At 52.1% G+C, this 67,683-nt stretch overlaps 7 protein-coding genes across 11 annotated transcripts in view; all 7 read right to left on the reverse strand.

Annotated features, from left to right (window-relative positions):
* The window catches only part of LOC123783556 (protein S100-A15A-like), a 5,336-nt gene extending 853 nt beyond the window's left edge, over positions 1–4,483 (reverse strand). Inside the window, exons 1-2 of the mRNA XM_045784359.2 lie at positions 2,745–4,483; positions 1–750 (exon numbers count right to left, since the gene is read on the reverse strand). The exon at positions 1–750 is cut by the window's left edge and continues 853 nt beyond it. Coding sequence (XP_045640315.1) covers positions 574–750; positions 2,745–2,894 — 327 coding nt within the window. The 5' untranslated portion in view covers positions 2,895–4,483 and the 3' untranslated portion in view covers positions 1–573. The remainder of the gene's footprint in view (positions 751–2,744) is intronic.
* An 18,515-nt stretch (positions 4,484–22,998) lies between these two features.
* On the reverse strand, positions 22,999–24,712 carry S100A7 (S100 calcium binding protein A7). Its single transcript, XM_045784805.2, has 2 exons — positions 24,308–24,712; positions 22,999–23,226 (listed from the first exon to the last, which is right to left on the reverse strand). Exons 1-2 carry the CDS (start codon positions 24,446–24,448, stop codon positions 23,062–23,064), a joined length of 306 nt encoding a protein of 101 aa, XP_045640761.1. The 5' UTR covers positions 24,449–24,712; the 3' UTR covers positions 22,999–23,061.
* Positions 24,713–30,585: 5,873 nt separating this feature from the next.
* On the reverse strand, positions 30,586–31,826 carry S100A6 (S100 calcium binding protein A6). Its single transcript, XM_045784255.2, has 3 exons — positions 31,671–31,826; positions 31,136–31,294; positions 30,586–30,815 (listed from the first exon to the last, which is right to left on the reverse strand). The coding sequence occupies exons 2-3, from the start codon at positions 31,271–31,273 to the stop codon at positions 30,681–30,683; spliced, it is 273 nt and encodes a 90-aa protein (XP_045640211.1). The 5' UTR covers positions 31,274–31,294; positions 31,671–31,826; the 3' UTR covers positions 30,586–30,680.
* Positions 31,827–32,793: 967 nt separating this feature from the next.
* On the reverse strand, positions 32,794–36,098 carry S100A5 (S100 calcium binding protein A5). The gene is made up of 3 exons (XM_045784656.2): positions 36,064–36,098; positions 34,719–34,868; positions 32,794–33,070 (listed from the first exon to the last, which is right to left on the reverse strand). The coding sequence occupies exons 2-3, from the start codon at positions 34,854–34,856 to the stop codon at positions 32,927–32,929; spliced, it is 282 nt and encodes a 93-aa protein (XP_045640612.1). The 5' UTR covers positions 34,857–34,868; positions 36,064–36,098; the 3' UTR covers positions 32,794–32,926.
* A 1,968-nt stretch (positions 36,099–38,066) lies between these two features.
* S100A4 (S100 calcium binding protein A4) lies at positions 38,067–40,299 on the reverse strand. Of its 2 annotated transcripts, none has more exons than XM_045784051.1 (3): positions 40,168–40,299; positions 39,127–39,282; positions 38,067–38,353 (listed from the first exon to the last, which is right to left on the reverse strand). In XM_045784051.1, exons 2-3 carry the CDS (start codon positions 39,265–39,267, stop codon positions 38,189–38,191), a joined length of 306 nt encoding a protein of 101 aa, XP_045640007.1. In that variant the 5' UTR covers positions 39,268–39,282; positions 40,168–40,299; the 3' UTR covers positions 38,067–38,188. The 2 variants fall into 2 exon arrangements, with proteins under 2 accessions (XP_045640007.1, XP_045640006.1); XM_045784050.1 differs by lacking the exon at positions 40,168–40,299 and adding an exon at positions 39,389–39,480.
* A 1,424-nt stretch (positions 40,300–41,723) lies between these two features.
* On the reverse strand, positions 41,724–42,622 carry S100A3 (S100 calcium binding protein A3). The gene is made up of 2 exons (XM_045783823.2): positions 42,467–42,622; positions 41,724–42,068 (listed from the first exon to the last, which is right to left on the reverse strand). Exons 1-2 carry the CDS (start codon positions 42,605–42,607, stop codon positions 41,904–41,906), a joined length of 306 nt encoding a protein of 101 aa, XP_045639779.1. The 5' UTR covers positions 42,608–42,622; the 3' UTR covers positions 41,724–41,903.
* Positions 42,623–53,793: 11,171 nt separating this feature from the next.
* On the reverse strand, positions 53,794–58,503 carry S100A2 (S100 calcium binding protein A2). Of its 4 annotated transcripts, none has more exons than XM_045784411.2 (3): positions 58,392–58,503; positions 54,847–54,994; positions 53,794–54,036 (listed from the first exon to the last, which is right to left on the reverse strand). In XM_045784411.2, exons 1-3 carry the CDS (start codon positions 58,487–58,489, stop codon positions 53,884–53,886), a joined length of 399 nt encoding a protein of 132 aa, XP_045640367.1. In that variant the 5' UTR covers positions 58,490–58,503; the 3' UTR covers positions 53,794–53,883. The 4 variants fall into 4 exon arrangements, with proteins under 4 accessions (XP_045640367.1, XP_045640369.1, XP_045640370.1 ...); XM_045784413.2 differs by lacking the exon at positions 58,392–58,503 and adding an exon at positions 57,760–57,950; XM_045784414.2 differs by lacking the exon at positions 58,392–58,503 and adding an exon at positions 57,007–57,194.
* Between the last annotated feature and the right edge of the window lie 9,180 nt (positions 58,504–67,683).

The following is a 67,683-nucleotide window of genomic DNA, read 5'->3' on the forward strand; positions in this document are numbered from 1 at the left end:
CCTCTCACCACACAGGCCAGAATGTTGCCCTTTGCCCTGACTTAGTGTGTGCAAAATGCACCTCACAACCTCTGCTCTCAGACTGGCTCTGACACCAGCCAGCCCACGCCAATTACACACGTGACCCTGCCGGGGTCCCAGGCCCAAGCCTCCTTTGTATACTTTGTACACTGATTCCTTGGCTCTCCTCAGCGTGGGCCCCTGTCTGGCGTGCATTCGTCCTCCCGGCCCCCGTCGCTCGTGCACGTGCACAGCCTGAGTGGTCAGAACATCACAGGTGAGCCCCGTCTTCCATGTCAGAGAGCCGGTTCCCCAAGAGAAGAGACGCCCCCTCAGACTGGGGCTCCCGGAGTCCGGGGGCCGTGTCCCCCCCAGACAGGGGCTGGACTGGGTGAGCCCCCAGGGAGCAGCAAAGCTCCTCTCCGGACCCTCAGCGGATACCCAGAACCATGAATAAGGAATTCCCAGCACATCTGTGGGATTGCTTTATTCTCTTCCCTCACAGCTGTGCGTTGCACACGCGTGTGCCCAGAGCCCTGCAGCCGCGCGGGGGCAGGTGCGGGCGGAGGCCCCCTAGTGCAGGCTGTGCCGGGTGCAGTAGCTGGCGCACAGCTGCCGGCGGTACAGCAGGTGGTAGTGCGTCAGCAGCCGCCCCAGCACCAACAGGAACTCCTCGAAGCCGATCTGGTTGTCCTTGTTCTTGTCTGCAGCCCGGAATAGCTCCGAGACGTAGTAGGGCTCCTTCCGGCCCTGAGGAGGGGCAGGGGGTCGGTCACCTGCCCAGGCCCCCAACCCCACAGCCCGTGGCCGGGCCTCCATCACCTTGCAGGACACAGCCACTCCCTCAGGCAGAGGCCAGGACACTGCAAGGGGCAGAGTTAGGCTCCGAGGGGGAGATGTGGCGGGTACGCCTACAGCTAGACCTGGGGCTGCGTGGGCACCGCTGGCCTGCTGCTCTGGCAGCGCTGAGTGGCCTGGTGCCTCCTGACACATCTGTCCACCATTGGTGGCTGCTTAAGCCTGTCTTCCCAGCTGTGCTGAGAGCTAGCCAGCAGTGACAGCCTGGCCCAGGGGCTTCTGGACGGAAGGCCGTGCCCCCTCCTTCACACCGGCAGCTGCCCAGGGCACAGCCCACCTGCCCCTCCGGCCTGCATCCCCAGTACTGTTGCAGGGACACCAAGGAGTGGGACCGATGCCTACATGCTATGCTGCCCAGGGATTGTTTGTGACACCGAGCCCGTGGCACCTGCTCAAAGTGCAGAAGGAGGGGAAAGTCAAGGTCATGGGCGCTGGCGCCATCCCGCACGTCCCAGAGCAGGCGACCGGGAGGGCCAAGGGTCAGGGATGCTACGGGGGAGGAACAAAAACACTTGAGATGGAAGGGACAGCCAGAAGGAAGGCAGGGGTCAGCATGCAGCCCAGGGAGGAGAAGGCACGGGCGGGGTCATGGCAGGAGCCCCAGGCAGGGCCTCAGAGCCGGTTTCGGCAGGATTTGGCAGATGGGTGTGGGGACCCAGACTGGAGTCCTCTGAAAGCCTCCGGGGAAGAAAGTTGTTGCATGGTCAGCAGCTGGGGGCCTGGAGGGTGGCCCTCATCTCTGTGGGCCGGTTTGCAACATGTTTCCCCCCACTGCCCACCACCATTAATTCACCTGATCTTATCTCCTCCACAAAACTGGTTTATCTGAGACCCTGGGGCTTCCTGCGTGGGCAGGCTCTCCCTAGCTCCCGTCAGCTCAGCCCCCCTGGCCCAGGCTGCTATCTGTCTGCCCTGTGCCTGCTGTCTGTCCCTGAGGGCCCTGTTCCCCGGGCTGGGCTGTGAGCCCCAAAGAGCAGGGTCTAGCCGTCCTTGCCTAGCCCCACGCTACAGGTGATTGACCCTGAAAAGAAAGTCACCCTGGTCCCCTCTGTCACCCTCAAGACGACACTCCAGTAAGCTAAGGACAAAGCTCTCCTCTGATGTTTCCCGAAGGTAGGTAAGGGAACAGGCCAGGTGAAGGAGGAGGTGCTCCTGGAAGGGGGTGACCTCCAGTCAGGGCACGGACCTGAAGCCCTCTGGAGGTCATGGTCCAGAGACCCCCTCAGGCATAGCACTGAGGGCAGAGGGCAGCACCCCAGACATTTCTGCCAGCCTTGCAGTCCCCAAGGTGCCTGGTAATTATAGGGCCTGATAATGGAGAAGATGTGCAGGCCTGAGGCGGTTTCTGAGCTCCCAAACTGGTCCAAGAACCTCTCTTAGCCCTTCAGGCGGCAGCTAGAAGGGGACACTGCCTGTCCTACCCACCTGACTTCTGCCCAAACTGTTCTCACCCAGGCATGGTGACAGGAAGGTTTGTACTGGTCCCAGGAGAGGGGGCCTGGGGCTAAAAGGGTAGGCTTGGGGCAGGATCGCTGACTGAACTGGGCTGAGCATAGAGGGAAGACTTAGGACCTATTGTCTCAGGAAACAGGATGAGCAGAGGAATAAACAGGTTGGAGTCAGGACTAAGTCTCAGGGATGAGCTACACTGGGGCTGCAGTGGGGCCCGGCAGGGAGTTTCAGGAGAGGAAAGGAGGAGAAATAAAGCTGGGCCAGATCCACCCTCCCTCTGCCACAGACCCTCCTGTCCCAACTCCCTCTCCCCTCCTCACTTAAGTAGGAATTCTCTTGGGAGATAGCTCCCCATACCTACACCCTCACCACTCGCTTCCAACCCCACAACCCACCCTATACTTCACCCCCACCTGACCCCAGACCCCACACACCAGGCTCTCCATGAAGCGGGGTACATTGTCCAGAAGCAGAGCCTTCAACTCCTCCAGGGACAGGGTCTCCACATCCCCCTCCCGGGCCGCGTACTGACAGTAGCAGCGGATGATTTGGAAGAGGGATTCCTCCACTGGCGTGTGTGTCATGGCGGCTGGGCCCTGGCCGGGACAGGAAGCAACTCGAGATGTGTCACTGGAGCACCTGGGGACAGTGGTGAAGCTGAGGGGAGAGCAGCACCTTGGCTAGGCCAACCCACAGCAGATGGGCGCTTCCTCCAAGAACCTTCTGCCCTCTCGTTCAGCCCACCTTCCCGCACCTTGTCTCAGGTCCCCTCCCTACACTCCATCTGACCCCTTGCAAACATGGCTCAGAGGCCCTGCCCTGCAAGACTGCTTTGCTGTGAGTGCTCTGGACAGGGCTCTGGTCCTTCCCGGAGACCATGGGCTTCCTGAGGACAGGAGCTGTGCTCTCTGCTCCTAGACCCTACTCTCAACCTAAGAGACACCAGAAATCAAGAATAAGAAGAATCCAGACTCCTTGGTGCAGGACAGCACTTTCCAAAGGAAATACTTTTAAACCCTTGAGAAGTCAAGATCCCTACTACTAGACTACTTCATACCACAAATGTCATATTGAAATAATTAAGCCACCCAGAAACCCCAACCCTGCTCAAGTGCTGTTTTCCTTTTTCAATCGAATGTACAGACAACACAAAGCTGCCCACCTTGTCCTGACCACTGCCTTGCTGCATGACCCTCTAACGGAGTCTACTTGCCATTCACATGGTCCCTGCAGTCCTGAGTTGGGCTGGCCAGCTTTGGGGCAAACAGGGGCACCTACAGCCTCTTGTGGTCGCCCCACAGCACCAACCCCAGTGCTCTGCACACAGATGAAGTGCTGATGTCCCCACCTCCTCCTTCCCACATCCTGCAGAGATGAGATGCCTGTTTTCAGAAGGCAGGGTTACCCTATCAGCTCAGCAGTCTCCTCCAAATTCTGTACAGGTAAGAATCATAGCAACTGCTGGTTCTGACTCTTACGGAGCCAGCCGAGCACTGGATAAAGCCTTTTATACAGAGTATAAATGTAATGTAATGTAATCCTCATAGTGACCTTATAAGGTAGACATTATCTCCCCATTTTCCTGAGGAAGAAATGAAATCCAGAGAGGTTAAGTAAATTTCCCAGAATCACACAAATGCTCCACCTGGAGCTAGATTCGAACCAACTGGGAGACCATAATTACCCTACTGGGACATCCATCACAGCACACATTCTCAAGAACAGGTAAGCCGCCCACCTCCGCTTTCTTAGATCTGCACAGACTCAGCACTCTCCCCCCACCTCCACTACTCTCAGAAGTGCTGACCTGTGCTGTTGGGACAAGGTTGCTCCGAATCCACAGTGCTGGCCTATGGTTTGTCCTAGAGATTCCCCAGCGCTCAGGCAGGAGGTATTGGTGCAAGCAGGGGCCCAACCACCAGGTCCTACATCCTGCCCATCCTTGGTGCTTCTAATTACGGCAGCCAGTGTCGTGACTCTTCACAGGTTCTCCAGGAGCACGACCCACCGAGCCTTAATTGCACTCCTGAGATGACATCACATGACACTTGCTTCCTACAATTAACTCAACCAGTTTCAGGGACCCACCTTCCCTCAGAGCCTGATCTGAAGTATCTCAGAACCGCAGGACGTCACACTGTCCGTCTCCCTACCTCTGAGTTCATCCTCCCAGCTCCAGGGGTTGGGTGGGGTCAGACCCACAAAGTAAATACATCTTCCTCCAATGTCCTCCCTCAATTACTGAGCCCCCAGACTCTATACTCACAAAGCACATTAATTCATCCAACAAATATTTCTGGAGTCCCCACAGTGTGCGAGGACCTCGTTAAGGAATGTGAGTATGACGTGGGGTCAGCTCATAGGGTGGGGATGAGTGGAGGGGACAGCATTGCCCACTGGCACGATCTGTGAACACTACTGGCTTGGTGGCATGAACAGGGTACGCTGGTGCCCAGCAAGGAACACTTTCTACCTGGAGAAGAGTTGAAGATTTCCTTAGGGAGATGATATTTGAGTTGGAACTTGAAGAAAGGGTTAATTGCAGGGAGAAGCCTGGAGAAGGCTGGAGAGGCAGGAAGGAGACAGAGCATGAATGGGCCTGTGTGCCAAGCCAGGGCTGCACTTTATCCCAAGCACAGAAAGAAGCTGAAAGAGGGTTTTAATGGACTGGGTGATGGGCGGGATGTGAGAAAGAAGTGGTAGGAATAGCTTTGTTGTAAGAAAATAACTAACGGCAATTGGAAGTGACCCTACCCTGAGCGCGCCCCTTATCTCAGCCCGGCTCAGCCCTGAGTCTCCCCTGGTAGAGGCCACACGGGCTAGTGAGTACATCTCCCAGAAGGGGGCGCCAAAGGACAGGTAATTGAATCCCTGAATGTTGGCGGGAGGTTAGGGGAAGACCTAAACCAAAGACTTTCAGTTTGCAGGGTGAGCCTTCATCTACCAGACATAGTGATTTCTCCAGGAAATAAGTGGCTCACCAATACACATTTATGTTTCCAGAATAAAAACAGAGCTCAAATTTCTAAAATGTAACACAATTTGGCAATGCCAATCTACAGTCACAGAGATTTTTATTGAATACCTTTAATTCAGCCATCACTGTCCTGGGAATAAATTCACAAGAAAATAATTAAACAGATATTCAAAAGCAATAGGTAGTAAAATGTTCACCCCTGCATTTTCTGTAGCCAAGAAACAAAAATAAAAATAAAAACCTTGAAACCACCTAATTAACAAATTTGATATACCAACATGTCCTTGGACCATCACTGGATAATGATCTGTCGTTCAAAAGGAACTCCACTTTCAACCCATACTTGTTTGGGGGGAGGAGCCCATACTGCACCCCTCTTCACCCTGACTTCTGCCCAACCTGGACAAAACAACTCCCTACACCGTCCCAATGCACAATGATGACCTCCTTCCCCAGCTCTGCTATGATCACTCTTCTCGCTTAATGCTAGACTGTGGGCAGCTTCCCACCCACTTCATCAAGGCTAGCCTGATTTTTTATGAATGCCTAGTGATTATTTGTTTGCATGTATCAAAAATTATTTGATTAAGCCATTACTGGAAGACATTTAAATTACTTCAAATTTCTACATTTCAACCAACTCTTCCTTAATATTGACATTTCTTAAGAATTTTGCCATCTATGTTAGGTGCTGGAGAGAAGGGGGACAGAAATGGATTTACACCCCCTTCCCCAGCCAGAGCTGCCCCTCGTGTGCACTGAACCCCAACCCCAGACCAGAGCTGCCACCCACCTTCCAAATGCAAGCCCCTGAACCCCCAGCTCCACAGCTGCCCCCCCCCACACCCACGTCTAGACACAGGTGTGACTGCTACACCACGTACAGCTATATGCAGACCCATGAGAGGTCCTCTTAGCCATGACTTCCTTCTCTAGGGGAAAAGAACAGGAGTACGCCAACAACTTTCCCCACCCTAATCTAAAAGTCAATAGACACCTTTACGGTGTTACATTAATCTGTATATGTCCATATATTTACCTTTACCTATGAGATTTACGCTTTCCTGTGCTTCCACATTGCTTTTTCATGAGTTTTCATTTCAATTTTAAGAAATGTCTTAGGCATTTCCTGTAAGTCTAATGATGAGCTCCCTGTTTTGTCCGGAAAACAAAAAAGAAAAACCCAGGACCTATGGCTGCATGGGTGAGTTCTACCAAACATTCAAAGAAGAATTAATACCAATGCTTCTTAAACTCTTAAAAAAAAAAAATAGAAGAGGAACACTTCCAAACTCATTTAATGAGGCCAACATCTCCAGATACCAAAACTAGGCAAAGACACTACAAGAAAGAACTACAGGCCAATAGCCTTGATGAACATACATGCAAAAATCCTTAACAAAATCCTAGCAAACTGAATTCGGCTGCACATTAAATGGATCATACACCATGACTAAGTGGGATTTATCCCAGGGATTCAAGGACAGTTCAATATATGGAAATTGAAGTTATAACATGTAAACATAATGAAAGAAAAAAATACATAATTATCTGAATAGATGCAGAAAAGGCAGTTGACAAAGTTCAACACCCTTTCCCAATTAAAACTCAACAAAATAAGTACAGAAGGACCTTAACACCATATATGAAAAACTTCTAAGTAACTTCATAATCAATGGGGGAAACAAACTGAAAGCTTTCCTTCCAGGATCTAGCACAAGCCGAAGGTGTCCACTCTTGCCACTTCTTTTAAACATGATATTGAAACTCCTGGTAGAGAAATTAGACAAGAAAAAGAAATAAAAGGCTTCCATAGAGAAGAAGAAATAAATTTATCTCTATTTGCAGATGACATGATCATACAAAGAAAACTCTGAAGACTAAACAACAATAAACATATTATAAATAATAAACAAATTCAATAAGGTTGCAGGATACAAAATAAACATGCAAAATCAATGTATTTTACACAAACAACAAACTATCCAAAAGATAAATTTTTGAAAAAATCTCATTCACAATAGCAAGAAACAGAACAAAATGCATAGGAAATAACTTACTCAAAGAGTTGAAAGACCTTCACACTGAACATTATGAAAATATTGATGAAGGAAATTTTAAAAGACACAGATAAATGGAAAAACACCCTATGTCCATAGATATTAACAATTAATACTGTTAAAGTGTCCATACCAAATGATCTACAGATTCAATGCAATCCCTATCAAAATCCCAATGGCATTTCTTATGGAAATAGAAAACAATGCTAAAATTCATATGGAACCACAAAAGACCCTGAATAGCCAAAGCAATCTTGGGCAAAAAGAACAAAGCTAGGGGTATCACACTTGCTGATTTCACAACTCATTACAAAACTATGGTAATCAAAACAGTATGGTACTGGCATAAAAACAGAAATGAAGACCAATGGAATAGCATAGAGAACCCAGAAATAAGTCCACACGTACGTAGGTCAACCAATCTTTGACAAGAGTGCTGAAATGAGAAAAGGGTAGTCTCTTCAGTAAATGGTGTTGGGAAAACTGGATGCAGAAGAATGAAGTTGGACCCTGATCCCACATCGTACACAAAAATCAACTCAAAATGGAGTAAAGACTTGAATATAAGACCTGAAACCATGAAACTACTAGAGAAGAACATAGGAAAAAAGCTTCCTGACATTGGTCTGAGCAATAATTTTTTTGGATGTGGAGACCAAAATCACAGCCAACAAAAGCAAAAATAGACAAATGGGATTACCTTAAATTAGACGCTCTGCACGGCAAAGGAAACGTCCAACGAAGTGAAAAGGCAAACAACAGAATAGGAGAAAATATTTGCAAACCATATATTTGATATCCAAAATATATAAGGAAGGCATACAACTCGATAACAAAACAAAAAATATTTTTTAATTTAATTTTTTTTTATAATCCAACAAAAATATTTTTAATGGGCAAAAAATCGGAACAGACATTTCTCAAAAGAAGACATACAATGGGACACCTGGGTGGCTCAGTGGGTTAAGCATCTTCCTTTGGCTTGGGTCATGATCCCAGGGTCCTGGGATGTCAGGTTCCCTGCTCAGTGGGGAGTCTGTTTCTCCCTCTCCCTCTACCCCTCCTCCCACTCGTGCGCATGCATGCGGGCGCCCTCTCTCTCTCTCTCTCAAATAAATAAATAAAATCTTTAAAGAAGAAGAAGAGGAAGGAGAAGGAGACATACAAATAGCCAACAGGTAAGTGAAAACATGTTCAACTTCACTAATCAGGGAAATATAAATCAAAACCACAAGGATATATCATCTCATACCTGTTAGAATGGCTATATTCAGAAAGACAATAAATAACAAATGTTGGCAAGGATATGGAGAAAAGTGGATACCTGTATACTGTTGGTAGGAATGTAAACTGGTAAAGCATTATGGAAAATAGTATGGAGTGTCTTCAAAAAACTAAAAATAGAACTACCTTATGATCCCACAATCCCACTTCTGGGTATACATCCAAAAGAGATGAAATCAGGATCTCAAAGAAATAATCTGCCCTCCTATGTTCGTTTCAACATGATTTGAAAATAGCCAAGATATGGAAAAAACCTAAATGCCCATTGGAGAACAAATGGATAAAGAAAATGTGGCACGCATATTCAATGGAATATTATTAGCCAAAAAAGAAGGAAATCCTGCCATTTTCAACGTGGGTGAACCTGGAGGACATTATGCGAAGTGAAATAAGGCGGACACAGAAAGACAAACACTGCATGATCGCACTATACATGGAATCTAAAGAAGTTGAACTCATAGAAATAGTAGAAAAGTGTTACCAGGGGCTGCAGGGAGGGGGAAATGGGGAAATGTTGGTCAAGGGTTACCAAGTTGCAGGGGCGCCTGGGTGGCACAGCAGTTAAGCGTCTGCCTTCGGCTCAGGGCGTGATCCCGGTGTTATGGGATCGAGCCCCACATCAGGCTCCTCCGCTATGAGCCTGTTTCTTCCTCTCCCACTCCCCCTGCTTGTGTTCCCTCTCTCGCTGGCTGTCTCTATCTCTGTCGAATAAATAAATAAAATCTTTAAAAAAAAAAAAAAAGGGTTACCAAGTTTCAGTTATGCAAAATGAATAAATTCTGAAGCTCTAATGTAAAACGACGCGACCATACTTAATACTTTCTTGTATACTTGAAATTTGCTAAAGGAGTAGATTGTAAGTGTTCTCACCACATAAAAAATGTAATTATATAAGGTGACTAGTATGTTAATTAGCTTGAATGTGGTCATTATTTCACAATGTCTTACGTATATCACATCATCAAATTGTACACCTTAAATATATGCAGTTATTAACAGTCAAATATTTCTCAACTTAAAAGAAGAACAACACCTTATCTTCTAGAAGATTATGTTCTGGAGGGGGAAGTAGACACCTAGACAAAACTCTAGGTAGTGTGCTTAGAAAAGAACCACAGGCTTAGTGCCAAGCAGACATCCCCACAGCAGCCAGGGCACAGTCCTAGCCTTCACCGTCGTCCAGTTGTGAAAACCGGTCATTGAAAGTGACACCTTGCCATGGCCACAAGCCACCACAGCAAAGAACTCGCTCTCTAGTTAGCTTGAGAAAGACTCACTCAAAACTGGCCCTGAAGCCCAAGACCTCAAGGAATATGGGGGGGGGGGGTTCAAACAATTATTTTAAAAAGTAAAGAAATATGGCCACTTTGACACCAAAGATGATGAGTCAGGTTATAATGGTTAAATACTGAGGCTCCATTTGGGATTTTTACCAGTTCTCATCAGTGTTTATCTATTTTCTATTTTATAGACCCATTTTTTAAAAAGATTTTATTTATTTATTTGACAGAGGGGGACACAGCCAGCGAGAGAGGGAACACAAGCAGGGGGAGTGGGAGAGGAAGAAGCAGGCTCATAGCGGAGGAGCCTGATGTGGGGCTCGATCCCAAAACGCCGGGATCATACCCTGAGCTGAACGCAGACACTTTAACAACTGAGCCACGCAGGGGCCCCTTATAGACCCGTTTTATCTTTACAGTTAGAACCAACTGATATTGTAGTCGATGGCCTCGTTGGTATCTGGAACTACTAGTGATGGTCTATGGTTGAGAGGGGTTACTAGATGCTTTAGAACACTTAGGGAGAATGTTTGAGATGAAAGAGAAAGGGTGGGGGCGCCTGGGTGGCACAGCGGTTGAGCGTCCGCCTTCAGCTCAGGGCGTGATCCCGGCGTTCTGGGATCGAGCCCCACATCAGGCTCCTCCGCTATGAGCCTGCTTCTTCCTCTCCCACTCCCCCTGCTTGTGTTCCCTCTCTCGCTGGCTGTCTCTATCCTGTCGAATAAATAAATAAAAATCTTTAAAAAAAAAAAAAAGAAAGAGAAAGGGTGACATTATTGCATTTTCTGAGTAACTTAATTTCTTTGCCATGTAGAAAATTAGAAGAGTATCGGCGTTTGGAAAGAGCCTGGACTGCTTCTGTCGGGTGGGGAGGCTTCTGGAAACTGAGGAGATTACTAAATATATAGAAATAACTAAATGAGCACTTCCTCTGTGTGGAGCACAGACTTCACACCTACCCATTCATCTCACCTGCCTAAGGGCTGCTGATAAACAGCCCAAGAAACAACTTGAGGAATATGCTCGAGGCAACAAACTACTAAATGCAGAGGTGCAGTTCATACCTCGGCTGTCTGCCTCCATGGCATCTGTTTCTTTTCTCCTTTCTTAACAGCTCTATTGAGATTATCATTGACGTATAAAAATTACATATATTTAAGGTGTACAACTAGGTTTGATACATGTGTACATTGTGAAATGATCACCACTATTGAGCCAATTAATATATCCATCACTTCATATCATTACCAGTGTGTGTGTGTGTGTGTGTGTGTGTGTGTGTGTGTGTGTGTGTGTTGGGAGGATTTAAGATTTATCCTTTCAGCAGACGACAGTTCTGTCAACTCTCATCACCATGTTGTACATGAACCATGTTATCTTGCCTCTGAATAACCGCGGACCCGGCCGGGGGAGGACTCCTACAACTTGAAAAGATTGCTGATACAAGGGCACACACAGGTGGGAGCCAGGCTGATACGTTCAAGAGGTGGAGGGGAGACGGCATAAAGTAAAGGAAGCAGAGAGAGAGGTAGGAGCTGGGGTACCTTTGTGAAGGGAGCAGAGGCCAGACCAAGAAAGACTTTGCAAATGTGCAGTTTCCTCTAAATGGGATGGGAAGCTATTAAAAGATACGCCGTGTTCATGAACCGGAAGACTCTGCTATTGCAAAGCTGTCAGTTCTCCCCGAAGTTACCCATAGATGCAGGACAATCCCTATCAAAACCCCTGCCAGGATTTTTGTGGAAATTGACAACCTGATTCTAAAAAGTATATGGAATTCAAAAGGCTAAGAACAGTGGATGATTATGAAGCAGAGTTGGAGGAGTCACAGTGCTAGACGGTAGGGTTTATTACAACAGCTACCACAGGGGCTGAGGGCAGGCCACAGAGACAAGAGCAACACACCCCGGAGCCAGAGCCTGCCAATCACCATGCCTCTCGGCATCCCACCACCCACTAAACTAGGTGCTCACATCTCTGGTCTGCAGTGGATGGTCAGAACGGAACCAGAATCCCAGGAGACCTCTCCTCCCCACTCAGGGGCTGATATCAACGTGCAGTGGCGTCCAAGGCTCCACAATGAACGGGACATAATGTCAGGGACCTGCTCTGCCCAGACCTCGGTATGAAAACATCAATGAACTACACTGATTTTAACAGAAAGCAAGCAGGCAGCAGCACCCTCCTCTTGCTCCAATCCCTGGATACAAAGTTTCAAGATGGAAGAGAGAGAGAGAAGAATGATTGGTTGGAGAACAGAGGCTCTGGCAGCAGATGGGCGGAAAGCAAAGGGGCTTTGGCACAGGCTGCTATTATCAGCCTGGGCAAAAGCACTTGAAGGACAGGACTGCTGGCCTTCAGTTTGGGGACTTAAATCAAAACACAGAATAGGGGCGCCTGGGTGGCACAGCGGTTAAGCGTCTGCCACCGGCTCAGGGCGTGATCCCGGCGTTTCGGGATCGAGCCCCACGTCAGGCTCCTCCGCTATGAGCCTGCTTCTTCCTCTCCCACTCCCCCTGCTTGTGTTCCCTCTCTCGCTGGCTGTCTCTATCTCTGTCAAATAAATAAATAAAATCTTTAAAAAAAAAAAACACAGAATAAAAAAGGCAACCTATGGAATGGGAGAAGATATTTGCAAATGACATATTTGATAAAGGGTTATTATCCAAAATATACAAAGAACTTACACAACTCAACACCCAAAAACCAAATAATCCAATTTAAAAATAGGCAGAAGAAATAAACAGACATTTCTCTAAAGAAGACATGCAACAGACACATGAAAACACGCTCAGCACCACCCTCATGAGGGAAATGCAAGTCAAAACTACAATGAGACATCATCTCGCACCTGCCAGAATGGCTAAAACCAAGAACACAAGAAACGGCAAGTGCTGGCGAGGACGAGGAGAGAAAGGAGCCTTCATGCACCGTTGGTGGGAATGCAGACTAGCGCAGCCACTGTGGAAAACAGCATGGAGGCTCCTCAAAAAGTTAAAAATAGAACTACCCTACAATCTAGTAATCACACTATTGGGTATTCACCCAAAGCATACGAAGACACTAATTCAAAGGGATACATGCACCCCGATGTTTATAGCAGCAGTATTTACAACAGCCAAGTTATGGCAGCAGCCCAAGTGTCCGCGAACTGGTGAACAGATAGAGAAGGTGTGGTGTGTACTCGAGGAATATTACTGAGCCATACCAAAGAATGAAATCTTGCCATTTGCAATGACCTGGATGGAGCTAGAGAGTATGGTGCTAAGTGAGATAAGCCAGTCAGAGAAAGACAAACACCACACGGTTTCACTCATATGTGGAATTTAAGAACCAAAACAAATGGGCAAAGAGGGAAAAAAAGAGAGAGGGGGGCAAACCAAGAAACAGACGCTTAACTACAGAAACACAGAAAACACGGGGGCGCCTGGGTGGCACAGCGGTTAAAGCGTCTGCCTTCGGCTCAGGGCGTGATCCCGGCGTTCCGGGTTCGAGCCCCATGTCAGGCTCCTCCTCTATGAGCCTGCTTCTTCCTCTCCCACTCCCCCTGCTTGTGTTCCCTCTCTCGCTAGCTGTCTCTATCTCTGTCAAATAAATAAATAAAAAATCTTAAAAAAAAAAAAAAAAGAAACACAGAAAACACGGTGATGTTTCTCCCCAGACGGGAGGAGGTGGGGAGATGGGGGAAAACGGGTGAGGAGGACGAAGGGGAGCACTTGGCCTGCTGAGCACCAGGTGATGTATGGAAGGGCTGAATCACTACATTGTACACCTGAAACTAATATAACACTGTATGTTAACTATACTAAATTTAAAATTAAATTGAGGGGCGCCTGGGTGGCACAGAGGTTAAGCGTCTGCCTTTGGCTCAGGGCGTGATCCCGGCGTTATGGGATCGAGCCCCACGTCAGGCTCCTCCGCTATGAGCCTGTTTCTTCCTCTCCCACTCCCCCTGCTTGTGTTCCCTCTCTCGCTGGCTGTCTCTATCTCTGTCGAATAAATAAATAAAATCTTTAAAAAAAATTAAATTAAATTAAAATTTCAAAAAAAAAAAATAAAGAAAACACACCAAAAAACAAAAAATATAACCGATCGGTTTTTACTCTGTCCCATGCCACTCCACCCCCACCCAGCAGAGTGAATGATTCAGAGGTGTGTGTTCCTCGGAGCTGGGAGATAACAGAAAATATATCATTGGTTTCTGCTCCCAGTGCTTGGCACAAGCTCCTGAAACCCTTGTCATTTCCTGGGTGATGAGAGAGCTAGGAACATCTTTTGTTCTAATATTTGGTCTTTGACCCCAGTCCCCGACACCGTGCTCTCGAAAACCTTGTAATTTCCCGGATGACAGGGGCGCCTTTTGTTCTAACGAAGGGCATCTGGGTGGGCGCCTGGATGGCTCCCAGGTGAGGGCTGGTCATCAGTCAGATCAAGGGTTGATCGGAAGCTTGAAACTTTCACTCTTCATCCCCATCCTCCAGACAGGGGAGAGGGGCTGGAAATGGAGTTAAGGATCCGTCAAGCCTATGTGACGGGGCCTCCGTAAAATCCAAAAAATATGGGTGCAGGAGCTTCCAGGTTGGGGGACAGTTAGAGGGACTGGGACAGGGGCGTGCCTGGACGGAGCATGAAAACTCCACGGCCCTTCCCACCTACTTCACCCAACACATCTCTTCCACCTGGATATTCATCTGTATCTTTATCATTGCCTTTAATAAAGGGCAAATGTAAGTGTTTCCCTAAGTTCTGTGAGCTGCTCTAGCAAATTAGTCAAATTCAAAGGTGTAGGAGTTCAGGGGAAACTCCGATTTGCAGCCAACTTGGACAGAAATTGTGAGTAACCCAGGGGCCTACTATTTGTGATTGGCATCCGAAGTGGAGGTGGGGGGCAGTGTGGTGGGACTGAGCCTTTAACCTGTGGGATCTGATGCTGTCTCCAGGTCGGTAGTGTCAGAATTGAGTTAAATTGTAAGACACCCAGCTGGTGTCACAGAGAGTTGCTGAGTGTGGGGTTTCCCCACACTCTTGGTGACCAGAAGTGTCAGAAGTAGAGTGTGCTGTGTGAGTGTGGTAGTCATGAGAGAGTAAAGGAGGTGAGCAGGAAGGGAACCCACAGCAGGGAAGAACTGGGGTTTCTGATTCAGGAGGCAGGATTATGGGTTTTACCAATTTAGCTCACCTGAGAAGGAATGCCAGGAAAATAAAAAACTCTCTATAGTTTTAGGGGTGCATTTATGATTTCTATTGTGTTACTTCTCCTCTTAGAGGCACATGAAGAGAGGCTTTCAGAAGCAGCAGCTGAACCCAGAAAGGTGAGTCTAGAGGGGAAAATTGGGGACACTGAGTGGCTCAGTCGGTTAAGCATCTGCCTTTGGCTCAGGTCATGGATTACTGACTAATAATGATTGTTAACATCTCTACCCCTCGTTGCACTTTCCAAAGCACGCTCACACACATCACCTCACTTATTGCTCAGAACGACCCGGGACATAAGAGCCATTGTCCCTGTTTTACATCTAAGGTAACTGTGGCTCAAGGGGCAGGTGATGTGAGCAAATTTGTAACAACGTACAAACCCCTCTATCTGTGGTTTCGCCTTCCCTAGTTCTAGTTACGCACTGTCAGCCACATTCACGTAACTGTTATTACGCTTGTTGCCACAATTATTCTATTTCATTGTTATTCTTGTTAATGTCTTACTAATTTTTAAATTGGTATAAATTAGTGCCTAATTTATAAATTAAGCTTTACCATAGGTAGGTATAGGGCACTGCTGTAGTGTATATAGGGTATCATAGTGTATCTGTGGTTTCAGGCATCCACCGTGGGTCTTCGGCCACATGCCCCATGGATGAGTGGGGGTTACTCAAGAATAAATGTCATTGCTACGCAGGAACCTGGTCATCTGACCCCTACCCTGGATGCAGTCTAACACCTGCTGGATGCTGGGGAAGGTGGGAAATGCTTAGCAGCCTGACTGTGTTGGCCAACTGGGGTCCTTAAGCAAACAGGGTCATGGGTCCTGCCCCCTCCTGCCCCACTGCCAGCCAGGCCCCGTTAGACCCCTCCTCACCCCCAGTCGATGGGAAGGGGCGGGGAGGGGGGTGGAAACCCTCCTTCACCATCTTCTCCAAGCCAGATTTGTCCGTGACATCTGAATCTCCCAGGTTTTAGAGGTAGGCTGAATGGCCGTCAACATCTCTCTTCACTGTTTGTCTTCTTTGTTTTCCAGTAAAGCTGCAGGAAGGAAGATGATCACCCAGCTTTACCTTCCCATGTGTGAGACTGGGGAACTGGCCCAGGCTGGGATGGTGTGAGGGCAGAGCCACGGAGAGGGGTGGTGGGCAGGGCTGAATGGCCCTGAGAGGATTGGGTATTCCTTGGGTCCAGGTAGAGTTCAGGGAAGGGAATAAAGTTTTGAGGAGAGGGCGGGGAAAGTTCCGGAGATTCCAAGGACTGGGAGGAGACGTGTGAGCAGAAGTTGGTGGGCTGTGCAGGGTAGTGTGAGGTCCTAGAGTTTGACGGACCCTGAATTCAAGGTGCAGGGAAAGATAACAGTCAAACCTTATGTCCGTTAGCACTGAGAGCAGGGCTAACACTCCCCGTCAAAAACACTGCCAAAAAGAAAGGCACAGAGCTCTGTGTCCCTGAGTCTGACAGAAAGAAGAGAGTAGAGCCCCATCAGCACAGAGCTGCCACAGGCCAACAGTCACCTTCCAAGGGGAAGCCTTCGCCCTCCACATTCTGTGTGACCTCCCAGGCCTCTGGGCTCAGGTCTGCTGTGGGCTCCCAGAAAGGCACCAAAGAGCTCAGTCAATCCTGCATGTTTATAATATTCCCTGGCCCCCAGCCTCAGGACCCCCATTATTTAGGGCACCTTCTGAGGCCCAGCCAGAAGAGCCCTCCGGAGCCCACTGAAGTTCTCAAGGTCAGGGGATGCAAGGGAAGCCAGAGGATAATGAGGCATTCGCTCTTGGGACTTGTAGGCTGGACTGTCCTTTTCCAGACCTACACAGGGTGAGGCCAGAATAGTGATGAGTAGGAGTCCCGGGGCTGGGACAAGGGGGATATTACAAACATGCAGGCATTGGCTGTGAGCCCCCCTGGTGTCTCTGAGCATCTTGAAGAGACCAGAGCCCCGAACGCCAGGGGATGCCACAAACCACGGATTAAGTAGGATTCAGGGCTGAAAAGATAGAGAAGGCTCTGGAAACCCTACACTTGGATCTGTCCTCAGTTGCCTATAAAGACATTCTCCCCGGTAGTTCTGTGAATCTCTCTGGATGTCACAGAGCCACCAAAAGTTGGGGAACAGGGGCGCCTGGGTGGCACAGTGGTTAAGCGTCTGCCTTCGGCTCAGGGCGTGATCCCAGCGTTATGGGATCGAGCCCCACATCAGGCTCTTCTGCTATGAGCCTGCTTCTTCCTCTCCCACTCCCCCTGCTTGTGTTCCCTCTCTCACTGGCTGTCTCTATCTCTGTCGAATAAATAAATAAAATCTTTAAAAAAAAAAAAAGTTGGGGAACAAACGACATGAGAGATTTTCTAGTCCAGCCCCTCAGAAGATGCTGAAGCCTGGAGGAAGAAAAGAAATTACTCCCTCCTGACTCCTGGCCCAGGGTGCTTCCCTGGGGAGAGCAGAAGGCAAACCTGGGGCACCATGCCTTTAATCTGGAAGAAGCAAAGAGGCCAACGGGCAGCCACCAGACCCCGAGGAAGAAGCGGGGAAGAAGGGACACATGAGAGGTGCACATGGGGTGAAGAATAGTCCCTTTTATGGTTCTCGCAGCTGGGCCTGTCCCATCGACTGCCCATGTGACACTGCTCTGGGTGGGGACTCACACCCAGGACTCTGCCCAACCCCGGCCCCCCTGGGAGCCCTGTGGGGCTGGACTGGCAGATGGTGACAGAGGGAAGGTACATGGCTGCTGTGCCCCAGGAAAGAGAGTATTTGGGGATTTGCAGGTGGAACCAGAGTCTTTGATTACATATCCAGTGACTCATTTGATTAACTTTCATTCACAGTCAACAGTGTAAGAGTTCCTGCCTGCATGCCAGGTGGTATGCTAAAAGCTTTGAATGCATTATCTCATTGAATCCTCAGGAAAACACCTGTGTGGTAGGTATCATTATCCCATTTCACAGATGTGGAGCCAAGGGCTTAGATAAATTTCCCAAAAGTACCCTCCTGGTAAATGGCAAAGCCAGGATTCTACCCCAAGTCCTGCTGACTCTGAAGGCTGGCTTCCAGAACTCTGCGGGACTCTCAAGTCTGTCCATCACTAGGCTGAGTGAGCGGGATCACCCCAAGGCCTGCCCCACAGGAGCCACCATCCAGGGCAGATGCTGTGCACACAGACGTGTGGCCAGGAGCGTGACAGCAGAGCCACCAGGGCTCTGACAAAGGCAGGGCCCGGGGCCTCGATCCTGGCTGCTCTGTGGACTCCACGGCTCAAGCAGCAGGGTGGGGCTCCTGTGGTCTCTGTAGCGTGGCCCTCACACTCCTGTCGGTCACAGGCCGAGCCACAGGAAACAGCTGCAAAGGGAGCGCTTGTGCATTCTGAGGAAAACCGCTTTGACTGGAGCATCTTGCCAGATCCTCTCCCCAGAGGCCCAGAAAGGTAACTGGTATGTCCGCCTCACTCTACAGCGAAAGGAACAGGGGACAAGAAACACGTTGGCTGGGCCAGAGTCACAGAGTCAGGGGTCAGGACCAGGAGTCCCAGCTCCCAGTGAACATCATTATTGCTTGGGCACAGAGCCCCACAGGGTTCTGGATCATGCCAGGAGAACGATGTCTCCCAGTCACCCATGGGAACTGCAGAATCACTGGGTTCAACTACCTGCTCTGTGCTATGAGTCAACCCCCAAGTAAGGGGAGCCTAGAGTATTCAGTGAGCACCCACGCAAGCACCCTGAATCTCCTCAGAACTGCTGCTCATGCCCCCCTGGGGCCCTTTCTATTCCCCCTAAACTGCTCTGCCCGGCTCTCGGGGTCTATCAGGAGCACTGGGGGAATCTGTGATATCAAGGCTTCCTGGCTCTACTCTTCTTCCAACTGCCCCTCAACACACACACACACACACACACACACACACACACACACACACACACCCTCTGCCTCACACACGTGCACACATGAACACAAACCAACCTTGAATATATCTGCATTTTGTTCTTCAGAAACATCTCCGCGTCCTCTGCACGGCCTCCAATCTCCCCTCCTCCAGTCAGACCCTTCCTCTGCAGGGTTTCCAAATGATTTTATTCCACGATATTTTCTGCAAATAAAATTGTATGCAGGAGCTAGAGATATTGCTAACGTTAAAAATAAAACCTAAAGAATAAAAATCAAAAATATTTCACCAGCGAAAGATGCACTTATCTGGGAACAGCAGAGGTGGCAATCGTGAACAAGCAAGCTACAGCAAAACCCAAGGCAGGTCTGCAGAACTGAGGAGAGAACTGCTCATTTAGAAGAAATGGGGGGGTTAGGACCGACCCTTGTAAAAAGTCCACGTAAAATAGGGATTTCTCACTGGCAGGGTTGTGAGAGTCTCTCTCTGGCTGGGCTGTGGCCGTCTCTCTCTGGCTGGGCTGTGGCAGTCTCTCTCTGGCTGGGCTGTGGCAGTCTCTGGTTGGGCTGTGACAGTCTCTGGCTGGGCTGTGGCAGTCTCTGGCTGGGCTGTGACAGTCTCTGGCTGGGCTGTGACAGTCTCTCAGTGTCTGGGCTGTGGCAGTCTCTGGCTGAGCTGTGACAGTCTCTGGCTGGGTTGTGACAGTCTCTCCCTGGCTGGGCTGTGACAGTCTCTGGCTGGCTGGGCTGTTGCGGGGTGGGGGAAGAGGGAGATGGAATCTTCTTCATCCTGTAGAGATAATGAAGTAGTTTCTACCTACAAAGTGCAAGGGACCAGGAGCGTGCTGGGGGTAAGAGCTCCCCCTGCCGGCCTCCCAACTCCGTGCTGAAGGAGATACCTGGTTATGAATTTTCACGATATCGGACTGTAAAATGAGAGGTGCTTTGGGACAGGGTGGGAATGGAGCCCACCACAGCAGCCCCCAAAGCACTTCCCAAACATCCTGGTTCAAGCCAACTCTAGCCCCAGGCTACCGTGGGTCTCTTCTCTGTGCCTCAGTGTCCTCATCAGTAAAAGGGAGTGACAAGAGTAGTATGGGCGTCCTCTGGTGTAAAGATTAAAGTTTATGTGTCATTAAAGATTATGTTCTTAAAGAATAAAAGTTCAGTCGAGTAAATTTGAAGATCTAATTGGCTTTATTAGGGGATTCATGAATCAAGCAGCAGTTGAACAAAATGGAAGGTTTTTAAAGGAAAGAGGTGGGGCAAGGAAATTATTAGGAAAAGAAAAGAAAGGATTGTCTCAAGCCAGGTTATCTTTGGGGGGGATGGTTAATGTTATGGTGACAGGAGTACCTTTTATTCTAAGGAGGCAAATCTGGGTGGGCACTTGAATGGTTCCCAGGTGGGGGTCGGTCACCAGTAAGACCAAGTGCTGATTAGAAGCTTGAAACTTTTACTCTCCACTAACCACATGGTCAGTCGACCATAGAGTTTCAGTAAAAATTCTGGACACTCAAGACTTGGTTGAGCTTCCCTTGTTGGCAAAGTATATTGTCCAAGAGTATTGCCACACATCGTTGCCTGGAGAGTAACAGTCTCCATGACTCCAGGGGAAGCCCCATGCTTGGACCTTTCCTGAACTCTGCCCTATAGGATTTCCTATGTGGATGATTGTAATACATTTCCTTTCCCTGTGATAAACTGTAACCATGAGTATAACAGCTTCCAGTGAGTTCCATGAGTCCCTCCAGTGAATTATCAAAGTTCAGGATGGTGTCAGAGACCCACAAACTTGCAGTTGAAGTGAGGGAAGTCTTGTGAATTGTGTTCCTTCTAACTCTGAAGCAGCCAGAAGGATATTGGGGAATATATATAATCAAAAGAAATCAAGAATAGGTAAGCAGAAGGCTGAAATCAGCCACTCAATGGAAAGGTACTATGTCTTGCCCAGTTTCCACTGGGCCAGTTCTCAGACCCAGAAACCATCAATTGAAATAGAGACTTGGCCCCATCAAGAAAAGCCCTGGAACACCACAGCAAGTAGATATAGTAATGATTCCCACAGTCTCTTCCCAGAGGGACCTGTGACCATTTATTCCCGCCTGAGCACTTAGGACTCCCTGTGCCAGTACTCCAGCAGGCAAAATAGGCATAACTTTATTGGAAGGGTAGTTGATCCTGATCCCCATATGGGACGGCCACTAAATAACCGGGGCAGGTGGAATCTTTCTGGCCCTCAGGTGATCCACTGGGATATCTGTTGTTATTCCTACGTCCAGTTTTAACCGTAAATAGGTAAATAACAGCAACCAAAGCCTGATAAGGACATGGGAGCCAGGAGCCCTCATCTCTTAGAAATGACAGTCTGGGTCACCCCACCAGGCAAGCCACCTAGACTAGCAGAAGCGCTGGTCCCTGGGAAGGAAATCTGGAAAGGACAGAGGAAGATGATGAGTGTCACTTGTGGCCCTAGTAACAACAAAGGCAGTGAGGGTTGCAGTAACCCACAAACCCTCCTCTCATAAATCGCCCAGAAATCATAGCTGACTGGAACCGGACAAGCTGTTCCTAGATGGGACGAACTTCATGTGAGAACCAGACGGATTTGAGTGCATACAAGGGGCGGACTGCAGCAGATGCTCTGGTCCCCCACCCGCTCAGCAAGGTGGGCAGAGGAACGCCTGGTTCCAGGTGCTGTTACCTGGCCAGTGTGCCCATGGCCCAGCTCCTGTCAGCGTTGGCTGCTAATAGGACACAACTGCTCCTTCCCCTAAGACTTGCTCTTGCTCCAAAGGAGCCTCCAGGCCCAGGAGTGCCTAGAAGGCTCTGCCTCCCCTGAAGTGGCCTGTAGTCAGTGGGTAACTGACACAGGGGTACAAAAGGTGAGCCTCTTTGCCTCAAGGGGGGACAACTCTAGGGCTCCATTCGTGCCCAGAGTCCCCCCCAAGCTGAAGCTGATCTTTCCGTAGCTTCTTCCCGTCCCCCGCTGCCCCCTCACTTCCCTCAATAAATAAATCACTCACACAGATCCCCACCTTAGTCTCTACTTCTGGGAAATCTGTCCCCAGACTGTGAACTCGCTCCGTATATGTGCCCCTGGTAAGATAGGAAGGGCTATGTGAGTCAAGTCTGCTCCCTCTGTGGGTCAGGAAGGGGTGAGAGTCTATAGGGAAGGAAGACATCTGATGGCAGCAGGACATGAGCCTCAAGGACGCGATGAGGTGTGAGGAATAATGGGGAAATGGTCTGAGAACGAGCAGCTGGCTCTGTCCCCTGGCTTGAAGGCTTTGAAGAACTTAAAACTGGGAAGAATTAGCAAATCCCAATGGAGAGGCCACAAGAAAATGGGCGTTTTTCTGGGAAGGAGCAGTCACTGCACTGTATTCATATCTACCTCTTTTTCTCCACAGCACCTGACTCAGGAACAAGCATCACCAACTGTCTGCTGCCTGCCCCTTCCTCTGGCGCGTGACTGTTGCCCAACGCATCAGTGACAACCCGACATATAGACCTGAACCCAGTAGACTTGTTACTAGTTTCATGTGTGTTACGAGGACGCCCAGTAGCCCTCCTGTGCGTCCCCAGCACCCAGCTGGATGTGCAGCACTTAGCAGACCGCATCTGAGAGCAAGATGACAGTGTCTGCTCACACTGACCCAAACATGCAGACACAGGAGCAAGGGCACATGGCAGGGCTCCGGCCACAGCAGAGAGGTCTAGTGCTCAGGCCCCTGCTGTCCATCTCTCGGTCTAGAGAACAAGCAGGAGTTGCAGTCTGCACTCTCAACAAGCTGAGCAGAACACCTGGTTCCAGAGCAGGGAGGCACACGTGAACCTCGAGATCCAACAGAAAGGGTGACCCAAGCAGGTCTCAGGGCACTGGGGGGAGCGCTCTGGGACTAGGCATCTGCTACAGAGAAACTCTGGTGGGAAATCTACAAAGCAGGTAACCGACAGTTGCCTACTCTAAGATACTCACTGTCAGAGAAAAGGAGAAAGGAATGCAAGTTTCTGGTGGAAACGGGCACTTTATTGTTTCTTGGGGTCTCTGGAGGGCTCAGGCAGGACTGGTCACTGGCTTCCCGTAGAACAGGAGGCTGCTCCGTGGCTCTGTTTGTGGAAGTCCATGGTTATTTCCCCCAGCAAGGATAAAAACTTGGAAAACTCAATCTTCTTATCCCCATTCTTGCCCTTTTTCTCAAAGATATTGGCCCAGTAAGCTGTGCCCTTTTTGTCCTGTGGGGAGGAAAATACAAACAAGACAAATCCCGTCACACATGAGATTTGGGCTAGAGGAAAAGAGGCGCCCTGTAGTGGGGACCTGGCAAGAGCATGTGGGGGACAGGAGCACTGTAAGCAGAGCCACGATCCTGGGGCTGTTCCCTGGAGACCCCTGGATGAGAAACCCCCAGTGGGCATCACTGGGATTCTGAGCAGTCTGTGCCACTAGCCACACTGGTGAGGGGGCGAGGGGACCTTCATCAGCCCCAGACCCCCCACTGTCCGCACTCTCCTCCAGGGCCCAGGGCAGGCTGACCTTTGTTTCCTTATGCTTCTACTCTCCCCCCATTCGACTCCTTTCCCACCCAAACTTGGAAGTTCTGGGTTCCCTTCCCTCAGGGCCCAGCTGTCTGCTACATTTTGTTCCTAAGTTCCCCGCGTTCTAATAGCACGATAAAACCCTGTGTAGAATAAACTTAGCCTAATGTAAAGGGTTATACTCATGTCAACAAAGTTATGATTTCCACTGAGTTCCATCGTGATGAGGCTCCACCCTAACCAGAAGAATGAGTCCGCTGGAGGAAGGAATTATGTTTACCGGAAGGACTATCTGCTACCCCTGAAATCACAGTAGTTCAACTGATCATCTGTTGGGAACCCTTCGTATCTATACCACATGTTGCTATTTTTAAATTATTTCCACTTACATAATCTCATTTATTCTCACACTAGCCAAGAAAAGGAAAGTCTATCATACCCTCTTTAGATGGGAAGAAAGGGAATATCAGAGCGTGTGTAACTCGTCCGGAGTCACGCAGCAGGGAAGCCCCAGTGGCAGGACAGGAGTCCAGGGCTTCTGAGCCCAAGCTCCAGACACCTTGTCCTACATGCTTTGTCTCCCCAAAGGGTGGCCCTGTCTGGGGCTGGAAGGGAGCGATCAACGAGGCAGAATCAGGCTCAAGATCATCCAAAAACAAAAAGCAAAACAAGAGTCCTCGAATATGTCAGAACCCACGGGACTTGCCCGCCCACCGCAGCCCCTCCACACATATATTAAGGCCTCTCCCTGCCCCAGACAAGCCAGACCCCAACTCACACAGGCGCTGAGGAACTTGGGGAAATCCTCCTGGAGCGTCTTCAGCAATGCCGGCTTGTCCGTGGTGTCATGGTGCCTGGTGTCATTGTGAAACAGCTCGAGGATGCCCACCACGAACTTCTCAGCTCGTGTGCTGCTCATCTTGGCTTTCGAAAAGCTGCCGGAAAGAAAGAATCTGACTCTTTTTTCCTTCCCCGGGTGAGGAGGGTCTCTCTGTTTAGGATGATGGGATGGGAACTGGGGAGAAAGTGAAGAAGGCCCAGGTGGAGCAGAAGAAACTATTTCTCTATGTGGTGGGACACGTGGCTCAAAAGGAGGGTGAGACCATGTTTGGGGCTGGGCCACACAGGTCAGGGTCCAAGAGGAGATGAAGGAGAACACAGAAGTCCAGTTGTGGGTAGAGCCACAGACTGGGGAAGCAGGGAGGCAGGGGTCAACCACCTAGAAGGGTGGTGCCCTGAGCCAAACACAGCATTTGGGTGACCTCACACTTCAAACAGCACCAAATGCATCTCCTCCAGCATCAACATCGGGGTGAGAGTCATGGGGGAGAACCGTGTCACTGTTGATCTGTCTTGGACCCTCCTGGGCTGCTTTGGGAATAAGACCCCCTGGAGGCCCACCATGACCTGCATGAAATGGGCTGTGGGGGCTCCAGGGCATGAGTGTGAGCAGAGGAACACAGCACTGTCCTGAGCCCCAGTGGAGGTTTTCCTGGACCATCCCTGGGAGCAAGAAAGAGGGACTATGGAACAGAGTCAGCCTCAGATTTAAAATGCACAGAAAGACCTGCCCTGGTGGTTCTTAGGTGGAATGGGAGGAGGTGGGCTCCTGGAGATCATCTGTTGTTGAGGATGACCTGCCCTTTGACCTTGCTGCTGTCTGGACCTCCAAGGTTAGACCATGTTTAAATAAAGAGAAGGTCTGACTTCCTGAAGCAGGTTCTCCTGCCAACAGTCAGAGGTCTGGGCTGGATGGGACCCCAAGCCAGAGAAATTGGACTGTGTGGCCTTCACATTCCAGAATTACCAAAGCACCAAAGAAATAACCTTAGCTCATACAGGTGAGCATCTAATACAAACCCCCATCAACTCCTGATGTGGGAGAAAGATGCAGGAGAAAGCTGTTATGTCACTAAGGAATGGTCCAAGACAGGAGCTGAGCCCTATACCCAGACAGTCCCCAGGACGGAGTGGAAGTGGGAGGGCTTTGTCCATGCAAGAGCAGGACATCTCACCAAGGCAATCAGGAGTGGGGGTCTCGGGCCTGAGGTTAGGAGAACCTTCATGGCTTTGGCAGGGGCACCCACTCTTCCCCAAAATTGGGGTGCAGAGTGGGTCTCCACCAACCCAGGACATCGAGAGAGGAAGGAAGACAAGGAAGAGAGGGAGAGTCATGTCCTCAGTTCCCCCTGGGGATGTCTCCACAAGAGTTGTCACAGAGAAGCCAAAAGGAACCGGGGGAGTGTTTGGCCCAGCTGCCTTGTGCAGACAAAAACCTCAAGCCAGGGGAAGGCCACACAGGCCCTCTGGTGGCCACGCTACTACTGGACCCAGGCTCCTGAGTGCTCTCCCACAGCTGCTTTCCCTGTTCCCACAGGCCCTGAGCACTCCTTCTAGAAAAGGCAAAGAATGGGGCGCCTGGGTGGCTCAGTCGTTAAGCGTCTGCCTTCAGCTCAGGGCATGATCCTGGCATTCTGGGATCGAGCCCCACATCAGGCTCCTCCACTGGGAGCCTGCTTCTTCCTCTCCCACTCCTCCTGCTTGTGTTCCCTCTCTCGATGCCTGTCTCTCTCTCTCTGTCAAATAAATAAATAAAATCTTTAAAAAAAAAAAAGGAAAGGAAAGGAAAGGAAAGAAAAGAAAAGAAAAGAAAAGAAAAGAAAAGAAAAGAAAAGGCAAAGAAGCAAGTGCAGACTTACCAGAGCTGAGGAGGTGTCACTGAGGAGAAGGATGAGTGAGATGTGTGCACCTAGGCAAAGACTGGTCCCTTTATGGGGCTCAGCCTGGCTCTTCCCAGGGGCTGGGGGCCCTGGGGCCATATTTGCTATCTGCATCCTGGAGCATTGACCCACTCAGATGGGTGGGACATACCCAGGAGGGTGTGTTCAGCATTTTGCAGAATCCCAGGCCATCAGGTCTTGTGCCTCCCAAGGGACCTCCCACAGAGCCTCTCCTGCCCCTGAATTGATCTGGGGCTGGGAGGCCAACGGGATATGTCACAGCAGGACAGAAAACAGGGTGGAATTTCAGACTCTGGAGGCAGCATGGTTTGTATTTGCTCATCACCCGTCCTTCTACAGATTTGCTCTGACAGCTAACACTAATGACCACCACTACTTATTGAGCCCTTAAATGTGTCAGGCATTAAGGTACCTGCTGTACCCACCTTCCTCCTTAACCCTTACCACTCTATAAGGTAGGTCAGTCAAATTCACAAAATACACAGACAAGAGAAAGACAAGGGAAGAATCTGAAAGCAGCAAGAGAAAAAAAGTCCTTAACCTACGAGGAAAGACAGATCAGATTTGCAGCAGATCTGTCCACAGAAACTTGACAGGCCAGATGAAAGTGGCAGGATACAGTCAATGTGCTGAATGGGGAAAATATGCAGCCAAGAATACTTGATCCAGAAAGACTGTCATTCAGAATAAAAGGAGAGATAAACAATTCTCCAGACAAACAAAAGCTACAGGAGTTTATGACCACTAAACCAGCCCTACAAGAAATATTAAAGGGGACTCTCTTCGGGGCCGGGGCGGGGGCGGGGGGGGGAGACCAAAAGCAACAAAGATAAGAAAGGAACAGAGAAAATCACCAGAAACACCAAATTTACAGGCAATACAATAGCACTAAATTCATATCTAGCAATAATCACTCTGAATGTAAATGGACTAAACGCTTCAATCAAAAGATATAAGGTATCAGAACGGATTAAAAAAAAAAACAATACCCATCTATAGGCTGCTTATAAGAGACTCATTTTAGACCTAAAGATACCTGGCAGATTGAAAGTGAGGGGATGGAGAACGTCTATCATGCTAAAGGACAACCAAAAGAAAGCCAGGATAGGGGCGCCTGGGTGGCACAGTGGTTAAGCGTCTGCCTTCGGCTCAGGGCGTGATCCCAGAGTTCTGGGATCGAGTCCCACATCAGGCTCCTCCACTATGAGCCTGCTTCTTCCTCTCCCACTCCCCCTGCTTGTGTTCCCTCTCTCGCTGGCTGTCTCTATCTCTATCAAATAAATAAATAAAATCTTAAAAAAAAAAAAAAGAAAGAAAGCCAGGATAGCCGTACTTATATCAGACAAGCTAGACTTTAAAGACTGTAACAAGAGATGAAGAAGGGCATTGTATCAAAATTAAGAGGTCTATCCATCAAGAATATCTAACAATTGTAAATATTTATGCCCCCAACTTGGGAGCAACCAAATATATAAATCAACCACCCCCCCCCCAAAAAAAAAAACTTTAAGATCATACCCTGGGAGCACCTGGCTGCCTCAGTCAGTAGAGCCTGGGACTCTTGGTCTCAGGATTGTGAGTTCGAGACCCAAGTTGGGTGTAGAGATTACTTAAAAATAAAATCTTCAAAAAAAAAAATCATACTCTCAAAGCAAACAAAAAGATTTGCTATTTAGGGGCGCCTGGGTGGCACAGCGGTTGGGCGTCTGCCTTCGGCTCAGGGCGTGATCCCAGCGTTATGGGATCGAGCCCCACATCAGGCTCCTCCGCTATGAGCCTGCTTCTTCCTCTCCCACTCCCCCTGCTTGTGTTCCCTCTCTCTCTCTCTCTCTCTATCTCGCTGGCTGTCTCTATCTCTGTCGAATAAATAAATAAAATCTTTTAAAAAAAAAAGATTTGCTATTTATTTGGGTTTGTTTAATTTTTTTTAAAGATTTTATTTATTTATTTGACAGAGACAGCCAGCGAGAGAGGGAACACAAGCAGGGGGAGTGGGAGAGGAAGAAGCAGGCTCCCAGCGGAGGAGCCTGATGTGGGGCTCGATCCCAGAACGCTGGGATCACGCCCTGAGCTAAAGGCAGACGCTTAACGACTCCGCCACCCAGGCACCCATTTTATTATTTTTTTTAATCCGTGTTCCCGTTCCCCTTCACTACTGTGGAGAAGTAGAAGCTTAAGGACAAGCCTGTTTATTTAGCAGGTGGGCTGTGCACATTTGTAAACTCACTTCAGCCTCCAGAGCTCCCCAGAAATGTGGGGCTGAGCCTGGCCAAAGCAGCTCCTCCTTTGGTGGAAGAGGAGGGGGTCTTCACCTGCTGAGACAGCTCCTCCTCCCTCTTTGCACCAAGGTCTTCTCGCTCCCAAAGAGGGGAAGAGGCTCAAACTCTAAATGTCTTTGCAAACTCCCTTCCTTTCATTGACTCACTCACGCAGGTGCGTCTTAGACAAAGTTGAGTTGCTTTCTGTAGGGATTGATTGCTGGAGGCAAAAGATCCCCCTGCTGACATTCCCTGGGCGAGCAAATCCTGTCTCCCTCTTCATAAGAAGAGCTCCCTGAGAGCCAAAGCCCAGGGTTCCATTGACACAGGCCCCTCCCCAAGGGTTCAAGAGCACCAATGCCATTCTCCTCCCATTATCCTGCTCTCTGCCCACACGAGGGCGCACGTTCCACGTCCCAAACCTCCCGCCACTGTAGGCGGGGAAGGTACTTTGCCAGAGGAAGTTCAATAGAGCCAACCAAAGCTTGGACAAGGCTCTTCAGCCTGGGAGCAGGGAGCCCTGGGTCTCTCCTGCTTCCCATCAGTGCCTGCGGGGCAGGAGGGGCAACCAGAGGAACTGGTTGCCCTTTCTCTACTGTTCTCTCTTCACAGCCCCATGGAGAAGGAAGACAATTCCACAAAGTTGGACCCCCAGGAAGTGGGGAAGAAAGACGGGAAGGAGGATATGGTCTCCTTCTGAGGTCCCCAGAACCTACAGAGGAGCTTGCCTGGCTCAGACTAGGCCTGGAGGGGAGAGAACAGTGACAAATGCCCCATTGCCCTGAGATACAGGTTATCCCAATGCCCCGCACCCTAAAACCACAAATACAAACAATGGATTCCGACAGTAATTCAATTAGTCATCCTCCCTGATGGGGGCTGAGAGCCAGGCTTGGTTCCCATGAAATAACTGGGGTGATTCATTCTGAGGCTGCAGGGATGGGCCAGCTCAATACTGACCGAAAGGCTTGAAGCTATGGTTGGCCCAGCCCCAGGGACCCCACCCTGCCCCCATCATGAGCACCCCATGAGTCTCACGTTCCTGCAGCTGCCAGCTACTCAGACCGCCACCCCCAACACAAAATACAGAGATAGACTCCTAAAGTAGGCCCCCCACCTTCGACTGGGCCATGGACAGCTGCTGTGGACTCAGCCCTACAGCAGCCTCAGAACACTCTCCAGCCAGGCTTTGGGCATGCCAGGTGTGCCCTCTCTGCCTCCACTTCACGGCAGGAAGAAAGTGGACCCACCCCGCCCCGCGGCCCTTCTGTCAGCACAGCTAGAGCAAAACAGTTGTCTTCAGGGACCCTGCCGATGATGTGGGAAACATAGGGAGAAGGAGATGTAAATACAATTAAACGCCCTCATCGTCTGCAGCCCGTTGACAAAATACTTGAGGCAGGCAGAGTGTAACCTTCCTCCAGGAAGCTCCCAACTGTCTTAATGTAAATGCATTGCTAGAGGGAAAAACCTTAGCTAGACAATAGCAAGGCCTCTAGTATCCTGAGAGTCTGCTCTAGCAGACGTGAACATCCTTCTGGAACTTCCCTCATCGTTACTTGCCCAACCCAAAGGTATATAATCTGTTGCTCCTCACAATCCCAGGACAGCCAGCTTTCTGCCCACAGGTCCTGTCCGTGTGCTATAAGAAAACCACCTTTTTGCACCAAAGACATTCAAGAATTCTTTCTCAGCCATCGGCTACGGCCCTCACCAACCTCACCAACATTCAAAAACATCACCAGGACCATCTCTGCCCCACTCTGGACCCATCACAGCCTGGCTCAGGCACCATTTCCTTCCCCACCCCCATCCCAGAACCCTCCTTCCAGGGGACCACGTGAGCCTTCCCTAAGATGCCTTTGTCCCAGGCAAGACACTTTCCTAATTCCTGTAAAGGCACCTTAGGAGCTTGCAGCTGCCTGTCAGTGTTGCCCCAGGCATGGGGCTCCGCTGAGTCACTCCCAGAGGTGACCACGAGCAAAGTCTGACGGCTGTGCCCCAACAAGAAGAGGAGGGAACAGAAATCACTAGGAAGCCAGGACACGGAGGCAGACTTGACCAAAAAAAGATATTTATTGAACAATTACCCACCACTGGATTTTACTTGGGCAGGCCCGATAGAGGGTGTCTCCACCTTCCCGATTTATTTTCAGCCCTTGAGGGCATCATTGTAGATCAGAGCCAAGGCCCCCAGGAAGGTGACATATTCCTGGAAGTTCACCACCTGGTCCTTGTTCCGGTCCAGGTCGTCCATCAGCTTTGCAATGTCAGCATCCTGCAGCTTCTAACATGTCAGAATGGGAAATACAGACTCAATGTGATGAGAACCTAGGGTTCTCTCCCTTTCCCCCTCCAGGCCGCCCTCCCTCTTACAAGTGGCTCTGCTCGCTCCTTGTCACTTGGGTTCACTCGGCTTTACCTCTCCGCCCCGGCTCCTCACTCGGGGAGAGTACTAGGCTGAGAGTATCGGGAATTGACCGATGGTCCCAGCAAGCTAGTGGACTCGGGCCCCAGGAGGTGGATAATTGTGAGTCAGACGCACCTGGCCCCTCTCCTTCTCCTCATCCTGCTTCTAAAGGGCAGAGGAAGAGGGGCCTTACTCACGGGGCCAATGGTGAGCTCTTTCTGGATCAGCTCCTTCAGCTCCTTCTTGCTCAAGGTGTTCTTGTCACCTTCCCTGCCCGAGTACTTATGGAAAATGGCCACGAGGAGGCCAATAGCCTGATCCAGGGGGCACGCCATGGCTGGGCACTGGGCTCAGAGCTGGGGGTAGAAACGCTGGTCAGTGCCGAAGGGCCTCCCCACCCACCCACATTCACATTCCCCAAGAGCTCTGTCCCCACCCGCATCTGTGGCACCATCAGGAGTCAGCCCAGGGCTGGAGGGGGAGGGAGAGGCAGACCTGAAGGCCCAGGGGAGAGAGGTGGTCAAGGAGCAAATAGGACCACAGCTGAGAGCTAGCCTCCAGGGGCTCCAGAAGTTGGGGAGTATGAGGGGGCCCGCACGCAGAGGGCGCTGACACACTCGGGGCACACCTCCCGCAGCCCGGGGTACACTCGGGGGAGCCACCCGCCGGCCGGGGGCCGATTCACCTCGGGGCGGGCGGCCCCAGGAGCCCGGCGGCCCCGCAAGGACTCACCGCTTGGCCGGGAGAGCGTCCAGGGACCGGCGGGGCGGTGGCCGGCGCGCCTTTTAGCCGCCGCGGAGCGGAGGCCGGGCGAGCCAGAGCCCACCCCTCCCGCTGCCGGGCCCCCAACCCCGCCCCGCATGCCCCCCCAGCCAACTTCCCCCCCAGGCCAGCCCCACCCGACCTCGCCCCGCCCTCAGGCCCGCCCCGTCCGGCCCGCTGGGCGCCCGCGCCCTCACTACACACCCTGGGGGCCCCCAGCCCTCGTGCCTCCTGCCCCGGGCTGTTCCGGGTTCCCGGGTTGGAACGGGGATCCCAGGGGAGACCTCCGCAAGCCAGTGACGTCGAGCTCCCGGCCAGCTCCCTGGCCCAGGGCGGGGGCGGGGGGGTGTCCCCAGAGGGTGTTCAGGGTCAACCCTAGATGAAAGAGGGGGAGCAGCCAGTGGTCTATAGGATACGATTTAAAAGACATCTGGAACACCCACCCCTCAGCAAAAACAAATTCCCACCACCACCCTCACAACCCTTCCTCCCCAGCCGCACCCCTCCCTCTCCCTCTCCCTCCCTCCCCACCCACACCCCCACACCCCAGCTTGGAATTCCGCCTGCGGCCTCTTTCCCAGCACTGTGCACACTGGCGCTTGTCTTAGTTTGTACCCTCCAGTGAAAAGGTTTTCCAGACCTTCGACTGAGAAAGGATTTTCATAGGGGGAAGTGGAGACAGCAGGAAGCACTGGACCCCACAGGTGACTGGGGTGGGGTGGGTAGAGCTAGCTGTCTGGGGGCAATGGGGGAGAGGGAAAGGGGGCTGGCATGGGGTGTTGTCAGGGTGGCCTCCTGTGGCCTCAGACGGGCTTGTCCACCACTGCCCTCAGAAGCCTCCCGTAGCTCCCTCATTGCCTGTGCTCAAAGCACTTCCTCTTAGCTTTCTCTGGGAGGCAAGTGAAAGCCTGGCCCAACTTCCCCATTTTCTGGAAGGGCAAAACTAAGCCCAGTAAGCTCTGTGACATCCACACTGAAGAAGGGCAGGAAGTGGGGTGGAAGCCCAGGGCCCTAACTCCCAGAGGCTCTCAACCCACTCAAGGAGAAGTTCTGCCTTGCCCCACCCACCCCCAGGCAAGGTGGACAAGGCATCTTCAAAACCAGCCAGGAATGGAAAATCTTTATTTCCCCCCTGGAAGGGAAGGCTGAAGCAGGGAGCACAGAAGGGAGAGGAGGGCAAAGGTCCAGAGAGCTGCAGAGACCAGGGGGAAGGGGCTAAGCCCTGGTCATTTACTGTCCTCCAGGAAGAAGTCGTTGTAGGCCATGCACAGCGTGGTCAGGAACACCGAGTACTCCTTGAAGTCGATCTCCTGGTCACTGTTCTTGTCCAAGCTCTTCATCAGGACGTCGATGCTGCTCTCCTTCATCTTCTTCAAGGGCCCAGCAAGAGGGACAAGTCAGCCACCCCACCTAGCCCTGCCTCACCCCTGCACAGTGCCACCCACGCCCTGGAAAGGCAGCCTCAGCTGGGTCAGCTACACTCTGAGCCTCTCGATGCCCAGCATCTCCCCCAGCCCACGCCCAGCGTGGGGCCCGGCACCTGCAGTGCCCTGACTGGTGACTCTAAGCAGGTGTCCGTAGGAAAGCTGGTGCAGCCGCCCCTTTCCCCTGCACTTTCCACTGTTCGAGGAAATAATCATCTAGATGTTATGCAATGTCCAACAGAACCGCCTTGGCAACTGTGGGGCACTGAGCGTGATCCAGACTTCTTCTGTCCTTACAGAGGCTAGTTGAGAACTGACCCAGACAACACGCCATGAGAGCAGTATGTCAGAGCCCAGAAGCCACCACAGCCTTCCCTTCCTGGGACAGCTTACAGCACAGCTGTATGGCGGGGAGGCCCTAGCTCAGTCATACTCTGTCTGTCCCCTGCTCTCCCAGCCCAGCACCACCAAGAAGATGGAAACAGGGCCCTCAGGGGGAACCATGTTCTGCCCTCCCCTCCTCACTGCCCTCAGCTCCCACTTTTCCACAGAAGGCAGTTGTCAGGACATATGGAGATGGATACAGCCTCTGTGTGATGTGGTCCTTGCCCCCAGTCTGGGCTCCTGTTAAAAGTCAGGCCTTCCCCAGGGCCTCTGTCCCCCTATAATTAACCCCTAGGGGATCTGCTGCCCCTCCCTTTGCCCTCATTAACTCCAGGATGCAGAGAGCCTGGCAGGAAAACCAGAGGGCAGGCTTGGTGAAACCCATACCCGCTCCAGTCTGCTGCCCAAAGAGAGGTTCTCTCTGGGGAGGCCCACCAAGGTTCACAATGTGACTGGAGAGGCCCCATGACTGGATTTTCAAGAAAAAGGAAGGACTCAACCTCTTACTAGCTGGGTGTCTTTAGACAAGTTAGATAATGTTTCTGAGCCTCTGTTTTTTTGAACTGTAAAAACAATATAATTTCCTCATAGGCCTTCCCCTCAGTCAGCTGCCTCCCACCTTCTCCATTTGGCAAGAAGCAGTCTGTCTCCTTCCAGCCTTGTGTTCACAAACTACCAGAATGATCCTTTTTGTCCCCATGTCATTGCCAGCTGAGAGCCCTGGATGTACCAGGCATACAGGTGAAGCCCCTGCCCTTGAGCTGGGCACAGCTCGAGCTGGGCACCCTGGTGCCTTGTCCCCCACGGTTCCTTACACAGGCTCTTCCATGGCTGCGTGGGCCTGGCTTCTACACAGAAGGCTCCCTGACCTCTAAACCTGCACGTGGCTGTAATTCACCGTCTGGATGCTGCCCTTCCTCCTTCCCGGGGAAACCCAACTCATCCCCCATCACAGAGGTCTCGCATCTGAAGAAGATGTCCACCTTCTTCACTAGGTCTCTGTCAGGTCCTTTTGGCCATCCCGCTCCTGGCTGAGGCCAGAGCACTCAAAGGGCGGATGTGAGTCCCCTGTGCTGGGCCTCTACAGATGCAGAACCGGGGCTTCCTACCTCACAGAAGGGGAGCCCCTGACAGTGGTGTGGTGCTTGCTCTATTTTCCTCCTCCCCCATGGTGTACTCAGGCTTTGGGGTGGGGGTGACCGTCACCTACCTCTCCGAGACACAGCTCCTTCGTGATTAGCTCCTTTAGTTCCCTCCTGCTCAGGGTCAGTTTGCTGCCTTCTCTCCCCGAATATTTATGGAAGGTGGTGACCATAGTGGCCAGGGCCTTCTCAAGAGGTGTCTCCATCAGTGCCTGGCTCTGGAGGGGTAGGGGGAGGGAGGGTCACCATCCCCGGGAAGCCAGACCTTCTGCTTCCCCTATCATTAGCCCAGCCCAAGGCTCTCTCTCAAGGACCAGGAACTAGAACCCAGGATGAAACAGAAGCTACCAACAAGTGGCCCCAAATGTGCCAGAACAGGTTGTAGTAAGACCCAAGGCAAATGTGGAACAGCCAGAGCCATGAGACCAGCCAGCCCCCAAAGGAGCTCTCCCCTGCTTAGGAGATGCTGGAAAAGGGCTCTAGGGGCAGATGACAAGATGACCTCCCCAAAAGATGAACTGGTGGCAAATGATGGAGCCAAGAAAGGGCCTCTGGCCCATCCAACTTGGGCACTCATTTCCCAGAGGCAGCCCTCACCCTAATCACCCTCCTTTGCCCAGGTGCCTGAATCACTTGATAGCAGGGAGTGTCCCATTATAGAAATGGAAGGCAGGGCAAAGAGAGAGTCCAGGGTTTGGAGGGGAACGGGCCTGGAACTGGGAGATAAGGTCTCAGCAAGAAACACGGCAGAGGTTGCTGGACTTGTCCAGCTGGTCTCAGTCTCTGGCCCAGAGAACTGCACACAACTGACACCAAGAGGGGTGGGCCTATCGAAATCCCCAGGACCCCTGTGAGAGCTGGATCCAGAGGTTGGGTTTGAATGTGGCCCTCCACGTCCATCAGCACAGCCACACCCACCCAAGGGAAGAGGCAGCTCCCATGACTCAGACTTGAAAACCACTTCCCCTTAGGAAGGGGGCAACACCCAAGAAACTTGGGGGCTCCAGGTTAATCTGCATGGAGTCCAGAACAAGAAGGAAAAAGCCGCTGGCTCTCACTTTCAGCCCAAAGCCCACCTTGTGATTCTTGAACTGGATCTGTCATTCACCTCTCACCACCCCAAAACCTCAGCATCACCACCACACACACTCCAGGAGACCCAGCCAGGACCACAGGGGAGGGAAGGGCCTCTGGGCGTCTCCAACAGCATCCTGGCTGGTTCTAATCACAACCCCATGCCCAGAACCACTTCTCAAAAATTCTGATAATCATAGCTCCACACTCTGCCCTCCTTCCTGAGTGTATCCCCACTCATGACGGTGGAGGTCCCCAAGGCTTGTCACAGTCTGGCCTTATATCACCTCATTTGCCCCACCGTATAGATGAGCAGGGAAGTGAGAAGGAAGGACTCACCAGGGAAGGAGCCAGCAGACAACCCACACAGCAGAAACAGGCTCCCTCCCACCACTCCTTGTCTTTATTCCCTTGCTCTGGTCCCCAGGAAACCAGGGGAGGGAAAGAGCCAATGAGAAGGGCAGGGACCTGAGAAGGCCCAAGTCAGAGCCTCCCGGGATGGAACTGGGGATAAACCCCTCTGCCAATCTTGCCTTTCTTGTTTCCAAACAGAGGAGAAGGGGGCACATTGAATTCATTGTGGCATACACATCTTCAGTTTCAGAAGCTTTATTTTCCCAACCAAAAACCAGCACTCAATCTGATGGGACAACAGGATGGAAGAGAAACCAGCCGCCCTGGAAAAAAGACCCAGGAAATGTGGGCCAAACACAGGGTCTCTCCTCACACCCTAGGCCACTCTCCACACTGGGGCCCTCCCATCCATGCCAAGAGCAGAGCAAACACACCCTGAGATGGGAATCCATGAGGGAAGATGTTTCCGGCCGAGGGCATGGAAGTCAAGGTCAAGATCGTTAGCAAGTATGGAGCCTCAGGTTTTTAAAGGGCTTTTAAATTAGTGATTTCTTCTAAGCTTCATTCATCTTCATGGGAAAGAAGTGTCAGAAACTTCGAAAGGAAGCCTGGGAATAAGGGACCGGAACGGGCCCAGGAAGGGTAGGGCCAGGTGATGGGGTAGAGGTCACGGACTGGGGAAGCTGGTTCAGAGTGCAGGAAGGAATGGGACAGGGGACAGGGAAATTCGCCTGAATCCCAGGAGAGACATTGTTCTACCACCAACCAGTTCAAGTATGAGAACAGAGCTGAGTCAGGGGCTTGCACCTGTGGGTGCTGCAGCCCCACCTGGCCTGCTTGGGCACTCCCCCCTGCTCCCACTCTGCCCCACCCCCCGCTGGCAAGGCTGGAGAGGCAGCAGGGACTGGTCGCTGAGCAACAGGAGTTTCCGAGGCAGAGTGATGCAGGAGCAGTCCCTGGGGGAGGGCACTCCCTTAGAAGATGGGCGCCAGAGGCCAGACAGAAGGGGAGGAGCCAGGCTTTTTCCTGGACCAAAATCCTACCCAGGCCTCTGCAGTCACACTTGGAGGGAACATCTGAGTCACCTGTCCCACTGCTCTGAACTTGAGAGGAAAACAGGATGTAATGAGAAGGAAGGGAGAAAGCTTGAAAGGTCAAGGGGACCAAACCCCCTGCTGCTGGGCACCACCTTTACTCACCTCCTTCTTAAAGGCCCCCACACCACCGGGCCTGGCCTGACAATCTAACTTCTTATCACCCACCAGCCTTTAACCTGAAGGGATATGACATCATGCCCGATATTTTCTGGGGGAAGAAAAATCTCAATTTCATTTATCAGATCATGTGTCTGGAATTTCATCTCCAAAATTATGGCCATCTCCCTCACTTCCACCCCAGCTACTATCCTCCACTCAGCCCTTTGAGGTCCTTTTGTCCTTCTCTGAAGGACCATGACCCTAACTGATAAGAGCCCTCATCCCAGGGTCTCTGGGGCAGGGACAAAGGTTGAGAGGGTGATAATCTCAGGCTGCTGCAATGGTGTGGCCCCCTCCCACACGGCCTCCCTGACCTAACATGGACAGGATGGACTCATCCATCCTGGGTTGGAAATCAGGGCACTGGAATGGGCCCGCAGGGCAGGGCTCTCCTAATTCAGCTCCCTGCCCCAGGGCACCCAAACTCCATTCCAGACCCCAGCCAGGAGCAGATGCGAACTTCAATCCCTCCAAAGGCAAGGCTGAGGTGGGAGGGATGAGTCTGCTGTCAAAGACCCCACAGCTGGGGCGTTCCAAGCCTTTGGGGGTTCTTTTCCCTTCCCTCAAGCCCCATCAGTCACCTCCATCATGCACACACACAGTCTTCCATTCACCCCTTCCCCCTTCACTAGTGTGCTCTCCACAAAACTGCTGCCCACTGCCTACGCTCCCTACCCCCACGCGTCCCTCAGCCCCCACCCCAGACCCAGAGTCTCTCAGACCATCAGCCTCAAAGCTTCCAAGAATCTTTATTGAACTTGGTCCACATTGCGCACACATCTGGTGGAGTCAGGGTGAGGTCCTGTGCCCCCTACCAACAGGTAAGCTTCCCCCCCACACCCACACGGGGGCCTTCACTTCTTCCGGGGCTGCTTATCGGGGAACCCTTCAAAGAACTCATTGCACATCATGGCGACACAGGACAGGAAGACACAGTACTCCTGGAAGTCCACCTCGTTGTCCTTGTTGCTGTCCAAGTTGCTCATTAGCTTCTGGAAGGCAGCTTCATCCGTCCTTTTCTGCAGGGAAGAGGCTACAGGTCGAACCACAAAGTCTGGCAATGGAGCCAAGACTAGACCAGGTTTCCGTCTCCAGATGGGAGCTCAGGAAGGCACAGCCAGTCCCTGGGGGCCTGGCCGGGGGGCCCTGCTTTGGAACCCCAGCTCTCAGGGGCTAAGCTGGGGCCACAGAATTCACCCCAAGGGGTGAGGAAGCCTGAGTACCGGCTCACAGCTGGAGAAGGGGACCACAGTGCCTTCCCCCAAGGTTGTTCCAAGAATCCAAGTAGACAATGGTCATGAAGGTAACATATAAACTGCGTATAGTTTGCTATAAATGGGAGCTGTGAATGCTCAGGGGGTAGGCCTGTGTCTCCATAACTATTTCTTCACAGCCACAGAGACTCAAAAATTATTCGTGGCTGGACCGATGGCAACATCCCGGCTTGTGGATCACAGCTTTGCACTTTCACTACCCTAGGAAGTTCCTTAGCCTCTCTGAACTTTTGTTCCCCTTCAGTTAAGTTGTGCGAAGCACCTGGCAGGGTCTGGCCTGCGCCCCACCTGTTCGTGCCCAGCCCTCTTCCTGCTGGGCTCCAGGAAATGAGTGCAGTTGCTCACTGTGTTTCCAACCAGAGCAAGCCCTCTGCCCGGACGTCCCCATCTCGGTGACGGATGCCGGCTGCAGGTACGGCTCTGCCGAAGCACTGGTACCTGCCCCCTAGCCAGGCCTTGCCCCTCCTCTGCGGAGAAGGGGGCACACAGGGGCATACTCCCAGGCAGTAGCGACTTACCCCCAAGAAGCTGGGCAGCTCCCGGGTCAGCAGCTCCTTTAGCTCTGACCTGTTGAGCTTGAACTTGTCACCCTCCTTGCCCGAGTACTTGTGGAAGGTGGACACCATCACATCCAGAGCCTTCTCCAGGGGGCATGCCATGGTGACCGTCAGGATCTGAGGACAGGGTCCCGAGACACCCTTATCTTCCCCAGCCCCACCCTCAGAATGCCCCACCCCACTCCCATCCCTCAGGGACCACTTGGTGAAACTCTGCTCTCACCAGAGGGGGACCCCAGAAATGTGGGGGCTCAGCTCCTGGTGGGAAGTGTGAGCTTCGGGTCACCAACACTGGCCAGGACCGTGGCAGAAGCCCTGGATTGCAGGCAGCCTCGCTCAGGCTGGGCCTCACCAACTGTCCTCCCCCAGTGCTCCCACGACCACAGCAGCCCCGCCCTGCCCCATTCTCCCCCTCGCAGGGCTGCTGGAGCCCTGCCCAGGGGCCTGCAGCGGAAAAAACCAGAGGCCTAGCCCTGGAGTAGGGAGGGGCAGGGTGAGGTGGCAGAGGCAGGGATACAAGGGAGGGGTGGGGAGGCAAGCTCCCTTTGGCTGGGCTGCTGGCAGCGGAGCAGAGGCCCCTAGGACACAACCAGACAAAAGGCCAGGTGCCTTCAGTTTGCTTCCCACACCCGAGTGTGCACACACAGGCTTGTGCAACCCAGCAAACACAAGCCAATGTGCAGAACCACAGGTCACACACACAGCAACACACACACAGCAACAGCGTGTGCAAAGCCCAGCATCTCAGTACCACCCAGCTAGGTCAAATCCAGCCACCTGCACACTTCCTATTTTGTTGTTTTTTTTTTTTCTTGCACGTGCATGCATGCAGGCTTGCATGCACGCGTGCACGCACACACACACACACCTCACCCCACCCCAGGGCCTCCACATCAGAATCTCACGCTGGACCCAGTTAGCACATCTGGCCTCCACTAGCCGCTCCTTCCTCTGCCCCGAGCCTGACACCCCTTGTGTGCTAGTCAGGAGACCACGACTCACCAGGCCAAGAGGGAGCACGAGATGAGGAAAGAGGGTGCGAAGAGAGGAAGAGTGGGGAAAACTCAGCGGTCTGTCCTATTTATACTCTGGCCAGGCCCTGCCCATAGCAGGGGTTGGGGAAGAGTGAGAGACAGTCCTCCTGTGGGCCCCTCCACCAGCCCAGCTGGAAACCCAGCTTTCTGCCCTGGGTAGGCACACTGGACAAGGGGAGAGCCCACACAGGCAGGGGTCTCAGGGGGGGTGGGCACTCTCCAGTGGGCACAGCTCAGCCTGAATTCTAGGGAGCTAGAGGAAGTCTGTGCCTTGGGAATGGGGAACAGGGAGGAAGTGGTCCCACTGGGTAGCTAGAAAAGGGGATACAGGGGAGGTGAGTGATGGGTGAGAAACACCCCCGGAAATGCTCGTGGCCGGCTTAGTCAGTAAAGCATGCGACTCTTGATCTCTGGATTGTGAGTTCAAGCCCCACATTGGGCATGGAGCCTACTTAAAAAATAATGTAAAATAAAATCTTGAAAAAAAGAAATTGCCCTGGAAATGTGGCTGCCCAGGCACTAAGGACGGGACCCCAGGCTCAGTGTTGTGATACAGCTTTCGCTGCCTTTTCCCCTCCCTAAAGGGAGCTCTGCTATGCGGAGTGAGGTCCGGGGCAGGAGCTGGGGTCTGGAGGAGGAGCAGACCAACGCCCACAGTTGATGCTAGGACCACCCCAGGCATATCAGTGGACAAAGGTCCTGGGTGCAGCAGTGATGGAGTAGGGAGTAGGAGTCAAGTGTGGGGCTCCGGGATGGGCAGCAGGGTACCCGGAGGACTGGGGAGAGGGAGGGTATCAGGAGGCGGTATCTAGAGTTGGGATAGTATTAGATCGAATGCAGATTGGGGTGGAAAGTTAGAGGAGAAATGGCACAAAATGGGCAAGGCAGGGATCAGGGTCACCTTCTCAGAGTGAGGTGTGAGCTCAGGTTGACTGAGGATCAGAGGAGGGGGGCTAAGGCCCTCAGCTGGTTATGGCTTCAGGGATGGGGTCTGGCTCAAGGTGTCCCCTTCCCCCTCCAATGCAGGGCACCACTCCCTGGCCAGGAGCAATACCCTAGTCAGACCTCAGACACCCTAATCCCATTAGTTCTGCTCTCTGGGCTCCCACAGCTAGGCCAACAAGCCCGCCCCACCCCTACACCCCACCCTCCTCCTCAGAACAGCCTTGCTGAGGACTGAGCACCATCTGAAGGGAATCTCTGGCTGCCCTGGTGTCCTCCTTGACGGCCCAGCGGAGCTTCTTCTTCAAAGACCCCAGAGAGAGAACGAGACAGAGCCCCCCAAAGCCCCCAGACGCGGTGCTCGTATTGACCCCACCCCTCCCGTTGGAGGTGGAGACCGTATGTTTCTGCTGGGTTGACACTGCCCTCAGCCCCTTGCTCTCCAGCACTAAAGCCCAGAGAGGAGGGAAGACTCTGCCCCAAGACCCAGACTATCCTCTCAAAAGAAGCAAGCCAAACCGAGGGACACCAGTTCTTTATTAGGAGTTAAATGGGCCCCTCCCCATCATGGTCTCCCTCGTGCATGGCTCTGCTGGGCCTTGGCACCCTCCCCCCACCACGGCCAGGGAGGCGGAGCTGGCTGCTCTGTGCATCTTCCAGCTGTGACCCGGGGAGGGCCCCTCACATCTGTCTCCGGCCTCGGGTAGACCTGGCCCACCTATCAGGTCCTGCCCCAGCAGACCCTGCCGGTGGGAGCAGAGCCTACTGGGAGCAGGGGGGCTCAGGGGGACAGTCCTTGAAGTAGTCGTGACAGTAGGTGCAGAGGCAGGCGAGGGAGCGCACGTACTCCACGAAGTCCACCTCGCAGTCCTTGTTGGTGTCCAGGACACTCATGAATTTATTGTAGTCACACTCTCGCAGCTCCGTCTGTGCGGGGGAGGGGGAGGGGCGGGTTGAGGGGGGAGCGTGCCCCTTCCCACCCTACCCTCCTGGGCGGTCCACGCCTCCTGCGCCCTTCTGGGGGCCAGCCTCAGCCTGCCTGTTCTGGTCATTCGCCCATGTCCGTGCCCCTGAGCCCTCCCACTGCTTGCTGAGTGCCTACTATGTGCTGCCATTCGTCCTCCCAGTAGCCCTGCGTGGCAGCAGGTGTGGCGACTCTTCTGCTCTCGCAGATGAGGACACCGGGCCTCCTGCCATGTCCACTCCCTTTCTGGTGTCCCCTCCTCACAGCCTCGCCTGTACCCCACTTGCTCAGAGCTTGTGCCCAGCTCTGTCTGCAGACTCCAGGCAGTTCCTCCCTGCAGACTGGCCGCCCAGGTGCTCACCGGGGTCCAGGTGGGCAGCTCCTTCTGCAGCAGCTCCTTGAGCTCTGCCTGGCAGAGCCTGTGCTTGTCCCCACAGCGCCCGGAATATTCCTGGAAGGTGCACACGATGGCAGCCACCGCCTGCTCCAGAGGCCGGGCCATCCTCACTGTCAGAGAACAAGGGTGTGAGACTCATGCCAGAGGCCCAGGGCGTCTCCCAGGGACTGCTCCCAGAACTTAGTCTCCCGGCTTTTGGCCCCACAAGCTCCCCCTCCTCTGAGCAGCCCTCCCTAACCACTCCAGCCCCTTCTAATTTATTTCCCTACTACCCCATCGTTATTTTCCTGGACGGAGGTTTTCTTTCCCTAACATCATTGCAAACTCCTCAGGGAGGGTGCCCCACCCCCCAACTACACCCCCACACTGGGGATCCTTGAGGACTTCCGGTCTACCTTCTCTCATCCCTGACACCCGGGAAGGGCTCAATCCCACTCTGCACCACCATGAGATCCAGCCTCCTGACCTTTAGGACCCAAACTCCTTCTGTAGGAAATAGCACAAGGAGACCCTTGCCCTGTGCCCCCCATCCTCAGGCCCTTGGAGAAGCTGGGCATTCTCAGGGAGGGGTCAGATATGAGAGGAACCCCCACCACCTCACCTCCACCACCCCCACCCATCCCTTCTCCCACGAACTGTGACTGGGATCCCCTGTGCATCGAACTAGCCACGCAACCTCAGATGAGCCATTGACACTGGGTGTCGGGGGTCTTATCTGTAAGCTGGGGTTCATTCCACCTCTCAGGCCTACTCAGGGACCTGAACCGGCAGTCCACAGAGAGACGGCTCAGGTATTTACCAGTCTGAGATTCGCCCCACCTGAAGCTGTCCCCCTGCGCCCTAGGGTCTTGAGATAGAAGGCTCTGCATAAGAATGCCTGTTCTGTCGGAGGGTCAGGCTTTCCTGGAAGTGCCCGCCTCCCCCCAACCCCACCGCCTTGGGGGAGGATGCCTCCAGCCTGGGGAAACCTGAAGGCAGTGGGAAGGCAGTATCGCCCTCTGAGTCCACGGCCTTGCTCCCCCAGGGGACAGGAGTGCGCAGCAAGGCGTCCAGGCCAAGGCTCTCTCCAATTCCCCTCTGCTGGGCCCTGTGGAGCAGAATGCTGGCAGGGCTGGGGACAGGGCCGATGGGGAAAAGCAGTGCCTGCGGTCTCTTTGTGACAGCCCAGCATTGGAGCAAGTTGTCTGAGGTCCCAGTAGAGGAAAGGGCCACACACTCAGGGAATAAGTCACCTCCGAGGTGCTCAGTGGCCCTTCCGGGCTCCTGCCCTGCGGTGGCTTTTTCAGAAGCTGGGTGCCTGGAGACTGGAGAGAATCCTCTCTTCCCTTGAAGCCTCCACCCCTGCCAGACCTCAGCACTGCACACCCCTAACCCAAACTTCCAGACAACCCTTCACTGTACAAAGGACCCCTGAGCCCACCATTTCTGACTTCCCTCACCTGGCCAGTCCCTGCTGTGCTCAGCCCTCCGCCCCCATCCCCAGACCCTGAGCTAACCCAACTCCCAATCCAGGGCAGAACCCAAGCAGCCGGCGCTCACCACTGGTGTTGGTTTCAGCTGTAGGAGGCTGGAGACAGAGCATCTCTATTTATGCCTCCCGATGAAGGAAGGGGACAATTATGGGGGCCCAAGTAGGTCAAGCTGAGGATGCCCCCAGGGGCTTCCCTGCCTCCTTCCCTGGCGGCCCTTATTATAGGCCCCAGCGGCCCACCTACCCGTGCATACATCAAAGGCCCATTCGGGGCCACAGACACAACCCCCTTATTGCCTGCCCCCAGAGCTGGGAACTGGGCACAGCAACCCCCCATCCCCTTCCAGCCCAGCTGGTGGAGACAGGCCAATCCATCACGTCCACCCCCACCTCTTCACTCTAGAAGCACATAGAGCTTCACCCCTAGAGAACCCCTGTACCAGAGGGGATCTTGGAGAGCATCTGTGAGCCCCCATTTGCAGGTGAGAACACTGAGGTCTGAGACATCCTCCCTGCTTGACCAGGTCAATGGTTCTTGGTCACTTTGGGCTGTGGACTGCTCTAACCCCTGAGGAGACCACCTGCAGGTGTCCAAAAGAATAGGAGGAAGGCAAGCTGCTCTGGGGGCCCTTCCACAGTCAGGCTGACTTCTCTGCCGCCTGCACCCCACTGCCCTAAGCGCTGTGAGTGGGCTGCAGCCCCTGCGTCTTCCCCATGCATGCAGCCCCAACCTCTGTGTCCTGTCCTCTGCTCCTTGAAGTCTGATGGGATGGGGCCTGGGTTTCCTCTGGCTTTTAGCTGGAGTATACAGCCCTTTGGGGCCCCAGCATTATGGGGGCTCTCCCCCTTGTCTCCCCTCCTCAGTGAGTCCTGGGCTTCAGCTTCTGTCTTCCTCACTTCACAGAACATGAAAGCTAAAGGACGTTTTGGCTCAGCACGGCCAATGCTCTCAGGGCATGAGGGGCCCTGGTGTCCTGCTCACCTCCTGGAGTTGGTTTTCTCTTAGATTTTGGTCTCCTCATTCCTTACTGCCCTGTGAGCTCCTCATTGCTTTGAAACATGTTTTTTAATTCTTCCCAGCATTTTTTGTTGTTTTTAGTGGGAACAGGCAGAGACCACCATATTACCAGAAGTGGAAACCCCTCCATATCACTATGACTCTATTCCCTCTCTCATGCCACCCAGCCTGAGAGACCCTTCCCCATTTCATAGCAGGGTAACCCAAGCCCCAGCAGAGTATGTGGAAAGGGGAAGAGGAGGTCAACACCCAGGCCTCTGAGGAAGCCTGTTGCTGGTGGAGGCAGCCAGAGAGCTCATGGTACCTTGACCCCACTCCCTCCCCTGCACCCAAATCTTGCCTCTGCATCATCTCCATGAGGACTCAGCCCCCATGGGTGAGGGGAGCGAGTAGGGGGCGGGTAGGGAGAGGAGAGCTGTGATTAGCCCTGTTTTATAGGCAAGGTTACAAGGAAGAGGGGACAGAAGCGGGGGCCAGCAGTTACTTCAGTTCTAAGCCAAGCACCTGTTCCGGCCTGTGATTTCATGGCCCTGCTACCAGCCACCTCCCTGCCACAGGTCACCCCACCGTCTGGGCCTCACTTCCCTCATCTGTCAATGATCAGGGATAATAATGGTGACCACTTCATAGGGTTGCTGTGGGGTTTAGACGAGTTAATATATATAAAGCTCACAGATAAATAGTGCCCGGCACGTAGTAAGGTCATAAACGTTAGCTGAGAGGTAGGTAACTTGTCCGAGGTTGCACAACTAATAAGTGGCCGGCCTAAGAACCACTCATTATTCCCGTAGATGTTTAAAGGCAACCGTCCGAGGCCTTGCGGGCATAGTCATAAGCAAGACACATGAGTCCGGCTCTGTGGAGATGACCACCTAGTGGGGGACACAGGGGTGACAAATAAATGGGTCCTAGGCTGGCGTGTCAGTGCCGGCCAGAGCCACAGAGCGGGGCCAGGGAAAGAGGGTGGTGGCGGGCTGCTACTGTACGTGGAGGTCTGGGGAGTGGCAGGCCGCTTCTCAGAGGTCCTTCACACTCCTCGTGCGCCTTTCCAGAAGGATGCTGCCCTTTTGTCTGCGTGCTGCGGGGTGGGGGCAGGGGCTCACCCAGGAGAGACAGGCACTTTGGGGTTGGAGGACCGTCATGGGAAGAGCCCTTCACCGGACCTCCACTGCAAGCTCCACCACCCTCTTGCCGCCTGACCTCGAACTCATCCTGTGCCTTGTTTGGGCCTTAATTTCCTTGCCTCCAAAATCAGTTTGGAAGATTCCTTCCCTAAGACTCCCACGAGAAGGTGTTTTATGTCACTCACTGTTACAGCCTTCCAGACCACTGAGACCCCCCCAGTGGAGGCGGCAAGGAGAGAGGAGTTGGAGGGAGGGAACAAGGCCCTCCTCAGCAGGTCATTTTGTGCGGCCTGCTTTGGCCTCCACACGGGGCGCAGGTAAAGCTGCAACCCCTCCTCCCTTGCTTCCCCAAGTTCTTGCCGTGACGGGAATCTGCCTCCTGTGGGAAGGCCTTCCCAAGCAGTTGCCCTGAATCCCCGTTTCTGCGGTGGTTCCAGATGGACCTCACACTGACGGTCCCTCGAGGCCAGTCAGGGCCGCCCCCCTCCTTTCGCACCCTGTGCTGTCCGCTGCCTACTCCTGCTCCTCTCCCCTCGGGCTCTCATCAGAGTCCCCCTGCCGCGGGTGCCGGGGCTGACTGCTGAGGTTCGCCCCGCGTCTGGAAGGTGAGGCTGTCTCCCTGGCCTGTGGATGCGAGGGTGGGAGCGGATGCAGTCTGACTTGGCGGGGCTTCCACACTACTGACCCCTCCTCGCCTGCCCCTCTCCCTCTCCTTCCTGCCCCTCCTCTCCCCACTGCCCCCACCGTCACTACCATGACCTTTGAAAGGCTCCTGGGAAGCTGTGTTGCCGTCTGAAGGTCAGTGTCTTGTTCTGCACCTCAGGGAGAGATAAAATGAAGTGTCCTAGAGCACCTGGACGTTCATGTGCTTGTTCCAAAGGGACCTGGGCCCAGGGGTCAGGGTGAGCACCCCCAATCCCATAGCCCCATGGGGCCAATGACTGCTGTGGGACTGATCCGCCTTCCTTCTCATCATCTAAGCCCCATAAGGGGAGGTGAGGAGGGGTATTTGATTACTGGGGCTGGAGCCAGGGAGGCCTTTGCTGGGAGAGGGTCTGAACTGAGACCAAGGAGAGCCTGTGGAGTTTAGAATGCTAATTCTTTCGATGGCTGATCCAGTTGTGCCCATTTCCCAGAGGGGATCGGTGAGTCAGTGGAGAGCTCACGTGACCCGAAGACAGGAGCACAGGGAGCCCTAGTTCAGTCCTTTCCCCGTCTCGGAAACCACCTTTGACATCAGTGTCTCCTCTCTTGGGGGTTAATAGGCTGCCGAGGGTGGACGCTAAAGAGCAAAGGCCAAGGGGACAGCAGGGCATGATGGGAGGGGTGACGGTCCTGAGGAGGGCCTCCCAGCCGCAGCTCCAGGAGGAGGAAGAAGCAACCTGGCCAACACTCTTTTGAGTGCCGTTTTCTGGACTCTTCTGCTCTCTGCCTCAGCAGAGATTTTGTGGGAGGACTGTTACGACCGGCTAGGTAAGTCGGTGTTTGTTAGTCTGTCAAATGCTCAGAAGGAAAAGAAATTAGCCCCATTCAGGAGCGCTTGGGTGGCTCAGTCAGTTGGGTGTCTGCCTTCAGCTCAGGTCATTATCCCAGGGTCCTGGGATCGAGCGTCGGGCTCCCTGCTCAACAGGGAGTCTGCTTCTCCCTCTCCCTCTGCTGCTTGCCCTGCTTGTATGATCTCTCTCTCTCTCTGTCAAAAATACATATCTTTTTAAATTAGTCCCATTCAGTGCCCAGCCAGTTGAGGCCAGTCTCCACCAGCCAAAACAGTCCAAGAATGGGGAGCTGAGCCCCAGCCGAAGCCAGGATCCATTGTGAGCAACCAGACCGCCAGCAAGTGAGCTGGGTTTCCCCATGATTCATCAAGAGACCAAGAACATCTGGACTCTGCTCACCCAGGCCACCTTCCCTTCCCGCAAAGCCTAAGGGTTTGGAGGTGACCAGGAGAAGACGAGGAAGGCCCAGACTGCTCCTCCGTATCTCATGTCCCATAGAGGTGAGGGTTTTTCTTTCTTTCTTTTTTTTTTTTAAGATTTTATTTTATTTATTTATTTGACAGAGAGAGAGACAGCAAGAGAGGGAACACAATCAGGGGGAGTGGGAGAGGGAGAAGCAGGCTCCCCACAGAGTGGGGAGCCCGACATGGGGCTCGATTCCGGAACCCTGGGATCATGACCTGAGCCGAAGGCAGACACTTAATGACTGAGCCCCCCAGGCACCCCGAGGTGAGGGGTTTTCTTACAGACCTGGGTCAAGTCCCAACACACCTCCTTATTCAACCTCTCCCAGCCCCTGTTTCCTCCTCCGTGAACGGCAGTTACCACCAGCTCACCCATCATCCAGTCCATCCAATCGTTCTGAGGATTCAAGAAGTCACTGCTCCAACAGGCCCAGCAGAGAGCCGGGCCAGAGGGAGACATCCAGCAGCGGCAGATGCTGCTTCCTCCCCGTTCTCTCATCTGGGAAGAGGGTCTAACGATAGAGCCTCTCCAGGGAACCCAGAGGCCACGGTGACAACTGCATGAGCGTTGCTGTGAGAGCTGCTTTAGGCATGTCAGTGTACCACCACTCCCTGACCTATTGTTTCCTGGCCATGTCAGCTACAGGACACTGGGGAGGTGGGCTTCTCTCATTGCTCGGCCTGCCCAGCCTGCCTTTCCAGCCGCAGATGTGCGGTTAAGGAGAACAGTGAGAACAAGCAGGTTCTGCAGGCACCTCACACTCGGGTCCTGTCCATGTCTGGGGAGCTCCAGTCTGAGGGGCTCTCGAGGTGGTTGCCAAGCATCAGAGTTTCCCAGGGAAGTAAGAAAAGTGAGAAAACAATTCAGGAAAACACTGTCTATTGCTTGTCTACTATCCATCCCCTCTTGCCTTATTATTAAAACCCATTTTAGGGGCGCCTGGGTGCTCAGTAGGTTGAGTGGCCAGCTCTTGGTCTCAGCTCAGGTCATGATCTCAACTGAGATCGAGCCCCTCATTGGGCTCTGTGCTCAGTGCAGGGTCAGCTTGTCCCTCTCCCCCAAACTCTGCTCCACCCTCTGTTCCTGCACACACGCGTTTGCGCGCTCTCTCTCTTTCTGTCTCAAATACATAAATAGGGGCGCCTGGGTGGCACAGCAGTTAAGCGTCTGCCTTCGGCTCAGGGCGTGATCCCGGCGTTATGAGATCGAGCCCCACATCAGGCTCCTCCGCTATGAGCCTGCTTCTTCCTCTCCCACTCCCCCTGCTTGTGTTCCCTCTCTCGCTGGCTGTCTCTATCTCTGTCGAATAAATAAATAAAATCTTTAAAAAAAATACATAAATAAATAGAATCTTAAAAAGTTTTTTTCTTTCAAAGTATCAACGTGCCCAGGTAAAAATACTTTGTTGCAGCTAGGACCAGCCATATTACACCCTCAAGACCAAGGAGATGCAAGTGGAAATCCCTGGAGGGAGTACTTTTTGCATAATAAAAAGGGAAAGTCTGACGGAAACCTTTTTGCACCTTCCAGACTGGAACACGGACAGTGAAACCTGGAGATAGAGCAGCCATGCTGTGATCATGAAGCAGCATGCATGAGGGGAAGCATGTATATTATAGGTTCCAGAGCAAAAAAATAATTGAAAAAGCACTTGGTGTCATATGGCATCTCTGCACCCCTGAACCAACCCCGAACTGCCCACCCAGACTTCTCGTTTTGTAAGACAGTTAAACACCATGGAAATAACCTTATCTGCAACTCATAGCTGAGTATATTTCAAACTGGTAGAGAATTTTACATCTGAAAGTGGAGTCCTCAAGTAAAAGAAACTAAAACATACAATTGGCTAAGTGGAAGAGGAGAGGCAGCAAGATAGGAAAGCCAAAAACGTCCAGTCTGGAAAGCCAAGGAAGGACCATTGCTATGAAATGATAAAATATTTGGTTGAACTGTCCATTGATGTATCTGGGGTTGCAGGCCAAACAGAGCCCTAAATGTGATGATAGAGGAGGTGGTAGGAAAAGTTTAGAAAGTTAGCATGAGCTGGCTCCTTGCACTTGGGGGTTGCTACTATTACAAAAACCAAGCAGGTGCCATTGGCTTTGGGACCAGGTACTAAGTGCAGCTAGAAGGACCGCAAGGAGGTTAGCAGTAATAATATGGAGGGCAGTGAGGAAATTGTTACTGAAGGCTGAAGAAAAGGTGACCCCCAGTATACAGTTGTGGAATGTCTGGGAACATTACAGTCAATGGTAATAGGAAAATAGAAAGAGTACGTAAGAACTCATGGATCCGGCTCAAGAGATGTTTAGACAGAATACTGAAAGTGCCTACTTCTTCTGACACCCATGATAAAATATGAGAAGAAAGAGATGACCTAAGAAGGAACTGCTCAGGTTTTTTAGAGGCAATATAGAGGGCCCAGAACAGTCTTTACCGCCAGCACATGGCTCTCAAACTAACAAATGGCTTCAGGGCGAAGGTCACATCTAGGGCCTTGCCAACAGAGGGGGACTAGGGATAAAAACAAAGTCAAAGGTAGAGACTTGGAAAGATTTAAGGACAAGTGTCACAGATCTTCTCAGATAAACAAGTTGGCTTCTAATAATTTTAGAAGTGTGCCTCTCAGATGCTTTCTGACAAGAGGGCCTGTCTCCCAGCTCCCTGATTCTCAGTCTAAGGTAGGGAGGGGCCAGTCTCAGAGAGATTTGTAAGTGTGGCATTTGTCTAATTAAGTGAATTATAAGTTGATACACAGGAAGCCCACAACATTTTTTTTAGATTTTTTTTAAGATTTTATTTATTTATTTATTTATTTATTTATTTGAAAGAGAGAGAGCCCACAACATTTTTAAAGGAATTACATAATCTTGGGCTGAAAGGGATAGAGACAGTTCAAACAAAAAAAAAGCTTTGGGTTGTCAACTTCCTTTGGGCAAGGGACAGCTGAGAAAGCTACAAACACAGACATTTCTTACGGAAAATAGTGAAAAAGAATGAAACCAACATCCTAGATTGTGGACCCAAGAGGAACAATTTATAGGGAGCAGAACTGGGCCCTAATCAAGAATCTGGTGGCATGGGGCGCCTGGGTGGCACAGCGGTTAAGCGTCTGCCTTCGGCTCAGGGCGTGATCCCGGCGTTATGGGATGGAGCCCCACATCAGGCTCCTCCGCTGGGAGCCTGCTTCTTCCTCTCCCACTCCCCCTGCCTGTGTTCCCTCTCTCGCTGGCTGTCTCTGTCTCTGTCAAATAAATAAATAAAATCTTTAAAAAAAAAAAAAAAGAATCTGGTGGCATGTGTCTGACCCAATTTCAGATTTGCTATGGACCAAAGACACTTTGTATGTTATGCCATGCTCACCACATGTGCACCTACCATCTGTCACCATACAACGCTATTACAACACCATTATTATATCCCTGCGCTGTGCCTTTCATTCCTATGACTTATTCATTTAATAACCAGAAGCCCATAATTCCCACTCCCTTTCACCCATTTGCCTATCCCCCCATCTCCCTTCCCTGTTTATTTTCTGTATTTACGGGTCTCTCTCTGTTTGTTTGTTTGTTCATTTGTTTTGTTTTTCTAGGTTCCACGTATAAGTGAAATCATACATTTGTCCTTCCCTGACGGACTTATTTCACTTAGCATAATACCCTCTAGGTCCATCCATGTTGTCACCAATAGTATGACTTCATTCTTTTTTATGGCTGAGTAATATTCTCTCTGGTGTGTGAGATATGTGTGTATAGCACATCTTCGCTGACCATTCATCGATGGATGGACACGGGTTGTTTGCATATCTTGGCTATTGTAAATAATGCTGCATTAAAATAGGGGTGCATGTATCTTTTTCAGGTAAGTGTTTTCCTTTTCTTTGGATTCATAACCAGGAGTGAAATTACTGAATCGTATGCTAGTTCTATTTTAATTTCTTGAACAACTTCCATACTTTTTTCCACCACAACCCCTTTTTGACTAGGAGTGTTTATTACCTGTCTGGCTCGTCTTTGTGCATTGAGTGTATCATTCGTAGATCTTCGGGCCAAGGGAATTGTTCTTGAGCAGCTGTACTCAGTGACACCCAGACTGGGGCCTGACATAGATAACAAGACCCTGGACCTCATGTCAATGCCTTAACAGGGCGAGACATGGTGGGTGCTGGGAAGGAGGTGGCTGCATTCTGCACTTGGTTGCTAGAAGTCAGATTGTGGTATACAGTCTCCAAAGATGGTCACTGTCAATGCTGTGCCCCTGGTCCCCACAGAAAAGATGGAGGCTAATTCTCTTCCCCTTGAACGTGGGCCAGCCTAATGACTTGCTTGATCATGAGAATGCAACAGAAGTGATGTTCTTGGATTTCTGAGATCAATCCCTTAAGATTTAAGCCTCACAGCCCCCATTGGGACCTCTTGGAATGCTCACTTGGGGCCACTCCCTATCAGAACCTAGCTGCCATGCTCTGAGAAGCCCAGGCTACATAAAGAGGTCGGGGTAGGCATTCCCGATGATAACGCCGGCTGACCTCCCAACTTAGAACTGGCGCCAGTTGCCAGGCATATTGAGTAAGCTACCTTGGAAGTTGAATTGATTTGAACTTTCAGATGACTCCAGCTCCAACATCCGTCTGCAACCGCATGAGAAATCCCAAATGAGAACCCCATTGACCAATTGCAGTCTCCTTGCAGAAATTAGCAGATAATAAATGTGTTTAAATTGTTGGGTGGTTTGTAATGCAACGATAGGTAACCAGAACAGCATCTCTAAGTCACTGAACCAAACCTGAATTGCATATCTCAGACTTATTTTATAAGGCATTTAAATCCCAATGTAGTTACGTCATTCTTAGTCGGGTTTCCTGTGCCTTACAACTGAATACATTCCTAACTGGTAGAGAATTTGGTAACTAGAAGTGGAATCCGTTAAAGAGAGAGGGAGAGAGAGAGAACCTAACATGTGTAATTAATTGAAGAGGGAAAAGAACAAAATATGACGACCTCACCTTTGCCGGCTGGAAAATCAGTGACCTTGTCAGGAGGTGGCAAAGCGTTAGGTCAGGCTGTCACCTGATTGACCATAGGGTGCAGAACAGATGGCAAACTTGTTATAAGTTTGGGGAAAATGGTAGAAAATAATCAGGATGCTGATATGAACTAGCGCCTGGCAGCTTTCAGCAGAGACCAACAGGAGAAGAATGAACTCAGACTAGAGCCCATCTGAAAGCAGGTATCAAAAGAAATATAACTTTGCTAAAACAGGGCCACTGCCTGTGGCCTGCAACCTGATACGAAGTCTTTAATGAGGAGGTCTGCTGGGTTGGCTAGACTGCCTTCTGTCTCTTGAGCAGGTCCAAGTACAGCTCATTGCTCTCGCGGTATTGAACATCCAGGTCTGTCCTTCACTCTGAGCATAGCCTTCCTTCTTTGTTGGAATTTTCGCTTTTTATGAAATGACAGTGATGGTGGATAGTATTTGCCATTTTTAATATCTTTATTTGGCAAAAAAAAAAAGAAGAAGAAGAAGTTAGCAAACTATCTCAAATTTTTACTGGTATTTGAAATCCCAAAGTCCAGGACTTAAGGCACAGCTCTGGCCTTGGGGAGGTTTCCAGAAGAAGAGTCAGGGCCCAGAGGGAGTGGAATCTAAGGAGGCTGTCATCTTCCGGGACCCTAACTGAGCCAGCTAGGGCGTGGGGCACCACTGAGCAATTAAAATACGATCAACGGAAAATTTTATTCATTACGAAAAGGATAGTTAGAGTCCTCGTGGGTCCAGGAGGCCCATGGCAGAGCAAGAGTTCTGCTTCAGGGCGCATCTGAGGAGTCCTGGAAGAATTCATTGCACATGATAGTGACCAGGGCCAGGAAAACAGCATACTCTTGGAAGTCCACCTGCTGGTCACTGTTCTCATCCAGATCACCCATCAGCTTCTTTAGGCCCTCCTCATCGACCTTCTCCTGAAAGTGAGAGAGAATGGCTCAGCAGGCTGCTCTCCACCCACCCCCACACCGAGCACACACCTACTGGTCAGAGCCCAGCCCTCTCTCCGCACTGGGCAGTGGGTAAGTGGTGGGCAGGGAGCTCCTGGGAGCTTCAAAGAGGCCCTGTGAGTGAGGACAGGTAGATGTTCACTGGGTAGGGTCTCCAGCTCTCCCTGCTGGGAAGGAGGAGCACCCGGCTACTCCCTGAGCCCAGCAAGGTGGGCTCACTACCCCCACTTTGCTGATGAAGAAACTAAAAATTTCTGAATTCAGGAAAAGGCAAACTTTTTAATACCAGCCAAAATGAAGCCAAATTAGAAAAGCTTAACCAAAAAAAAATTTTAAAGGTATGAAGGACATGCCCCATGAGTTCAAAGCCTGAACCTGACTTTGAATTCTTCAGACTCAATATGGGGCAGGTGAGGGGCAAACTGAAAGTTGGCTGCATTTTTCTGCCCACTGTCCCAGTGCACATGTGTTAGTTGGGCTTTTCTCTCCCTACATACTTTCTTAGTTTGACATATAACATGGAAACTAAGCGAGAGCTGTGTGCTCTTGGGCCGGTCACTTCCCCTCTCTGGGCTTTGGTTTGCTCAACTCAGTGAGGGGATTGGACAGATGGACACTGAGGGCCCTGACAGCCATCCACCCTCTGGAGAGCCGCAGGGACAGCAGTGACAGGGCACTCACACATGGGTGGGCCTCAGCCCCCTCTGTGAGGCTGCGCCCTGGGTCTGCATCAGCCGGCACCCCCCACGCACCCCCACGCCAGCCAGCCCCACTCACCCCAACAAAGCTGGGCAGCTCCTTGTGCAGAAGTGCCTTCATCTCGCCCTTACTCAGCTTGAACTTGTCACCCTCTTGGCCAGAGTACTTGTGGAAGGTGGTGACCATCACAGCCAGCGCCTGCTCCAGGGGACTGGACATCTTGGATCTAGGGCCACAGGGGTGGTAGGTGACGGAGACACTTCAGCCAGCCCACAGGACACTCTGGCCTTGTGCCCCAAAGTGCCTCTCCAAACCCCTCTCTGCATCTCCCCTGAGACTTTTCCTCCCTGAGGAGTCATCTCCCATAGACGAGGGACCCCTAAGGCCAGAGGAATTGCCCTTGGGCAAGTATGTTTCCACCACTGGACTAAGGACTCTCAGAGGCTAGCGGTGGGTCTTCCCTCATCCTAGAAACCTCTGAGCTGGGAGCGGGGTGGTGCTGTCTCTAACAGACGGGGCACAGGTAAAGGCCACTGAACAAACCTCCCCACCAGGAAGGACCCTACTGGGATTGGTACTAAAGGAATGACTGTGCCCTGGAAACAGTAGGACAGAACTCAGAGCCCATCTTTGGCTCTGCCTCTGAGAATGCTCTGAGCAGCCCCGGGAGGCTTAGCGGGGAGTCTTGGGGTGAGGTCCCAGTACCTGGTGTCAGTGGCACATAAAGTCCTGGGCCCATCCTGCTAGTTCTGCCTTCTCCAGGGGGAGGAGGAGGGAAGGGGCAGAGGGCAGGGCCCCGGGCAGGCCCACGCACTTGAGATGACTGGCTCCTGCCCCTTAGTCCTGTTAGAATCCAGGACTTTGGAACAACAACCACCAAACAAACTCAAGGCTCTCCTTAAAGCGTCACCCTCCACACCTCCTATTCCTAGGCCTAGGCCCCCAAGAAGGGTCTCTAGACTGAGATGCCCACACTGTGAGACCCAAGAGAAGGCCTCAGAGCAACCCCTAAACTGAGACCTCACACAGGAGCCTGGAAAAAACCCTCAGTTGGATGCTTCACACAAGGTCCCCCAAAGGGAGAGACCCAGAATGAGGAAACTACGGAGACAAAGATTAAGACAGAAGAATAAGGCAGAGACCCACAGGGTCCCCCCAACTAGCCCTCAGCAAGACAGAGGCACTCACCAGACCAGATGACAGAGAGGCTCTGGAAGGAAAGCAAAGGGCCCGGTGCCCGCACTGGGGTTTATATGCCTGCCCCACTGGCCCCCAACCTGGCATTTTAAGAAATCAAACCTGCCCTAACCTGATCCCGCCAAAGCCTGGCCTCCTGCCACCCCCACCCACTCCCTGCCAGCCCCCTCCCTCCCAGAGACTGCCGGCTCCCCCAGCAGCTGGAAGGCCCCACCTAGCCACGGAGGGGAGCAGGAGGTATCATGGAGAAGGGGTGGCCTGGGCCCAAGGTGAGGGGCGGTAGCCCCTGTTTGTGGGCCTAGAGTCTCATGCCAGGCTTTGCTTATATGACACATACTTGAGAACCACAGCTCACTTGTGAGTCAGAGGATGCAGGCACCCAGGGACTTCCCAGGCCTCTCTGTGTGTGTGTGTGTGTGTGTGTGTGTGTGTGTGTGTGTGTGTGTGCGCGCGCTAGCTGACTTTAGAGACTCACTGGGGGGAAGCTTCCTAGCTGGCAGCAGAATTCCTCTTGGTAAGATAATGAGGGAAACAGGTGCCCAAAAACACCTTGAGAGGCTCCTGTGGGTAGGAAGGCGTCTGGAAGGAGGCAGGGCAGTGGTGAGAGACAGCAGTGGCTCTGCTCACCCTACGGTCAGGGTGAATGAGTCAGTGTGGACTGTAGGAAGCCCCCGGAGGTTCAAAACAGAGAAAGGAAGGCTTGGGGAGTGGGCAAGTGAGGAGGGGCTGGACAGCTTCCCAGGTGGAGGCCAGGGCTGGGGCAAGCTGCAGCCATGGCCCTCATCACCTCATCCCTCCAGGCTCCTCCCCATACCCAGAGAAAGGCCAACACCGCAGCCATTCAGGACCGAGCCCAGGGGCGGGGTTTTCATAGAAGAGCAGGCTTCGTGCTGCCCCCTCCCAGGCGCCCCTGCCTCCCGCTCTTTGTCTGCCCTTACCAGCCTGGGCACCGCCCTTCCTGCCCGCCAAGCTCCCCTCCCCCTTCCAGATGTCCAGCGGCTTCTCTCCCCTCCCCCAAAGCCCCAGTCCTAGGTGACTCACCCACTGTTCCCGGCCCAGATGCCCAGGCAGTGACTCAGCGGCACCCGCCTCCTCCCTGAAGGCCAGAGCAGCACTTGGAAACCCCAGCCCAGCCTGGGAGGAGAGGGTGCTGGCGTGGAGACCCTTCGTGGTCCCCCTCCCTGGGAGCTTTGAGTTAGACACCTCAGAGGAGCTGGACTGAGAACTGACAGCGTCAGATGGAAGCCAGGCTGCTCTCTCCTGCTGTCACCGCAGGACTCAGGCAGCCTGAACAGTGCAGGTGGAGTCCGGCCTTGGAGCCCACGGTGTCCCCTCCTTTCCAAGGCACATGGACCCCTCATGCCACCGCTCCTATCAAACCCTACTTCAAGTAGAGCTTGAGATACAAACCCTTCACCCTGAGGGTAAAGCCCAAGGGGTGCAATGCCTTGCCTTTCGAAGCACTTCTTCCGTTTTGCCTCCAGACTCGAGGGAAGGCCTCTCGGGCTCCGATATCGCAGTGGTGCCCACGGCTGCTCCACAAAGCCTGGCAGCGAGGTGCTCGGGCTCTGGCCCCCACCTGCTTTCCAACTGCCTCTACACATACCCTAGCTGCCTGGCTCACAGCGCCTCGAGCACACCACACACGCACCTGGAGCGCCGAGACCCACTGCTTGTGCGGACCCCTGCTCCCCACATCCCCTCCTGCTGAAATCCCAACTGTCCTTCGAAGGCCGGGTCAATGCCACAGATCCCATGGAGCCTGCCCCAGGCCCAGCCAGGTTCCACCTCTACCTGCTCTGCCCCGTACAAGGGCTCCCGTTGTCCTTGGGCACTAGAGTGTCTGCCCTGGGCTAAGTCATTCCAGCGCCTGTCTTCTCTTGCCCTCACCCCCACGCGGTGAGCTCACCGGGCAGGTACTGGGTCTTACTCATTTCTGCATGAACGAAGGGTCTCCCACACCCCGCGCCAACCATTGTTTATGGCTACTGAGTGCACTGGGGGCCCCGGGACCGTGTTTTGGGGCCAAGGGACCTTCTAGCCTCCCAAACCACAACACGGGTTCTGTTACCAAATCATGACTTCTCCACATCCCAGGAGTGGCACTTAGACACGGGGCTGGAAAACAGCTTCCGGAAGCCGCAAACCCCTGAGGAAACACCCGCCCCAGCCCTGGGGCCCAGGGAGGGAGGGAGCTGAGCGAGTACCCCAGCAGCCGATGGAGACCGCGGAAACTGGGAGAAAAGTTCAGAGAGCCGCAGAAACAGGACTGTGAAGGCAGTGAGAGAGCGGAGGGAGAGCCACTGATTACCAGGGGCAGCACCGGGAGACCCGGCCCTCATTGGGAACTGAGGCCCGGATGGTGCCCGTCGAGTGGCCATATTCCTGGGACTGGTGAAAATCACATTAACTTGCCAGTAACTCACAGTGTGAGCTGAACAACGCCCTCCCAGTCAGCGGAACAGGAGGGTTGGACAGAATGAACCCAGCATCCAATCCCGGTCCACATTCTCCACTTGGCCATGAAGGCAGAGAAGCCAGGGCACAGCTGGGCCGTGGGCACGTCCCTGGCAGTGACTCTGCCCATACCCAGCGTGAGAAGGGGCACGGCTCTCTGTCCACCCCGCTGCTGGGGCCGGAGGCCTGCGGCCCAGGTGGCTCCTGCCCCCTGGTGGTTGAGCCCTGTGGTTGCCGGCTGGTCCTCCCCCACCCCACCCCCCACGTCCTCCCTACTGCCTTTCCCGGTCCCCAGCCCTGGACCCGCCCTGCGCCTGACTCAGGAAGGAGGCAGTGCTGACTCACCTCCAAGGGGCCTTCCCACACCCACACCTCACACCTGCCTGACACATAAGGTATTTCCTGGACAGTCCCTGCTGAGCGGCTCAAGCAGACTTCTGAGATGGAAGCTGATGTCTAGAAGCTGTTAAGAGCCTTAAGGGCAGGGGCAGGAGGGAGCAAGGTGGCCGAAGTGAGCGACTGAAACTGCCAAGCTCTGCCCACACACCTCTTTCCCCAGGGCAATTCGGCAGAAAGAGAAATGGCCCCAGTGTTGGGGCCCTAGGCTGACGCCCTCACCATGCAACCCCGGCCAGTTGCACCGCACCCTTGACTTTCCACTTTTCACCACAAGGACTCCTTTTATTAGTCGTCTACCCCCCCCCCCAGATATGCTTTGAAATATTTTCTCTTTTTTTTAAGATTTTATTTATTTATTTGAGAGAGTGAGCGAGCAAGAGAGAGAACACAAGCTGGGGGTTGTGGGCAAAGGGAGAGGGAGAAGCAGACTCCCTGCCGAGCAGGGAGCCCAGCTTGGGGCTCGATCCCAGGACCCCGGGATTAGACGCTTAACCAACTGAGCCACGCAGGCGCCCCACTTTGAAATATTTTCTCGTAACAAGCTGCATGAAATAATTGATCTAACTATTCCCTGAGAGCATGATCAGTGCAAGAAAACCTGATGATGTCACCCTGCAACGAGCCATGCGTTCCCAGTGCTGGAGGGCGACGAGGCCAGCATTACGGAGCATCTTCTCTGTGCTGGGTGATTTCTGTATATTGTTCCATTTAATTTACACAACTATCCCAGGAAGTTGGTACAACCTCACCCCACTTTACAGAGGAGGAAATCGAGGCTCAGGCAAGTTTGCTCAAGTTCACACAGTTAACGAGGCATGACAAACATAGGTAGTCACAATGGTAAACCGCCTCTCGAAGCCCCAATCCCTGCAAATCCCTGAGAGCTCTAACCTTCCCACTCAGGCCATGACGCTCTGCCATTCTCTCCCCACACCCACACCTGGGCTCTTGGACTCATTTCTCAGCCTCACCAGTGCCTGGGGGAGCATCTCCTCCACGGGCTCTGCTCAACCACCACCTTCTTTCCTCTTGCCTTCCAACTGCATCCTCGCCTGCATTTAAAGCAGGCTTAAAAGGAACCTTCCTCGATCTTCCACCTCCCTTAGTACCCCTCTCTGCCACAAATAACACCATTATCCACCTCCTGACCCAACCAGAAACTCGGCTGTCCTCCTGCCTCCTGCTTCCCCATCACTGCCCTCCACCTGCCTTCTCAATACCGCTCATCTCGGCCATACCGCCTGAGCTTCTGCCGCGTCCCTGTGCTCCGGGGTGCTTGTAAACACAGCTGGACTCTTCTCCCACCTTAACCTTGCCCCCCTCCGACCCCTCCTCAGCTCTGCCATGGGAGTGGTCTTCCTAAACCCAGATCTGAGCATGTCAGATCTCAGTCACCGCCATGTCTCATTACTTGGAGGAGAAGGCTGCCAAGCATGACGCACGTTCCCAGGCACCAACCTCACTGACGCGCAGGCCACGGCCTCCCATGCCTCAAAACCCCTACCTAAGCCATTTGTTCTCTCTGAGAGCCCTTCCTCCGTTTGTTCCCTATTGATCTCCTAATCACCCTTAAACCCAGACCATCTCCTTTGTGCCGCACCCTGAAGCTACTCCCCAGCCCCCCACATGCTAGAGCACACACACACACGTGGTTAGGTGCTCCTTCTATGTACCTCACTAGCCCCCTGCCCTACAACAGCAACTCTTATGAGACTATTTCCTTATGTGTCTCCCCCGCTAGACTGGGCTGCTGAGAAATGAACACCGAGTATTGTTCACTCCCAGTGTCCCCAGTGCCTGACACAGAGCAGATGTTTCGCAAATGGCCAGTGCTGTCCCTCATCACCACCATCCTCCCCCCTCCCTTCAACACCACGTTTCCAAACCAGGCTCAACCCCCACCCCAAACCTTCTAGAAGCTGACTTGCTACCATCGCATCCACCCAACTCTCTCCAGCATCACCAGATGCTTCCTTCTTGCCCGTGCCAGTGTGGGGAGGAGGCAATTTAACACCCCACTCCCCAGAAGGGCTTCTGGGGGGGCGGAGCCCTTCCACTCCTCTTTCTGTCAACAAGGAAGAGGTGAGAGTCCACGCTATGGTTCTCTCTTTCTCAACCAGCTGGCTGCACCCTCCTCACCTCCCCGGTGAGCCCACGCCCCGGGGGCAGGGTGCAGTGGGCAGCTGCTGTCTGTGATAAGGCAGGGAAGGTCAGTTTGGGAAGCAGCAGGAGAAGAACACACCGTTAACTAGGGTCATTCCTCAAGGGATGTGGTCCGGAACAAACCACTCCTTGTACCCCCAACCTCCCTCCGCCCTTCCAGCATCCAGGTCCTCGTGAAGAAAGCAGGCCAGCCCCTGGGCCTGCTGGGCTTCAGGTCTGGGGACTTGCTTCCCCTAACCCACACCTCATTACAGAGCCCTGTACTTCCTGAGGTCTGTTGTCCGACTCAGAAGCCTGAGACACTCCCCCCGCCCTGCAGGTTCCTCACGGCCTTGCTCGGTCTGGAGGCCCCCTGCTGTCCCAGCAAGCACCCAGGCCTGGGTAGCAGGTTTCTACCATTAGCCAGAATGGAGGTTCTAAGGATGGAAGATGTCATTTGGTAAGACCGGTGCCAACGGGAATCAACATAAGGCAGAAAGAATAGCCGTCTTCCCAGAAACACCCAACATGAGAGATGCATTCTGATGTGCTTTGATAAACCCAAGGAACTTCCCAAATCTCAGAAAGGGACTAAGGGCAGCTTCAAAAAAAGAAAGTTGACTCAGGAAGGTGAGCAGTGATTTAAAAAATTAAAGGGTGGGGGCGCCTGGGTGGCACAGCGGTTAAGCGCCTGCCTTCGGCTCAGGGCGTGATCCCGGCGTTCTGGGATCGAGCCCCACATCAGGCTCCTCCGCCAGGAGCCTGCTTCTTCCTCTCCCACTCCCCCTGCTTGTGTTCCCTCTCTCACTGGCTGTCTCTATCTCCGTCGAATAAATAAATAAAATCTTTTAAAAAAAATTAAAGGGTGAAGATAACATAATAAAAAAATTTTTTTAATAAAAAAATACAGGGTGTTGCTCATGAGGAAGTGGTTTAAAGAGATGTTTTAAGAGATCGATGTGTAATACTAGGAAATGGTGACAGCAGAGAAGAAGGATTCTGGGTTTTAACCTTGACCTCACCACGTTCTCATTCTATCAGTCAGGATCTTCCAGCTGTAAGAAGCTCCACACAACTGACTGAAGCAAAGAAGGGAATGTGTTGTGTTACCTAACTGGGAATCTCACTGAGATAATTCAAAGGATCAATGAACCATAGCCTTGGGGCTAGAAAGGGGAACTCAACACCATCCATCCATCCCTCCATCCATCCAAGCATCTGTCCATCCTTGTCTCATCACTGTTCATCTCTCTGCATGCTGTATTTACTCTTACCACAGCAGGAACAAGGAACATGGCCATGGGCTGTCCTAGCTTTGTAAAACCCAGTGCCCATCTATCCCAGGAAGAGCCCTGATTAGCTCTACTTGTTTCACACACTCAACCATGAACCAATCCCTGTGTCCAGGGAGTCAGGGCACTATGACTGGCCATGTGGGTCAGGTTCCCAGTCCTATGGTCAAGGGACTCTTACCAGAAGAAGGAAGCTATCACAGTCACTACACTAGCAATATGACCTTACAGATGGTCCTTAATCTCCCCCTAAACATCAGTTTCCTCTTCTGTATTGTGAGGATGCTATCGCCCCCCCCCCCCCCGCAGATCAAATGAGATGATACACGTAAAGCATAGAGTGAGGACTCGGTGAATGTTTTAGATTAAGCAGTAGAAGAAACCATGACATCCAGTAAGAACCAACTTCATTGCCGAGATGGGGTTGTCTGACATCTCAGCAACATGAAAGTATAATCAAACTCCATACAGCCCCCCAAACACAAGAACAATAATTTATTCCTGGTTTCCTTGTCAATATTTATTTGTCCTTTGACGCTTCATTTGGTCATCTGCTAGTATCAGATGTCAACAGTTTAGGAAAAAATAATAAAGTAAATCTTCAAATTGAGAAAAACCTGTTCATTTGCTTGATTCTTTCTCCTAGCTTGGAAATGGTCATATTTGCCCATTATAATTGGTAAAACAGCCAGGTCTGGCTCAAAAATAGTGGAGCTCTGTGACAGCCTAACCTGATCCAGTTCAATGCCTTCCTATGCCCTGTGTCATAGACAAGGAGATTGATTCCATGCATAGGGGTAGACACTCACACCACCACGCCAGCTTACTCATGTGACCTGCTAAGATCATCCACTTCCGTGTACCCTGGCTCTCTATCCACCAACCAGCCTCTGGTTTGCATCTGGAGTCTCAAAGGGACTTTCCTCCTGGGAAGAAATTGAGCTGATTTCTGGAATGTCTGGGTTTGCCACGCAGTCATAAGAATGAAGAAGAATTAATCTCTCAGAACAAGATCATCACGAAGTGAAGTGATCAAGAATGCCTTTCTGGGGGCGCCTGGGTGGCGCAGTCGTTAAGTGTCTGCCTTCGGCTCAGGGCGTGATCCTGGCATTCCGGGATCGAGTCCCACATCGGGCTCCTCCGCTGGGAGCCTGCTTCTTCCTCTCCCACTCCCCTGCTGTGTTCCCTCTCTCGCTGGCTGTCTCTCTGTCACATAAATAAATAAAATCTTAAAAAAAAAAAAAAAGAGTGCCTTTCTGAACCTGCGCAGCTTTGGGCTAGATAAACATCTGCTCTTAAGAAGGAGAGAGGGCAGCAGGCCAGTAGGAGGGAAGAAACTAAAGTTTACTGAATGCTTACTCTTTGTAGACATTGTTTTAAGCACAATGCGTACCCCATCTAATTCAATCCTCCCAACCACCCTGTAATGTGGGCAACGTCTATGACTAATGGATCAGGAAACAGAAGCTCAGGAAATTGGGTATAGAGCCAGGATTTGAACTCAGGAGCCCTGCTGCTGAGCACCACTCCTCAGTCACCCTCCCTGCCACCTCTCCACCCCAAGTTCCTGCCCTGGCCACTTCCTGGTTCCTCTTCCTATCCCTATGCCTACTGGTGGGGCTGTCATTAGTCTCTACCCTTTTCTCTTGCTTGCTTCCAGTTATCCCTTTTCTGTCTCCCCCTCTTTCTCATAGCATCATCATCTTTCAGTTTAGACAGCTCCTAAAATGAAAGGGTTTGAATCTGCACTCAGGCAGCCTCACCAGCCCAGCCCCAGGCTCTGGCTGCTATCCCAGGTGTCCCAGCCCCAACGTGAGCGTCGTCTCTGCTTGCTCTGCAGAACTTTAGGCCCAGCCAGGCAGCCTTGCCAATCACAGGGGCTGCCAGGCTTTCCTGGGGAGCCCTGCCTCGCCAACCCTTCCTCTCTGTGCCCAAAGCTGCTGCCTCGTCCCGGCTGTCCTGAGGCAGCAAGTCCCTGACCAGTCTCTTCCTGGACTCCCTTCTTCATCATTCTGATCACAGCTGTCCACTCTGTCACTCACTCGCTCGAAAACCTTCTGAGTCTCACTACTAACCACCACATTTTTTTAAAGAGTTATTTATTTATTTTAGAGCAAGAGAGAGAATGAGCGGGGGGGAGGGGGACAGAAAGAGAGAGCATCCAAAGCAGGCCCCCCACTGAGTGCAGAGCCCAATGCAGGGCTTGATCTCAAGACCCTGAGATCACGACCAGAGCCAAAACCAAGAGAAGGACGCTTAACTGACTGTGCCACCCAGGTGCCCCAACCACCACATCATTTAAACTCTTCAGCGTGGCTCTCAGGGATCCGACTCTCCAGCTCTTCCTTTATGCACGCAGTCAGCAAGTATTTATTCAGTAGTGACACTGCACTAGGCCCTAGGGATACACTGGTGAGCAAGACAGGCACAGCCCTCGCCCTGGTGGAGCATGTAATCAAATGGGGAAGACGGGACATAAATGTAAAGTACAGGCAGTAGTAAGGCTATGAACAAAAAAGAGCAGGTATAATGACGGAATCGTCACCTGGGCAGGTGGTCAGGGAAGGACTCACTAAGGAAGAGGTCTGAAGGATGAGGAGTCGCCCACACAGGGAGCGGTGGGTATGTTCCAGGCATGGCCCAGGGGTGGGAAGGAGTTTGCGGTGTCAAAGGAGAAAAGAGCAGTGTGGGTGGACCATGGATGGTGAGGGTGAGAAGGGCATGAGATGGAATTAGGAAGGTCAGGAGGGGTCAAATAGTGCAGGGCATTGTAAGGCCGGTGTAAGGAGTTTGGATTTCATTCTAATACAACAGGAAGCCATTGGAAGAGGGTGGGAGATGCCTGGCTGGCTCAGTCAGAAGAGTATGACCCCAACTCGGGGTCATGAGTTCAAGCTCCACGCTGGGCACAGAGACTACTTAAAAATAATAATAATTTTCTAGGGGCGCCTGGGTGGCACAGCAGTTAAGCGTCTGCCTTCGGCTCAGGGCGTGATCCCAGCGTTATGGGATCGAGCCCCACATCAGGCTCTTCCACTATGAGCCTGCTTCTTCCTCTCCCACTCCCCCTGCTTGTGTTCCCTCTCTCGCTGGCTGTCTCTATCTCTGTTGAATAAATAAATAAAATCTTTAAAAAAAATAATTTTCTAGGGGTGTGTGGGTGGTGTAGTCAGCTAAGCATCCAACTCTTGATTTTGGCTCAGGTCATGATCTCAGGGTCGTGAGATCAAGCCCCGTGTTGGGCTCCACGCTCAGCAGGGACTCTGCTTGCCCCTCTTCCTCCCCCTCTGCCAGTCCATCCCCCACCCCCACTCCCTCTCACTCTCTCTCTCTCAAATAAATAAATAAATAAATAAAATCTTTTAAAATAATAATAATTTTTTTACAAAGATGATTCTGGGGAATTCTCAGTGAAAGATGGCAAAGTAAAGGTATTTTTTGTGTCTCCACTTCAGAGACTCACTAAGAATAAGCAAACACAACAAAATGTAAAGAGAAGAAAAGACCATGTTCAGTGAAACTTGTATAACTCCAAGCCACGAATCACGACAGGCACCTGCCAAATGTAGTTACGTGTGGATCTAAGCAAGGGCATTACATGAAAGCAGAAACATGCTGCCCAAACCCTTGGGTATGACACCCCCTTGAAGAGGTATCCCGTGTTCCTCTGACTGAAGCAGTGATATTGCGGTTGACAACAGGCTGAGGAGAGGTTTCCCCAGAGACCTAGTTTGACACCTCAGGACAGCAGGGAAGGGGTACCTTAAGAAGAAACCATGCTGGGATAACCTTCCTATCGCTTTGTGACATGGCCTTTCAGTCAAGGATGAAGCCAGCTGGAGCAGGACAACATGCAGAGAATGTCAGACTGTATGCTGCCACGTTGTACTGTGACATGACCCCATTTCCCAAATGCCAAACCCTGAGAGGAGATGTGCCCCTCCACACACCCTCAGGTACCATCTGAACCCACTACACTCCCACCCCATTCTACAGCACACCACCCCTCAGGTGATAACCAGCTCATTCAAAGTAAATAATAATCAAAAAGGATCATCTCAGGGCGCCTGGGTGGCTCAGTCAGTTAAGCATCTGTCTTCGGCTCTGGTCATGATCCCAGGGTCCTGGGATCAAGACCTGCATTGGGCTCCCTGCTTGGCGGAGAGCCTGCTTCTCCCTCTCCCACTCCCCCTCCTTCTCCCTCTGCCTACTTGTGCTCTCTCTCTCTGTCAAATTAATAAATAAATAAAATATTAAAAAAAAAAGAAGGATCATCCCTTTTTTTTTAAGATTTTATTTTTAAGTAATGTCTATACCCAACATAGGGCTGGAGCTTACACCCTGGGATCAAGAGTCCCATCCTCCACCAACTAAGCCCGCCAGGCGTCCCAGAGAGGATCATCTTTTAAAAAATTCATATAACACAACCTCTTTCTTAAAAATAAGTTTTAAAAAGACATATGAAGGGGGTACCTAGGAGGCTCAGTCAGTTAAGTGTCTGATTCTTGGTTTCGACTCAGGTCAGGGTCTCGGGTCATGGGATCCAGCCCCATAGCAGGCTCCAACTCAGAGGGAGTCTGCTGGAGATTCTCTCTCTCCCTCTGCCCATCCCCTCCCCCCCCCACAGAAGCATGCACTCGCTCGCTCGCTCTCTCTTTCTCTAAAATTAATAAATAAATCAATAAATATTTTTAAAAAGAGAGAGAGAGATACAAAGCTTCAGAGAAAAGATACGGCAAAAGAAGGTGGAGAGGGGAGAATTAGAAGAATTCGGAAACAATATAAAAGGGAAAGATTAAAACATCACAGGGGGGGCACCTGGGGGGCTCAGTCAGTTAAGTATCTGCCTTCGGCTCAGGTCATGATCCCAGAGTGCTGGGATCCAGCCCCATGTCAGGCTCCCTGCTCAGTGGGGAGCCTGCTTCTCCCTCTCCCTCTGCAGCTCCCCCTGCTTGTGCGCTCTCTCTCTCTGTCTGATGAGTAAATAAAGTCTTTTTTAAAATAATAATAAAACAGTCACAAATGAATAAATAAAATATTTTTTAAAAATATGAAGGAGGGACGCCTGGGTGGCTCAGTGAGTTAAGCATCTGCCTTTGGCTCAGGTCATGATCCCAGGGGCCTGGGATAGAGTCCCACATCAGGCTCCCTGCTCAGTGGGAAGCCTGCTGCTCCCTCTGCCTGCTGCTCCCCTGCTTGTGCTCTCTCGCTCTCTCTCTGTGTCAAATAAATAAAATCTTTTTAAAAATTTAAAAATTAAAAAAAATAAAACAGAGATGTTTCTATGGGCAAGTTTATCAAATAATCAAGAAAAAAAAAAAACTTACACAAATTTACATTTCCAGAACATAGAAAATGAGGAAATACTGTCCAACTTTATGTGGCAGATATGCATAACCTTTATGGTAAAGACTACCGGTTGTCCTAT

The sequence above is a fragment of the Ursus americanus genome, chromosome 2, assembly GCF_024610735.1.
Source record: "Ursus americanus isolate L20-20 chromosome 2, mUrsAme1.1.p, whole genome shotgun sequence".
In the NCBI taxonomy this organism is placed as follows: domain Eukaryota; kingdom Metazoa; phylum Chordata; class Mammalia; order Carnivora; family Ursidae; genus Ursus; species Ursus americanus.

What these genes read in the sequence shown, in the direction of transcription:
- S100A7 (XM_045784805.2), bottom strand. Translation starts at nt 24,448, where the DNA reads ATGAGCAGCACACGAGCTGAGAAGTTCGTGGTGGGCATCCTCGAGCTG. An exon ending in CCAAGTTCCTCAGCGCCTGT is followed by an intron (nt 23,227 to 24,307) that starts GTGAGTTGGGGT and finishes TCCTCCCCACAG; the next exon opens with GACAAAAAGGGCACAGCTTA.
- S100A6 (XM_045784255.2), bottom strand. Translation starts at nt 31,273, where the DNA reads ATGGCGTGCCCCCTGGATCAGGCTATTGGCCTCCTCGTGGCCATTTTC. An exon ending in AAGAGCTCACCATTGGCCCC is followed by an intron (nt 30,816 to 31,135) that starts GTGAGTAAGGCC and finishes CTGACATGTTAG; the next exon opens with AAGCTGCAGGATGCTGACAT.
- S100A5 (XM_045784656.2), bottom strand. Translation starts at nt 34,856, where the DNA reads ATGGAGACACCTCTTGAGAAGGCCCTGGCCACTATGGTCACCACCTTC. An exon ending in AGGAGCTGTGTCTCGGAGAG is followed by an intron (nt 33,071 to 34,718) that starts GTAGGTGACGGT and finishes GGGCCCTTGAAG; the next exon opens with AAGATGAAGGAGAGCAGCAT.
- S100A4 (XM_045784051.1), bottom strand. Translation starts at nt 39,267, where the DNA reads ATGGCATGCCCCCTGGAGAAGGCTCTGGATGTGATGGTGTCCACCTTC. An exon ending in AGCTGCCCAGCTTCTTGGGG is followed by an intron (nt 38,354 to 39,126) that starts GTAAGTCGCTAC and finishes TCTTCCCTGCAG; the next exon opens with AAAAGGACGGATGAAGCTGC.
- S100A3 (XM_045783823.2), bottom strand. Translation starts at nt 42,607, where the DNA reads ATGGCCCGGCCTCTGGAGCAGGCGGTGGCTGCCATCGTGTGCACCTTC. An exon ending in AGCTGCCCACCTGGACCCCG is followed by an intron (nt 42,069 to 42,466) that starts GTGAGCACCTGG and finishes TCCCCCGCACAG; the next exon opens with ACGGAGCTGCGAGAGTGTGA.
- S100A2 (XM_045784411.2), bottom strand. Translation starts at nt 58,489, where the DNA reads ATGGCCAAGTGGAGAATGTGGACCGGGATTGGATGCTGGGTTCATTCT. An exon ending in GGCGTTGTTCAGCTCACACT is followed by an intron (nt 54,995 to 58,391) that starts GTGAGTTACTGG and finishes CTGTGGCCCTAG; the next exon opens with ATCCAAGATGTCCAGTCCCC. An exon ending in AGCTGCCCAGCTTTGTTGGG is followed by an intron (nt 54,037 to 54,846) that starts GTGAGTGGGGCT and finishes TCTCACTTTCAG; the next exon opens with GAGAAGGTCGATGAGGAGGG.